General features: G+C 49.5%; 1 protein-coding gene across 1 annotated transcript; it reads left to right on the top strand.

The window, feature by feature from the left end:
- Nucleotides 1–46801: 46801 nt before the first annotated feature.
- On the top strand, nucleotides 46802–48253 carry LOC127320792 (probable xyloglucan endotransglucosylase/hydrolase protein 30). The gene has a single exon (XM_051349858.2). The coding sequence runs from the start codon at nucleotides 47037–47039 to the stop codon at nucleotides 48096–48098; it is 1062 nt and encodes a 353-aa protein (XP_051205818.1). The 5' UTR covers nucleotides 46802–47036; the 3' UTR covers nucleotides 48099–48253.
- Nucleotides 48254–72089: the final 23836 nt, after the last annotated feature.

The following is a 72089-nucleotide window of genomic DNA, read 5'->3' as shown; positions in this document are numbered from 1 at the left end:
CGGAGTTATGGCGCAGAAGATCCGGGCGACGTGGCCACGTCTGCCACTTGGAGGCCAACCGTCCGCCCCGGGCGGCTATAAATGCCTCGCGGGGGGGGGGGGGGATCGAGGCGGCACTTCCACGCACACGCACTCCTTCTTCTTCCTCGCGCCCGCGCTCTGCTTCGCTCCGCTCGAGCTCTTCGTCGTTCTTCCTCGCACTCTTGCTGCTCCAGCGGAAGCTCCTCACTGGCGAACTCCGGTGAGAACATCTCCGTCAAGCCGCCGCCGCCACTCCGTCGATCCGGCGCCACGGGGCCCCGCGTTTCAACCGTGCGCCCTTCGCCGCCGCCGCCAGCCTCGCGAGGTTCTTCTTCTCCGTTTCGCCTCTCGTGGTCCTCTTCTTCCTCTTCTTCGTCAATGGCCTCCGCCAGCGGATCTTGGAGGGGGTCGTACATGAGGGCCGACGACATCGAGCGCTTGGTGCGCCTCCGCCGGATCCCGTCGACGGTGGCCACGAGGGCACCCGGCGCGGAGGTGGAGCCCAAGCCGGAGCCTGGCGAGCGTGTCGTCTTCGGCGCGCACCTCGACCGTGGGTTGGGCCTGCCGGCATCCAACTTCTTCCGTCAATTCCTCAACTACTTCGGCTTGCAGCCGCACCACCTGCCGGCCAACGCCTGCGTCCTCCTCAGCTGCTACGTGGCCTTCATGGAGGCGTACGCCGGCTTGTGGCCAGACATAGATTTCTGGAGCCGGCTCTTCTACCTCAAGGCGCAGACCACTGACGGCCACTTGCGGACCTGCGGCGCCGCCTCGATCTACACTCGGCCGGGTACGCCCTTCCCCAAGATTCCAACCGTTGACTCGGTGAAGAATTGGCAGATGTCATTCTTCTACGTGCGCAACGAGGGCCAGCTTGTCGACCGGATCAATCTGCCGGAGTTCAACCCGGCTCCTCCAGTCGGTCGGATCAACTGGGGCTACAACGCCCGCACGACGGACCCGGACGCGGAGGTGAGCCAACTCTGGGATTTTCTGGGGGCGGCCGTCGAGAACGGGCTGACCGCCGAAGATCTCCTCTGCACCATCGCCGAGCGCCGGGTGCTGCCGCTCCAAATGCGCACCCACAAGATCGGGCACATGTCCGGCCGGTTCGACCCGACCCGGACGTCCAAGGCGCCGCTCTCCAAGGCCCAGGTGGCCCGCCGGGTGAATAACATCACCAAGGCAAACATGTCGGACGAGTGGAACTACGGGCTGGCGCCCCGCAACAGGGACCTGCCGCCCGAGCTGGTAAGCTTTACTGTTTAGGCCGACTTCCGGCTTGCGGCTGCGAGGCCGACTTCTCTTTCTTTCTGCCGACTTCCGGCTTGCTGTTTGCTCATGTCTTCTGTTTTTCTAGCTCTTCGACCGCCAGAACGTCGAGGACGGCGACCTGGCGACAAGGAGGTGGACGCCGGATCACGCCGGTCCGGCTGACCAAGCCGGCGACCAGGCCGGCGACGACGACCTGCTGCAGGCGCCTGACCTAGGCGGCCAGGGGGAGCACAATCCGCCCCCTTCACCGGAGCAGCAGGAGGACGAGGAGCCGGCGACGTCTGCCACGGGGCCGATCCCCGCGGTGCCTCTACGCGCGAGGCCGCCTAGCACCACGGCGACTTCGGCGCCCAAGGGGAAGAAGCGAGTCGGCGACCCCCGCTCCACCGTCGCCTTGGAGGCGAAGGCGAAGAAACTCCGCCGGCAGCAGCCGAAGAAGGTTCCGGAGCAGGCCGGGTGAGCTCTCTTTTTCTCTTGTTTGATTCCTTTTCTTTCCTTACTCTTTATGCTTATCTTTTTCTTATTTGTTCAGCTAGGGCCCCCATCAAGTTTGCTCAGGGCGGCGGCTCCCGGCAAGCCCCGCGTGTCGTGTCGCCGCTTCCGCGACAGAGGAGGGAGTCGACGCCACAGCCTCCGTCGCGCACGCCTACGCCGCCGCTACCTGCGGGTACTCCGCCTCCCGCATGGGCGCCTTCCTTCGCTGTGCCACTGGCCTCAGCGCCTGGCCGCAGCACGCGGGCCGAGCCGACGCGCCAGCCGACGGCCGGACGACATGTTCCCGCGCCGTGCTCGTCTTCTGGATCCGGCCGGCGGGGCCGGCCGGGGCATGCCGCCTTCGGCCGGGCCGGAGCCAGCAGGGCTGCGCCACCCGTGACCAGAGCCGGAGCCGGGCCAAGCGTGGTGGTGTTGGTGGAGAGCCCGGAGGGGGCGCCTCCAGCGCCGGAGATGGCTGCCGACTGGGCCAGCTGCTTCGCCCGGAGCGCCGCCGCCGCCGGAGCTGACAAGGGAGGAGCCGGCCAGGCGGGAGCCGGCAAGAGATGAGCCGGCGCGCATGGAGGACGCCGACTGGCGCGCGCTGGTGAGGACGGAAGCCCCGTCGGCGCCGCTGGGGAGCCTGCATGTGGCCAAGGGCGCCCGGCTGCTGCACGTGTCGTCCGCCTCCGACTCCAGCCTTGGCTCGGCTGGCACTATGGAGCAGGCGTGGCTCAGCGCTGACTCCTACGAGGTGACCAGCCGGGAGGGAAACCCAGGCCAAGCGTCGGTGAAGATGTTCTTCTCCGGCTTGCAGGCCAACCTCAAGGCCAGGGCTGCCGAGACCGCGGCCAACGTCGCCAAGGTGGAGGAAGCCAGCAAGGTAAGCGCTTCATCTGTTTTTCAATCTGGTTATTATCCTGGTAGCCCTCCGAGGCATGGGTCGGCTGCTCGGAGCCGGTCCGGGTTTCGTCTAGTTGACTGATTTTCTTTCTCCTTAGGCTGTGGCGGAGCGGCGCACCAACTTGTACAACCGCGCCGTGACCCATTACCACAAGGCCAAGCTTGACCGGGCCGACTTGGCTCGCGAGCTGGAGGCCGTCAAGGGTAAGATCTTTTTCCTTCTGACTTGATGTCTTCTTTCTTTAGTCTTGGTTGGCTGACGCTTCTTTCCGGTTGCTTTACAGCTGAAGCCGCCAAGGTCCCGCAGCTGGAGGCGGATCTTCGGGCTGCTCGCGCTCAGTGCGCCGAGAGCGAGGAGGCGGGCCGGTCTGCTGCCGCCAAGCTCAAGGTGGCTGAGCTGGAGCTAACGCGGCTGCGCCGGCTTGAGGAGAACCACCTCAAGAGCTTGCCCTCCTCAGGACGGCTGAGAAGGAGAAGGTGGAGGACCTGAGCCGGCGGCTGACCGAGGTGGAGAAGCAGCGGCTTGCGCTTCAGGAGGAGGTCACCACCAAGACCACGGAGCTGTCGGCCACCGCCAAGCGCTGGGTGGACGAGATTGGCGCACTCGACCGTGGCCTGTCGGGTGAGTGCATTTCTTCTTTCTTCCTTTCCCTTTGCCGGCTTTCGGCTGTCGGCTGCCGGCTTAGGTTGGCAGCCGGCAGCAGAAACTCTGATTTTTTCGCTATCTCCATCTTCGGGCTGGGGGCAGTCGGTTCTTCCCGGCTGCCGCCAGGCTTTTTCTTTTATCCTTCGGAATTTCCCTCTTCGGACTGGGGGCAGTCGGCTCTTGCCGGCTGTCGCCTGGCCTACTTTAGGACTTCGAAAATTTGCATTTTTCAGCTTATTTCGGCTTTGACGATTTCTGACGTGCTTCTTCTTGCAGCGGCCTTCCCGGAAACGCAGGATGCGGCATTAGCAGCCGTTTGCATATGTATGAATATTATCGTCCTTTTATTAAGTCACACTTTAATGTGTTTGTTAATCATTTGTGTGCCGACTTGCTTTCTTTCGACTTGTTCGCTTTTTCCCATCCGCCCCACTCTTTGGCTTTGCTCTTGCCGGTCGTACGTCCGACTTGCGATCCGTCGCCGGATCAAGAGCGGGCCGCTGGGTGAGGCCGACAGTATTTCAGTCGAACGAGCCGAGTTCGGCAATCTGGCACTTTTATGAAAAGTTGCAAGTCAATTCGCTTTTACTCTTTACCTTAGTCGTCTTTCGCGTGCCGGCTCCCTAGGCCTTACTCCCGCCAGCCGGACAGCTGAGTTGCGGTCTGTAGCTGGATCGGAAGCCGGCTGTCGGAAGCCGGATCACGTTACTGAGCCGGCCGCGTGAGAGGGTTTAAGCCAATTGGCGGAACAAGGTAGAATACGCCAAAAACTTGTCGGAAACGACGCTCTTGGCGCATGCTTTTTCATAGCTTACAAAAGGGATACAAGGGATACATACATTCCTGCTCTCAAGTGTAAAATGGGCGGAGCAAGTTGACATTCCAGGGACGTTTAGTCTCCTCGTCAGCCTTGTCCGGCTTGTTCTCTCTAGCCTCTTGGGCATCTATGAGATAGTAGGAATCGTTGCCTACTGCCTTGCTCACGATGAAGGGACCCTCCCATGGGGATGACAGTTTATGCTGTCCGGCTGTCCGCTGGATCAGCCGGAGCACTAGGTCTCCTTCTCGGAATGCTAAGGGCTGGACCTTCCGGCTGTGATAGCGTCGGAGGCTCTGCTGGTAGATAGTAGATCTGGACACAGCCAGCAGCCGGGCTTCTTCGACCAAGTCAACTCCGTCTTCGCGAGCTTCTTTGGCTTCGGCTTCAGTGTAGAGCTTGATCCTTGGCGCGCCGTGCTCGATATCAGTCGGCAGGACGGCTTCGGCCCCGTATACGAGGAAGAATGGTGTGAAGCCGACTGAGCGATTTGTCGTTGTGCGCAGGCTCCACAGCACATTGGGCAGCTCTTCAATCCAGCAGCCGGCTGCTCGTTCGAGCGGCTCCACCAGCCGGGGCCGGATGCCGGCTAGGACCAAGCCGTTAGCCTTCTCCACTTGTCCGTTGGACTCCGGGTGCGCCACAGAGGCTAGGGCCATCCGGATCCCCATTTCCCCGCAATAGCGAGAGAAGATGCCTTGGGAGAAGTTGCTGCCGTTGTCGGTGATGATGCTGTGGGGGTAGCCGAACGTCACGATGATTTCCTTGAGGAAAGTGACGGCTGTGGAGCCATCCAGCTTCTTGATTGGCTTGGCTTCTATCCACTTAGTGAATTTGTCAATCATCACTAATAGATGTGTCATGCCGCCTCGCGCTGTTCTGAACGGGCCCACCATGTCCAAGCCCCATACGGCAAACGGCCATGTGATGGGGATGGTTTTCAAGGCGGAAGCCGGCTGGTGCCTCTTCTTGGCGAAGCGCTGACAGCCGTTGCACTTCTTCACCAACTCTTCTGCGTCTCTGAGCGCAGTCGGCCAGTAAAAGCCGTGCCGGAAGGCTTTGGCCACTATGGCTCTGGATGAGGCGTGATGTCCGCACTCTCCTTGATGGATTTCCCGTAGGAGTTCAATCCCTTCAGCCGGCTCGACGCACCGCTGGAACACCCCACTTACGCTGCGTTTGTACAGCTGGTGGTTGATGATTGTATAGGCCTTGGCCCTTCTCTCAATCTGCCTGGCCTGGACTCTATCATCAGGCAGCACACCGTCAGTGAGGTAGGAGAGGAATTCCTGTGCCCATGAAGGTACGCATCTTATCTCGAATACGCTGACCAACAGGGCCTCCTGCGTGGGAGCTTCCGGATTCGACTGCGTGGTCGCCGGGTTCGGCTTGCTAGCCGGCGGGTTCGGCTTGCTAGCCCCCGAGTTTGGCGATGAAGCCCCCGGGTTGGACTGAGAAGTCCCCGGGTTCGGCGTGGGAGCCGGCGGGTTTGGCTTGTTAGCCCCCGACTTGGGCGATGAAGCCCCCGGGTTCGGCTGAGCAGCCCCCGGGTCAGCCAGCACGAATATTGAATCCGAGTCCGGTGACGGTATGATGGACGGCTTCTTGAGAACCGCCAAGGCGACACCCGGCGGAATGGCTTGCCGGGTTGAGCCAATCTTGGACAAGGCGTCAGCCGCCTCGTTGTTTGCTCGTGGCACATGGTGGAATTCGCAGCCGTCGAAGAAGCCGGATAGCTGCTGGACGTGGAAGCGGTACGAGGCCATGTTGGCGTCCCTCGCGTCCCAGTCGCCCGATGCTTGCTGTATAACCAAGTCGGAGTCGCCGAAGCAGAGTATGTGACGCACGCCAATCTCCTTGGCCAGCTTCAGCCCATGAATGAGCGCTTCATACTCCGCCACATTGTTGGATGCGGCGAAGTGGATCTGCAGGACGTAGTCCAGCCGGTCTCCCTTGGGAGAGGTGATGACGATGCCGGCTCCCAAGACATTGCGCATCTTCGCGCCGTCAAAGTGCATCTTCCAATGTGTGGAATCCGGCACAGGCGGCAGGTACTGCATCTCGGCCCAGTCGACGAAGAAGTCCGCGAGGATCTGCGACTTGATGGCTGTGCGCGGCTCGTAGAGGATGGTGTGGGCGGCTAGCTCTAGAGCCCACTTGGCAACCCGGCCGTTGGCGTCTTTGCTGCCAATGATTTCCGCCAAGGGCGCTGTGGCAACCACCTTGATGGGGTGCTCTTGGAAGTAGTGCTTGAGCTTCTTGGCCGCCATGTATACGCCGTAGGTGACCTTCTGGTAGTGGGGGTAGTTTTGCTTCGACTGGGAGAGCACTTCGCTGAGGTAGTAGACTGGGCGCTGGACCAGCTGCTCCCTGCCGGCTTCTTTGCGCTCCACCACCAGGACAACGCTAACCACTCGATTGGTGGCTGCGATGTACAACAGCATCGGCTCCATTGAAGCCGGCGTTGCGAGGATTGGCGCGGTTGAGAGCACGCGCTTCAAGTCACGGAAGGCTTCATCCGCCTGCGGTGACCAGACGAACTTGTCCGCTTTCTTCATCAATTGATACAGGGGCAGTGCCTTCTCCCCCAGCCGGCTGACGAAGCGGCTCAAGGAGGCCAGGCAGCCATCGAACTTCTGGACGTCCTTGAGGCACTGCGGCAGTTCCATCTTCTCCAGGGCACTGATCTTCTCCGGGTTGGCTTCGATCCCTCGCTGAGAGACGAGGTAGCCAAGGAGCTGGCCAGACGGCACGCCGAATGTGCACTTGGCCGGGTTGAGCTTCATCCGGAATCTTCTCAGATTGGTGAAGATTTCTCTCAGGTCATCAAGGAGGGTAGTCGTCTCCTTGGTCTTTACAACGACATCATCCACATATGCGTGACCGTTTCTGCCGATTTGATCCTGCAAGCATTTTTGCATGCACCTTTGGTAGGTGGCGCCTGCATTTTTCAAGCCGAATGGCATAGTCGTGTAGCAATAAGCCCCATACGGGGTAATGAACGAAGTCTTTATTTGATCATCCGGATTCAAAGGAATCTGGTGGTAGCCTGAATAGGCATCTAGAAAAGACAACAGTTCACAGCCGGCAGTCGAGTCTATGACTTGATCTATGCGCGGCAGGGGGAAGGGGTCCTTCGGGCACGCCTTGTTCAGGCTGTTGTAGTCGATACACATGCGCCAGGAGCCGTTCTTCTTCAGGACCAGGACCGGGTTCGCCAACCAGTCCGGGTGCAGCACTTCCATGATGAAGCCGGCTGCTAGCAGCCGGGCGATGTCTTCACCGATGGCCTTCCTTCTTTCTTCGGCGAAGCGCCTGAGAGGCTGCTTCACCGGCTTGGCTTCAGGCCGGACGTGGAGGTGGTGCTCAGCCAACTCCCTCAGCACACCCGGCATGTCTCTTGGAGTCCATGCGAAGATGTCCCGATTCTCACGGAGGAAGCTGGCCGTGAGCTCGCTTTCCTATTTCCTGCTCAAGCCGGCACCGATGGTGACGTACTTGTCCGGCTGCGCCGGGTCCAGCAGGATCTTCTTGGTGTTGTCGGCCGGCTGGAAGTGAGTCGTCCCAGCCGGGTTGCCTGCAGCCGGCATGTCTGTCTGCGCGGCCTTGGCGAGGGCGACGGCGTCGTGGATGAGCTGCTTCTCGGTGGCGATGACCAGCGTCTGGGCCATCTTGGAGCTCTGCGTGGCGCAATCCATGGGGCGGCGATAGTCGCCGGCTATGGTGATGACCCCCTTGGGGCCAGGCAGCTTCATCTTCAGGTACCCATAGTGGGGCACCGCCATGAACTTGGTCAGGGCCGGCCTGCCCAGGAGCGCGTGGTAGGGACTTACGAGGTCCACCACCTCGAACTCGATCTTCTCGGTGCGGAAGTGATCCGGCTTCCCGAACATCACCTCCAGCGTGATCCGGCCAATCGGCTGGCAGCAGTGGCCCGGCACGATGCCATGGAAGACGGTGGGGGTGGGACGTAGCTCGGCTTCTTGGATGCCTAGCTTGCGGGCGGTGTCGCGGTAGAGGATGTTGATGCTACTGCCGCCGTCGATGAGGACGCGAGAAAAACGTACGCTGCGCCGTGTCGTGCCAATGGTGGGGTCGAGGACCATGGCGTAGCTGCCCGGCTTCGGCAGGACAGCCGGTGTGTCGCGGCGATCAAAAGTGATGGCCTGCTCTGACCAGTTTAGGTACTGGGGGACCGGCGGTATGACCGCGTTGACCTCGAGGGAACGGCTCTGCTGGCTCGTCTTGTCCTCGGGCTCGGAGGTGAAGATGATGTAGGTAGCATCTTCGGCCAGATATCGGCCATGGTGCACTTGGTTAGCCTCGTGGTGCTCGAGGTTGGCGTTCTCCGCGCCGGCTGCGCCACCCGGCCCGCCGGCTGGAGGGGGCGGGGGTGGAGGCGGGAGAGGTTCACCGCTTGTCAGCCGCTTCATGAAGTGGCAGTCGCGGGTGGTGTGGTTGGAGGGGTTCTTGCCGCTGTGGTACTTGCACGGGGAGTCGAGCATCTGCTCGAAGGTGTACTTCGGCTTCCACTGCCGATCTTGCTTCTGGCGGCGGCTGCCGCCTGCCGCGTTGTCTGCCACGGTGGCTACGTGGGCGGAGCCGTACCGGCGGTCCGGCTGGTCGCTGTGACGCTTGCCGCGGTAGTTGTCCCGCCGGCTGCCATGAGAGGCGCCGTCTGCCGGCTTGTGCTCAGCCGACTTGTGGTGGTCCCGCCTGGAAGGAGCCGGCGCTGGGTCAGCCGTCGCCTTGCCGGCTTCTTCAGCCAGCGCGTATTTGTCAGCAATGGCCATGAGGGCGGCCATGGACTTGGGCTCGCTGCGGCGCAGCTTGTGCCACAACATGGTGTTGGGCCGGCAGCCACCCATAAAGAAGCTGATGGCCTGGATCTCGTGCACGCCCTCGCAGGAGTTGCGCATCTCGCACCAGCGCGTCAGGTACGCGCGATCCGTCTCGTCCGGGCCCTGCTTGCACATCTCGAGCTGCTGGGGGCGACCCGGCCGGCGATAGGTGCCGGTGAAGTTGCTGATGAAGGCCTCCTCGAAATCAAGCCAGCCGTTGATGCTGCCGGCTGGCAAGTTGTTGAGCCAGGTGCGGGCGGAGCCGACCAGCATCAGGGGGGAGTAGCGCACCGCCCAGTGCTTGTTGCCTCGAGAGATGCCGACTGCGGTGGAGTAGTCCTGCAGCCAGTCCTCCGGCTTGGCGGTGCCGTCGTACTTGGGCGTGTCGCGGGGGAGCTGGAAGCCATCGAGCATAGGCTCGTTGGCGATGCGGGGCCCAAAGCACTTGGGGCAAGCCGGCGCCTCCTCTTCCGCGATGCGGGATTCGACCAGCCGATCGAGGCGGTCTCTGGCGTCGACGGGCTCGATGCGGGGGCCCAGCCGGGAACGTGCCGGCTGCCGGGTGCCGGTTCGCTCTGGAGCCGGCCTGTGCTGGCGCCTTGGCGCCGCCAGCTCGGAGTCATGCTCCTCGTTCCGGTTTGGTGGTGGGCGGCTGCGGCCACTGTGGCCGCCGTCCAGCCGGCTTGTCCGGCTTGAACCTGCGCGGGTGTCGCGGGAGTCTCTGTGCCGGCTTGGTGCGGGCGAGGCGGACTCGGCTGTGTCTCTGTGGGGGTCCTTGCTGGTGCCTGCAGCAGCGCGGACGGGAGGAGCTTTCGAAGCACCATACCTGGGGTCCTTGGTCTGCTCGGCTGCAGCCCGGCACAGGTCAGCTACGCGCTGCGTCTGGCGGCGCAGCTCTTCTCCTTCGAGGAGGGCTAGCTCCTTCGAAGCCGCTTGGGCTGCGAGGATGTTCTTGTCGGGGGTGTTGTAGACGGGCAGCTCCGCGGACGGAGCCGGCGCTTCCGCGCCGTCGCGCTCGATCTCAGCGCCTAAGCCGCCTCCGCGCTTGCGGATCATGCCGGCTCGGCTGGGGTTGTTGCCGCCTGGCGTGAAGCCATGGGCGTGCTCGAACTCACGATGGGTGATGGCCAGCTGGCGCTTGGCTGCAGCCAACTCTTCGGCCTGCTGGAGGAGGAGCTGGCGATGTGCTTCCAGGTCCGCCTCGACGGTGGCGGCGTCGCCGCCTGCGGTGAGCGGGGAGCTCAACTTCGTCCAGACTTCGTCCAGCCGGGATGGAGGTGGGGGCGCCTTTGGGCCCGAGCCGGAGGCGTTGGGGTCGATGTTGCGCTCCAGGTTGGGGCCACGGATGCGCGGGTTCTTGGTGGGGAGCTCCTCGCCAGCCATCATGACTTGCACGACGGCGGGGCTGGCGGGAGCGCTGCTGCCGGCTCGCGGAGGAGGGCTTGCGCAGCGCAGCACCTGACGCGGGTAGCGCGGCGGTGCGACGGTGGCGACGTAGACGTCGTGGCCACCGAAGGAGATGACGCTGCCGCCGGCTGGGAAGGGCCGGTCGGCGAAGCAGCCAGCGTTGTCGCTGACGCAGTCGAGGGAGCCGAATCTCCAGATCAAGCCTGAAGCGACTCGCTCGCTGGTGGTGATGGTGAGGCCCGTCCGGATGAAGACACCGGCCGAGGATGCTGAAGGCCCCACGGTGGGCGCCAAATGTCGTGGTATCGTCACGGCATATGCCATAGGGTGGCTAACGAAGGTGGTTCCTAGGAGATCTCAAGGCGGTATCCGGATGCGGGTATGGGGACGAGCGACACGGCGACGTACCCAGGTTCGAGGCCCTCCAATGGAGGTAACACCTCTACTCCTGCTAGAGTGTATATGATGATCACTCAATACAATGTTGCTCCTAGAGCTGTGTCCGGCTGCTCCTGGGAGGCTAAGGAAGACAAGAGTCTCTCTCTCAGGGCAGCGCTAAGGGTGGAAATGAAGTGAGAATGATCGATCCCCTGCACGAGAGGGGGTAGTGCGGCTTATATAGGCACCGACACTTTACATATAAGACCCTATAGTCTACTGGCCGGCTTGGCCAGCTTCGGCTTCCGCTCCTTCCCGAGGCAGTGACGTCAGGAGCCGTTGAGGCCTCATGGCCTGTCCCATCCGGCTGCCGAGGTCAGCGGTATGGAGAGGAGGTGTCCCTGTCGCCATCAGCCACTGTAGCCAGTACGGATCGACGTAGACCATGATGGCCTGTCCGGCGCGTGGCACTATTGCTCCACAGTGCCCCGCGCTTTACGGAAGATGAAGTCAGCGTGGACTTTGGGAACCCGGATCACCAACCCGGTTCCTTCTAGTGCAAGACTCGCCAGCCTCGAGTCGGTCTGAGGTACAAACCCCCAGTCGGATATGGCTTGTAGAAGCCGGCCCAGCTACAGCATTGGCGGCCGTAGCCAAGCCGACTAGGACCTAGAGCCAGCCGGCTTCCGGACCAGCCGGCCACGGCGCCAGCCGGTTGCTCCTCAGCCGGCCTTTGCCGCGAGCCGGCCAGTGGCCAGCCGGCTGCTCCGCGTCCATTGCCCTACCCGGGGTCTTCCCCCCGACAGCCTTATGGATGGCGGAGCCAGCTTGAACATCATGTACCTGGAGACTCTGGAGAGGATGAACCTTACCAAGGAACAACTCAAACACAGCACCACCGAATTTCATGGTGTGGTTTCGGGTAAAAAGGCGAACTCCCTTGGCAGCATCAGACTTCCCGTGGCCTTCGGCGATGTTAACAATTTCCGCGAAGAGATGATCACGTTCGAGGTCGTGCCCTTCAAGAGCACCTACCACGTCATCTTCGGCAGGCCCACCTACCACAAGTTTCACTCAAGAGCGTGCTACATCTACAACAAGCTCAAGATTCTGGGTCCCAATGGTATGATTACCATATCCGTAGACTACAAGAAAGCTCACGAGTGCGAGTTAGGCGAGGCCGCCTTCACAGATTCTGTGATATCTGGAGAGGAGCTGCAAGGCTATAGAGCCTCGGTGGATCCAAAAGAGATGGACACCACCAAGAAGCAGATCTCCGAACAGAAAACTTCGTTCAAGGCCGCGATAGATCCCAAGAAAATCAACTTCAAAGAAGGAGATAGTTCTAAGCAGGTCTCGGTCGGAGCCAGCATCAACCCCAAATAGGAAGACGCGCTCGTCGAGTTCCTCCGCGCTAACATGGACATCTTCGCATGGCAACCTTCTGACATGTCCGAAGTACCTAGGGAACTCGCCGAGCACTACCTCAACATAAATCCGGGGGCTAAACCGGTGAAACAAGCTATGCGACGCTTTGGAGATAAGAAGCGTCGCGCCATAGGAATGGAACTAGCAAAGTTACTAGATGCATGTTTTGTAGTAGAAGTTATCCATACTGATTGGGTCGCAAACCCCATCCTTGTACCCAAAAATAATTCTGAAATACTAATAATGTGCAGCGATTACTCCGGCTTGAATAAGCATTGTCCGAAGGATCCGTTCCCCTTGCCGCGCATTGACCAAGTCATTGATTCAACGGCAGGGGCGGAACTTCTGTGTTTTCTTGACGCATATTCCGGGTATCACCAGATCCGGATGAAGAAGTTCGACCAAAAGGCGACCTTGTTCATCACTCCGTTCGGCACTTACTGCTATGTCACCATGCCTTTTGGTTTGAAAAATGCAGGTGCCACCTACCAGCGTACGATGAAGCGGTGCTTGAAGGACCAAATTGGTCGGAACATACACGCTTACGTCGTCGACATCGCGGTCATGACCCGGAAAGGATCCGACTTGATCAGCGACCTCATAGAAACCTTTGAGAACCTCCGGCGGTACAAGATGATGTTGAATCCGTTGAAGTGCATCTTTGGCGTTCCAGCCGAAAAACTCCTTGGCTTCATCGTCTCTCACAGGGGCATTGAAGTTAACCCTGAAAAAATCAAGGCAATCATGTGCATCAAAAGGCCAACTTGTCTCAAAGATGTGCAATGACTAACTGGTTGTGTTGCAGCAATCAGTAGGTTTGTTAGCCGTCTTGGCGAGAAGGCAATACCTTTATACAAGTTGCTGAAGAAAACAGAAAAATTTGTCTGGGACAACGCAGCAGATGCATCACTTCAGGGTTTGAAGGACATACTCACCTCCCCACCTATTATAGCAGCTCCAGAAGAGTCATAGCCTATGCTCCTTTACCTGGCAGCTTCCAACAAAGTCACCAGCCTCATCATCGTGGTGGAGCGAAAGGAAGAAGGTCATGAATATGGAGTCCAGAGGCCAGTCTATTATATTAGTGAGGTACTAACGAAATCCAAACAAATATATCCTCACTTTCATAAGCTAGCCTATGGCGTATTCCTAGGTAGCAGGAAGCTGAGACACTACCTCCAATAGCATCCAATGAAAGTCGTGAGCAAGGCTCCACTATCAACGATTCTTAACAACGCTGATGCAACAGGATGCACATCAAAATGGGGCATTGAATTATCTGCCTTCGACATCAATTACAAAGACAGGACTGCGATCAAGTCCGAGATGTTGGCAGATTTTGTCGCAGATTGGACAGAAGCTCCGAATGCAGATCTGGAGCCGGAACCTGAAACTTGGGTCATGCACTTTGACGGATCCAAGCAGCATCAAGGCTCAGGAGCTGGAGTCACCCTGAAGACCCCAACCGGAGAAGAACTGCAGTACGTTCTGCAGATTCACTTCGAAGCTACAAATAACATGGCAGAATACGAGGCTCTACTACAAGGTCTGCGCATAGCTAAGGAAATTGGGATCAAGCACATCATATGCTACTGAGATTCCGACCCGGTGGCACAACAAGTAGCCGGAACCTGGAACGCCAGAAACTCCGTTATGGCGGCTTACAGAGACGAAGTTGATGAGATCGCCAAATGCTTCCTCGGATACAAAGTCAAGTACGTCCGGAGAGATGATAACATAGCGGCTGATATGATATCCAAGCTCGGATCCGGCAGGAAACCCATTCCACCCGGAATTTTCCTTGAGCACTTACGGATACCCTCGGTAAAGGGCGCTAACCCAGAAAACCCAGACGTGGCAGTTTCTCCGGCTAAGGAGGTGATGGTAATCACTCCGGCTTGGACTAAGCCTTTCCTGGACTACTTTTTGGACCGCAATAAGTTTCCTGAGGATGAGGTCCTCGCACGATAGGTCGTCAGACGAGCAAGGTCCTACACAATAATTGACGGACAACTCTACAAACGAAGTGCAAACGGGGTGTTTATGAAATGCGTCTCAAATCAGGATGGCATAGAAATCCTCAGAGAGATTCAGGCTGGTGATTGCGGGCATCACGCCGCTCCCAGGTCCCTCATTGCTAAAGCCTTCCGGCAAGGATTTTACTGGCTCACAGCTAAAGAAGATGCTGAGAAACTAGTGAAAACCTACCGAGGCTGTCAATACTACGCTACTCAACCAAGTGCTCCAGCTCAGGAGCTCAAGACCATCCCTATCATATGGCTGTTCTCAGTCTGGGGGCTTGATATGGCTGGGAAGCTGAAAAAATCATCTCCTGGCGGTTTTGAGTACCTCTTGGTCGCTATTGACAAGTTCAGTAAGTGGATCGAGGCAAAGCCAGTGAGAAAAGCTGATGGTGCTACAATACTAAAATTCGTCTGCAGCCTCGTAGTAAGATACGGCATCCCGCACAGCATAATCAGAGACAATGGAGAAACTTTGCTCAAGGATAACTCAAGGATTATTGTCAGGACGTAGGGATCCGGCTTGACCTAGCATCTGTGGCGCATCCGCAGTCCAATTGACAGGTGGAGCGAGCCAATGGTCTCATACTAGCCGGAGTCAAGCCTCGCCTTGAAGAACCGCTGCGTCGCGCATCCGGAGCTTGGGCAAAAGAGCTAGATGTTGTTCTGTGGAGTTTACGAACTACCCCTAACAGATCAACATGGTTCACCCCTTTCTTCCTAGTATACGGATCTGAAGCAGTGCTTCCCTCTGACATCATCCACGATTCACCGCGAGTTTCCGCCTACAACGAAGATACAGCTGACGAGTCCAGACAGCTATCTGTGGACCTGATCGAAGAAGCTCGGAATTTAGCCGACCAACGTTCCACCATTTACCAGCAGAAAATCAGACGCTACCATAGCCGTCGAGTTCGGAATCGCTTGTTTAGGGTACGTGACCTGGTCCTCCGACTTCGACGGGTGAAAGACCCTTTGTCATTAGCAAAGTGCTACACAACGGATCGTACTACCTCGTTAATTTCCGCGATAAAAAATATAGACATGCAAATTGGTACCAAAAACGAAAAGAGAGGATCCGGATGACATCTATGATGAGACAGATCGTCCATGGAATATAGCACAGCTACGTCCTTTCCACACTTAGCAATTTTTTCGAATTACATACTCTGTAATAGTTATACATGATCAATGAAATAAAGCATCTGGTTCACTCTTTGAGTCTTTTACCTCCTTTACTTGTTTATTTTAGATCGTGTATGTTTTCCGACTAAAACCGCAGAGCTGGATATTTCCGCCTAGTCGCGTATGAAAGTTGTGATTTTCAAAATCGTCCTTTAGGACGTAAGTTGAAGTTTTATGGTGGAAATTTTTTATGTTGCGAACTCATGAATTCCTGGTAGCGACTTCCGGCACCTTGGCTGGGGGTTTTTTCCGCGGTTATTGACGGATTGCCATTGGGCTTTGTCGCCGCTGGCGTGCGTTTCCGGCTAAAGGCCTTCTGGCTTGTGGAAGGTCAAGTGAGCAAGCCGAAAAACTTAGAAACCGGCACTTGCTTTTTCAAACGAACGAAACATGCATTCATAACATATAAAGGATCACAGGATAAGTTTTCCGCCCACATGCAATTGTTTCGTCCCTAGCTACTTAAAAATACTTAAGTCTTATTACAAACCCACTCCGGGGTCAAAATGATGAATTTCATTTTTTATGACAGGGTTCACTCGGAGACAGGGTCTTCATCCTCTGAAGCCACATACGCGGAAGCGTCGCCGGAATCATCACCGGAATCTTCGTACGATTGGTCAGCGCTGGATCCGGAGCCTTCCTCGACGTCCTCATTTTCTTCATCGTCCTCCGCGTCAGAGAAACCTTTGGGAAGACCATACTTGTTATACCAGAACTAGTGATTCACTCGCTCGGCTAACAGCCTATCATATCCTTGGGTTTCCGCGAGGGAAAGCTTGACGTTGGTACCCTTCGGAACTCTGCGCGCGACACCCGCGAAATCCATGGCAGGGAAATGAGCTTTCCACGTTGCCAAGGTGATAGAGGCGACCTCGCGGGCGGAGGACGCTTGCCAGTCCTTGATGAGATCCGACACCATTCGCATGAGCTTGGTCATCCGATCGATCATTGTGGTTCCGGCTCTCTTCAAGTTCAAGGACTTGGCGATTCCACAACAGGCTTCGAAGAGATCGTTGATGGAATTCCGCGCATCTTCATAGGCTTCTGTCCTGCTGAGGGCAGCCTCTTTGGTCCATTCGAATCCGAGAAACGTTGTGAAACAATACGACCATTTTCCTCCGCGATAGAGGCAAAATCAATATGAAAAAGCCGGAGTACAACAAGAAGTCCTTACGGAAGATCAACTTGTCAATATCCTCCGCCTCCGTCTCGTAAGCTTTTGCCTTGGTGACTAGCGTTTTTATCCACTGGTTGCTCTTCTTTAGCTTGTCGGCCAGTTCTGCGGTGGCCTGAGCATGTTTCTCCTCAAGCTCCTTTTCTCTCTAGTTTCCTTCTCGGAGGATTCTTTGAGGAACTTCTGGAGGGAGTCACGCTCGGCCTTCAGCACTTCAAGCTCAGCAGAAAGCTCATCGATGGAAGGACGTTTGGCAAGTTGTTCTGAAAGGCGGAAATAGAAGAACACAGTTAGTTCGAAAATATAGTTGCATTGCAGAACCTGGGGGTTAAGTCGGAATCATTACCTTCACAGCTCTTGAGGCGGGTCTCCAGGGTCACAATGGAATTTTGGCTCTCCGCGTCTCTCTTTTGCAGCATTTCAATCTCTGTCTTTTGCTCCAGCACATGGGCGCGCAGATCTTCGTGCGGTTTCCGCGTGTTCTGAGAAGCAGGTAAGAGTTAGCCGGAAATTCAAAATTCTGGGGGCTGGACGTGAAGCTAAAATCCTTAGTTTGGGAAAATTTTAAGTTTCCGCTAAGGTACACAGTTAAAGGCATCGGCTCACACATATTACCCAGAAAATGTATGAACCAACGCTTGGGGGCTGGTGTTACCTGGCGCACATTCTTGTGCTTTGCAAAAAAGACTTTGAGATCGCTCTCGAGATCATTCAGCTCTTGTTGTTCTGTTTCTGCGGGTCCCCACACTTTGTCCATCATATTGGAAATTTCTGTGTGGCGTTGTGAGAGGGGGACTTTCTGCAGAGTCGGAAAAAACTGAGGGTGCGTCTGGGGCGTACCAATTGCATGACTCAGGAGTAATTTCTTTTCGGCATCTTTAGCCGGAGCTTCAGCCGAGGTAACAGCGGGTTGTTCAGGCGGAGGTTGAGGCGAGGATGCGCCCTTGCCGGATTCAGCAGTTGGCTCCTCAGGAAGGTCATCAAGATTGATGACGTCCTGGGGATCCGGCTTGGCAGATGAAGAGGCCTTGGGCGGAACCTCTACTTCCGGAGTAACGGGCACTGAGGCCGGAGATGGCTTAGCCTTCTTCTTGGGGTTCTTGGGGATCTTGCTTCCGGAACTTTTGCTGCATGCAAGGAAAGGCGTAGCACTTAGCAAATGCCTGTTAAATGATAGCAAAGGAATTTTAGACGGAAATCAAGCACTTACGAAGACGTCATGAAAAACTGGTCAATGTTTGGATGCGATTGCTTGCTGTTGTCGATCTGCTTGAGGCACTGCTTTTCTTTCTCCGCCCTCCGGGTAGCTGCACACTTGGTGTTTAGCGGGCACGCTTCGGGGTAGGGCCGGAGGGGGCAGCTCTCTTGCTCTTGGCGGGACCGGAGGTTTCAGGAACTTCCACGTCGAAAGCGGCCTCAGGGTCGTTGGTTCCGGAGTGAGGGACTCGGACTAAGGTTCCGAGATCCTTCTCCTCGATCTCCTCCAGCTGAGCACACAAACACTTAGACGAATATTGCAAGAACAAAAAAGGAACCGGTGTTAAGTCAAAAAACATACCGTTGGTGTGGATGTTGATGTTGCACACGTGGATCCTAAGATCACGCGGAAACTTGATCAGCACCCGGATCCGCTTGTCCACGGCGTCAGAGGAGATGTTGTCCTTGGAGGCGCGCATAAGATCGTCGCGCCCCGTGTACTGGAACATTAGGCGGTCCTGATGCTGCAGAGGCTGGATCCGCTTCGTGAACCAGGACATTGTGAGGTCCTTCCCTGACAAGCCGTCCTCCATCAGCTTGCAGATCCGCCTTACCGCTCGAGCCAATTGAGGAGACTCGGACAGGTGTGGGCACTAGGTCCAGGCCGGAGTCTCGCTGGCGGGGCCATCCTTGAAAGTTGGCAGCACTCTTGTGCTGGCCGGGTCGGAAACGTCCTTCAGATAGAAGAAGCCTCCGGACCAGTACCGTGCAGATTCGTGGCGATCGGTGTGCGGGTAGACGCGGCCAGGGCGGAGCTTGAATGTGATAGTTCCGCAGGTGGCTAGAGAGGAAGTTTGAGGAACCTTCTCCTTCTTGACGGAGAAGTAGTACTGGAAGAGGGAGAGTTCTGGGGTTACCTGGAGGTGGCCTTCACACAGCGTCACGTGATTGCTGATGGCCAATATGCTGTTTGGCGAGATGTTGTTAGGCTGCAGCCCGTACGCCTTCAGGATTTCCGTGAAGAAGTCGCTGGGCAGAAAGGAGAAGCCTCGCTCGACGAGCGCCTTGGTCACCACCATCTCTCCGACTTCGGGAGCAGGAGTCAGAGAACCCGAAATCGTACGCCAGGATCCGGGCCTCAAGAATCCCTCCGCCTCGAGGTTGCGGAGTTCGGTTTCCGTGGTGGTGCAGGGCCACCACTTTCCCTTGGCTTCGCTATCTCATGCGCGAGCCTTGGATTTCTTGGTGGCTGCTTCCTCCACCTTCTTTTCCATTTTTTCAGGCCCCGCGGTTTCTTCCGGGTTGGCTGATCCCTCGATGTTCTTGCCGGAATCCTTTGAGGGCTCCAGCTGAACTGGGACGAAGGGCGGAGGGGCGGAAGAGATTGGCGTCGCCATGATCGGCTCATATGTTGAGGGAGGCGGAGTTGAAGAAGACATCTACAAGAAAATGTGAGTTGACTAAACTTAGCCGGATCCAACGTTAACACCCTAGTTATCCCTACCAAGTACGGCAAGAAGGTGAAGCTCGTAGGACCTACCGGAATGGTTTCCGCGGTGGTCGAAGTCGCCGGCGGTGAAGTTTTTGCTGCGGTGGCTCGCCGGACTTAAGAACACGATGAACTTGACAAACAGCTCACAGCGGCGCTCGAACTCCGGCGATCTTCCGGTGGGTTCCGGTACAGCGGAGGAGGAGCTCGGAGGCGGCGCTGGGGTGAGAGGTGAAAAGGGGTGCAAATGGAGGATTAGGGTGGATGGTGAGATATTTATAGGCCGCAGGAGGATATTCGTGCTCCGAATCCTATGGTCGGAACACAAGCGTCGCGCCGTTGGATGGCTGACACGTGTCGAAAACCCTACGCGGTGAAAATGGCTAAGGATAAGTTACCGCTCAAATCGCCCGAAAATGGCGCCAAGATTGGCGGAACCGTTTGAACTTTTCGAGGTTCCGAGTAAAAGTTTAAAAATTGTCAACCGTATCTCGACAGGGGAGTAATCCAGAGACGCGTTGAAACAATGATATCGATGGATGAATTCCCGCGGGATAAAGATATTTTCTGACTAAAAGTTGGGAAAGAAGAAAAAGTGAAGTTGGAGTTCTTCAAGTTTCCCCATGTTGCCGAGAGGATTGTCGGAAGACACGAAGCTTTAGCAAGGCGGAAACAAGAGGTGAATCTCGGAGAACTCTGGGGGCTACTGTTGCGGGGATACTTCATGGGTGTACCATCAACAGTGCCTAGATCCGGCAAGCTCGGGTGGCCCACAGATGGTGAGGTGGCATTTGGACCATCGGGCGGTCCATTTGCTGTTGATCATGAAGGATGAAGTCCAGCCCAGGATCAGGGAGCCGGATCCTAACCGACCTACGAAGGAGGCCGGATCCGTGGAGGCCCATGAGAAACCCGGATCCAGTACGACATAGATGGAAGGCGGATCCTTGATGTACACGGAAAGACATTGTACCGTAGTTAGGCAACCTGTAATCCGGCGAGGAATCTCCATGTAAACCCTAGATCCATGCACCTTTATAAGCCGGATCCTGGGAGCCCTAGAGGCACAACCGCAACTCATTGTAACAACGCGAAAGCGCCCATATAATTCCAGACAAGCAGCAGTAGGCCTTGTCTTCGAGCAGGTGTTCCGAAGCTGGGTAAATCGCGTACCACCGTCCCGAGGACTCTCCACCCTATGACCCATACTTCTCTCCCTCATGAGGATCCCTCCTCTAGGGTCCCGAGGACTCTCCACCCTATGACCTATACTTTTTCTCTCCCTCGTGAGGATCCCTCCTCTAGGGTAGCGTCGAATAGGCAACGACAAGCGGCCGTAAGAGTATAAGAATTGATACAATTTTACTAAACATGATGAAATCACAGCTTAAATGAAAGTGGGCCAGAACCTGATATGGCTAAGTTTCTTCCTTGGTCCGCCTCTTCTTTCCCTGCAGGAGCCCATCATGAGAATTATCCATATTTTGTGTTGTTCAATGAGCTCACCTTTGATTTATAATAAGTGTCCATAGCATGTAATTATTATTTACCTACTACTCCTCCGGTTTAGTTTATAAGGCCAGCACGTCGTTTAAGAAATTTTTGACTATATTTTTTTGTCAACAAAATATGAGATATTTGCCACAAAAGTTATACCGTTGGATTCATATTCAAGAGAAGTTTCTAACGGTATAATTTTACATATAATTCATATTTTACTGATTAAATTAGTGATTAAAGTTTTTCTTAATCTACGTGCGTGCCTTATAAACTGAACCGGCGGGAGTAAATTACATGCTACCTCATTAAATAACATTACTTGTACATAAAATAGATATTACATCTGCTTTGATGAATAAGGCACACGCGTATTTTAAGATGAACTTTGACCGAAAAATTGAGCAACAAAAATTTAATTATATTATACGCAATTAGTATTGTTGGATTTATATTGCAAAAATACTTTCTAATATAGCTAATTTTATATAAAAGATCTTTATATGTTTTTAATAATTTTTTATCAAAGAAAAAACACAGAAAACGGGAACATTTTACTCATCGAAATGAAGGCAGTAGCTAGCTAGCAGCTAACCAGACCTCCAATAAATGCATGGGCATCCATGACAACCTATTGCGTCCGAGAGGCTTCAGGTATACCTAACCTAGCCAATCAACCAAGTTGTTGCACCGTCGCATCCGCAATGATTTATATGCACCGTATACGTGTACGTGTATGTATGAATGCTCATGCTAATCGGCAGTTGATCGCCCAGGTTTCTATAGTATACGAATCTCTCCTTGTCCTTTTATGATGGAGTATATATGTTCTGTCCTTGCGTTACTAGGCATGCAATTATTTATTCGTTCACGGATGCGTAGCAAGTAAGCTTATGTGCTACTAGTATACTCTACCAAACCATGCTAATTAATTATCTTTTGTTTCATCCACACTAATGAAACAACAAAGAACAGCTAATTGCCCATGTTATGTCGTCTTCCTTTTTTTCTTTCTTTCATATGATAACATGCATATGCTTAATTATGAACCTGCCAGCCCGCGAGGATAAATAATACATTAATCACAATCATCAGACATGTACTTAGCTAGATTAGGAATGTGCCAGCCAATTATGTATGGACCATCATATATAGCATCTTCACACAAAAGGAGTCGTTGCACATGCAATTTAATCGTAGGTTGCATGGTTTTTTTTTGACGTAAAATAATCTTTTTATTCATTCATAACCAAAGTTACATCTTTTACTAATAGAGGTACAATAAACTCAGGCGGCTCATCTAGCCACACCTGTTGAACGCCATTGCGTGCCCTTCTTGCCAATTCGTGAGCCACCTTATTTGCCTCTCGATAGTTATGCTCAAATTGAATTTTTGAGAATTCAGTTGCTAAGTGGTAGCAGTCGTCTAGGATTGCTGCAGCCGCCCCACTTGAGAAACCTCCTTTCATTGCTTCGATGACAAATAAGTTGTCTGAACAACATATCAGTCTATTGCACCCAACTGACTGAGCAAGCATGATGCCATTCTTCAATGCGAGTGTTTCTGCCGACAACACATCAAATACATACTCTAGTTTGCAGCTACTGGCAGCGATAAAAGATCCTTTACTGTCACGTAAAACCGCCCCCGTAGCTCCGCATAGTTCGTTCATATCAAAAGAAGCATCCACGTTGAGTTTAACAAACTCCTGAAGAGGCTTTTCCCAAGTTGCCTTCCTAGGTTTAGCTTTAGGAGAGTAGGCAGCCACATAATTTGAATATAACACGCCGATCGTAATTGCTGTTTGCGTTGGTTCCTTTACTGACTCCCCATGCGTTGCTTGTCTCCTTTCCCACCATAAATACCAACATGTTATGGCCACCATCTCTGGGATTTTTGATTGCCCCAAGACTGTGGGAATATCATGTTGGTTACATAGAAGATACTCGAGGACCGCCTGACCTGTCCGATCAACCACCGAAGCTTTGGCGATCAGATCTTCTAGTCCCAGGTTCTTCCATATAAGTTTAGCTCGGTAACATTGGAATAGCATGTGTTTGGTATCTTCCACTCCGATCTCACATAGCGGGCATTGTGCACTGACTGGCACATGCCTGTTTGCTAGAACAGCCTGACAAGGAATAGTCTCCTGCATTAGTCTCCACAGATATATCTTGACTTTAGCAGGGCAGCAAAGCTTCCAAATTGTCTCCCACATAGGATGTGGATTCATCGATTCAGCATTATTGCTTCCATGGAGTTTTGAGCCAATTTGGCGACCCCATTCCGCAGTATATGCAGAGCGTACTGAAAATGTTCCAGTTTTTGTTAAGCTCCTGTTATCACCAGATTTTAACCAAGTCTGGAGATGGGCCGTGATTGAGATGGGCTTGGAGAATATACACGGGAAATATTCATGAATCGGCCTCGTGCAAGAGTTTGGGCTTAAGTGCCCGTGTATCTGTAAATTATAGTAGGTTACGTGTCGGTTAGGATTAAAAGATAGAGTTTAGCTCGTACACGGTTGGGATTATTCCCAAGTTAGAGAGTCTACGGACTATAAATATGTATCTAGGGTTATTGAGAAGGAGGACGATCACGTTCACAACAAACCAATCTAGGCGCATCGCCACCCCTTGTTTCGAGGGTTTCTTCCGGATAAGCGCTATGCTGCCTAGATCGCATCTTGCGATCTAGGCAGTATCTTGTTTATTCGTGGTTCATGTGTTGCTCGTGCTGAAGCCTTTTTGATGGCGAGCAACACCATTATCATAGATATGTTAGGGTTTGCATCGATATTTACTTGATGTATTCGCTTAGCTTTGCTATCCCTAGATATCTAGCTGTCCTTACACCTGTCTTAGGTGTAAGGGCAGCACCTTGCTTAGTCTTTATTCAGTAGATTCGATCTGTTACGGTTGCTCCTTGTTCTTCAAGGATTAGTTTAATATCCATATAGTTAGGCCTTGCAAACGGGTTGAAGGATCCAGTAGTGCGTGAGGTACGGTTTGCTGGTCCTAGAAGGGATGTTCCGAGGACCAACTCCATGTTGGTTTTTAGGCCTTTTCTAGGGTTGGTTTTCTGTCATCTTTCGTATCTGCCAGGCTCAACTACGTGTAGGATGTTCCGGTTATGTGGTGAAAACCCTAAATCGTCGTAGATCGTTTTAGCTTAGTATTGATCAAGCAGGACCACCATGTTATCTTAGATCCAATACGAATCATGGGTGGATCGGCTCCCTGAGCCGATTCGCAGGACAACCTGAGAGCCGATCGAGGCTTGTATTTACTGTTTACGTGTATGCCATGCAGGAAACTAGTCGAAGCAATCCATCACCTTCCTGACCAGGTATAGGTCAGGTGGCACGGCCTTGCACCAGCATCGGACGTGCGTGCCGGAGCATTGCGGGCCGTCGCCCGAGGGACCAGGGCCCACCAGCAGTCCTGGGAGCCTCCCGGCTCTACGTGTTGCCCGTCGCTACTCGCCGGTGGGTTTTGGTGGTCAACACATTCTGGCACGCCCGGTGGGACATTCAACTACATCAACATCTACATCAACATCTGCATCAGAGATGGCGGAAGACCCAGTCACATACGAAGATCTGACTGAGGAGTATAAGAAGAAGTATGACGAGCTTAAAGCTCTCTTCGAAGCCGACCTCATCAGCTCTTTCCAGAGGACCCGCTCACACGGCATTAGGTGGAAAGGGTTCTCAGCTGAAGGCGCTCTTGATGAGGTGGATCTGTCTACTGCTTCAGAAGAACGCACCAGAGCTCTACGCCAGGAGATTAATTACATGGTAGCTCATTCGCTACACCGTCATTCTAAGAGCCTGGTGAACGCTTTCGAGCGCGTTGCGCTTCGCGTGGTCCAGGAAATCATGAAGCATCAGTACTCTCCGTCAGGACCTACACTAGGGACTCACCAAGGAGAGATACCATTCCACACCAGGCCGCAACTGCCGTTCTCGTTAGCAGCTCCAGAACCACCGGGTTCACCGGCGTTCGTCGTCTACAAGATTGGAGGCGATCCTGCTGATTACCAGTTCATGTTGGAACCACCTAAGGAAATCCCGCATGGATACACGTGCGTGTATGTGCCAGACTGCAATAACTTGGCGCGCACGAACCAGATTACAGCAGGAGGAATTTCTGGAGCCACAGGAGGAATTTCTGGAACAGCAGGAGGGGTATCTGGAGTAGACGCCGATAAACAGGTGTGGCTGGCTAAATATGCCACCACAACGAATCAGCAAAGTTCAGCCCCTGCAACTAACACTGTGGACCAGATAAGTGCAATCTTGAGAGATCAGTACGGCATAGTCCCAAAGAGGAGGGCAATCGGCTATTCCAAGCCATACCCCAACGAGTATGATCTGATTCCACTGCCGCCCAAGTATCGGCTCCCTGAGTTCTCAAAATTTAGTGGCTCAGAAGGCTCTAGTTCAATCGAGCATGTGAGCCGATACTTGGCACAGTTGGGCATGATCTCAACATCAGATCAGCTACGCGTGAGGTTTTTTGCGCAATCTCTCACAGGATCGGCTTTCGGATGGTACACCTCGCAGCCACCAGATTCAATCCGGACGTGGAAGCAGATGGAAGAGCAGTTCCACATGCAATATCACTCAGAAGCTACCGACGCTGGCATAGCCGATCTAACGCAAGTACGACAGAAGCGCGGAGAGACGGTGTCGGAATACATTCAGCGCTTCAGGACCGTCAGGAACCGATGTTATTCGGTTCGTTTGAGTGAGAAAGAAGCAGTCGATCTGGCAGTGTTGGGTCTCGCGTCGCCAATCAAGGACATGGCTTCCCAAGCGGAGTACACTTCACTGGCGCATATGGTTCATAAACTTTCATTGTATGAACAGCGCCACCCAGAATTATACCAGGACAAATTCAAACGCGCGGTAAGCCTGGTTGAGGCAGAAGAGGATGAAGACTCTCCAGGAGACCAGGAAGTAGCCGTGGCTGAATGGGCTCGGGGGGCAAACCCCGTGTCCCGCAAGGGGGTTAAACCACAAGGTCCTGCAAAAGGGTTCGACTTCAACGTGAGCAAAGCTGAGCAGATTTTCGATCTTTTGCTTAAGGAGAAACAGCTGAAGTTACCCGAAGGCCATAGAATCCCTACGGCGCAAGAGCTGAACGGAAGGCCATACTGCAAGTGGCACAACTCGTTCACCCATACCACCAGCGACTGCAAAGTGTTGCGTCAGCAGATCCAAATGGCAATAGAACAAGGCCGTCTGATTTTCAGTCAGTATGCCACGAAAGTGGACACGCAACCGTTTCCTGCCGTTAACATGGTGGAATGCAACCACTCCATGAGACGCCAGCCAGAGTTCTCGTTCAGTATTAACATGGCAGGGCCTGTATACCACCCTGGCAAGGACAAAGAAGAGACCAGTCGTCCTCGTGGTAAGGAAAAGGAGGAGGCCGGTCCACGCGACCGGCCCCGATATGATGACAAACGGTACGTCACTGAGGAACAAGTGAGAAGCGTGCGGTACCAACGACCACTCTCCGAGCACCTTCTTAACAAATATGAGCGTCAGTATGACCAACGCCGGCGGTATGACACGGCTGATGAAAGAGATCGTCGGCCTTACGTCAACGACAGAAAGTATCGTCGGTATGATGAAGACGACAAAGGATATGAGCGTCGCGCTAAGGAGAAGTCAAGACGGCAGGAGGACATGGACAGACACTGGGATTGTCGTTTCTTCAAGCATTGCTGGGACTCAAGAATGAGCCAATTGCCTACAATCGACAACTGCCCGGAGTGTAGACAGAAGAAGAAGGACGCATGAGACGTGTCAGTATTCGAACGTCTAGGACCTCTCCCGTCTCGGAACAAGCAAGCTGAGTCCTCTCGGGTGGAAGATCTCGAGGAGTTAGAAGAAGAAGATAGATACCACCGACCAAGGTGGTGCCCTGATGGACTCAGTCACTCTCAAAAGCGTAGGGTTCAGCGACTACGTAGCTTGGAGGAAGCCGAGAGACAGTACCTGCACACGTTGAGGAAGGCGCGGCCCGATCTGGCCGCGAAAATTCAGCAAACTTTGGACGAAGAGGGTCATCCACAGAAGAAAGAATGGCGCCCCAAACAAAAGAAAGCCGATGATGAGTCATCGGCTGGCACAAACATGGTGTTTATACTTCCACCGGAGTTTTGTGCTCCAAGAACAGAAGAGGCATCTGTAGCACAGCTTGACTGCGGCCCACGGCCGGTTATCTTTGAGAAGCCGCGAGAAAGGAGCTACAGACATCTGAAGGCCCTGTACTTGAAAGGCTATATCAACGGGCAGCCTGTCAACAAGATGCTGGTTGATACGGGAGCGGCAGTCAACATAATGCCATACTCCATGCTACGTCGCCTGGGACGCTCTAGCACGGATCTGATCAAAACCAACGTCACATTGAGCGACTTCAACGGCCAAGCATCAGAAGCGCAAGGCGTTCTGAGCGTGGATCTAACTGTAGGCCGAAAAACCATCCCCACGTCATTCTTCATCGTCGATAGCAAAAGCACCTACGCTGTCCTGCTAGGGAGGGATTGGATTCACGCTAACTGCTGCATTCCATCCACAATGCACCAATACCTGATACAGTGGGATGGAGATGAAGTGGAGGTCGTCCATGCAGATGACTCAGCCGAAATATCAACAGCTGGCATGAACATTTGGGAAGCGGTTGACCAAGAACCACTCTCTGGAGTCAGTTTGGACGGCTGTGAGCGCATCGAGGTGACAAAAAACGGGGTGAGGCTGGTCTTATCCACCAGCCTGACAGTGTAGCAAGAGCAAAGTCCACGGACGTACGTGACAAGGCCGATCCCTGTGATCGGCCCCAAAAAATAAGAAGTAATGATCTCAACTCAAGCATGTCACGTAGATATATTAGAGCACGAACAAGATGTAAACCTTCATTGAGCAATGCAATCAAAATGGGGGCCAATTCTAGCAATCGGCCCATATTATCCTCGCCATATGTTTTGCCTGTGTTTAGCATCGATCTTGCAGGCGACGGAAAGCTAGGGTATGGGTTTACATCGGCTGATGAGCTAGAAGAGGTTGACATTGGTCCTGGGATAAGCCACGACCAACTTTTATCAGCAAAAAGTTAGATCCGCATCTGAGGAGCCTGATGATAGCTCTGTTGAAAGAATACCCAGATTGCTTTGCATGGGATTACACAGAGATGCCTGGGTTAGACAGGAGCATAATTGAGCATCGGCTCCCTCTCAAGAAAAGATTTCGGCCGTTCCAGCAACGAGCACATCAGATGAAGGCCGAAATTCTAGAAGAAGTCAAGAAGGAGGTCGAGAAAATGTTGGCCGCCGGGTTCATCAGGCCATGCAGGTATGCTGAATGGATTTCTAATATCGTACCTGTATAGAAAAAGGACGGCCGATGGCGTGTCGCCATAGATTTTCGAGATCTCAACAGAGCCACTCCAAAGGATGAATATCCAATGCCTGTGGCTGAGACGTTGATCAATGCAGCTGCTGGTCATAAAGTGTTAAGTTTCATGGATGGCAATGCCGGCTACAACCAAATTTTCATGGCTCCAGAAGATATACACAAGACTGCATTCAGAGTGCCAGGATCAGTGGGCTTGTTTGAATATGTGGTCATGACTTTTGGACTGAAGAATGCCGGTGCAACATACCAAAGAGCCATGAATTACATCTTTCATGATCTGATCGGCAAGTTGGTGGAAATTTACATCGATGACGTGGTGGTCAAATCCGTCTCCATAGAAGGACACTTGGATGATTTGCGATGCATCCTGGACCGAACTAGAAAATTCGGGCTACGAATGAATCCAAAGAAGTGTGCCTTTGGTGTGACGGCCGGTCAGTTCTTGGGTTTTTTGGTTCATGAACGTGGAATTGAGATCGGCCTGAAAAGTCAGGAGGCAGTACGAACTATGCAGCCACCTACCACGAAGAAAGAGCTCCAATGTCTCATCGGCAAAATCAACTTCGTCCGACGGTTCATCTCCAATCTGTCAGGACGAATCGAGCCATTCATGGCATTGGTGAAAATCAAATCTGATGACGAGTTTCACTGGGGGGCAGAGCAGCAGCGAGCGTTTGACGAGATTAAACAGTATCTAACAATGCCGCCTGTGTTGGTTCCACCTCAACAGGACAGACCGTTTTATGTTTACTTATCAGTGGCTGATACTTCCATCGCCTCAGTGGTACTACAACTTTATGAAGGTCTGGAGAAGGTAGCTTTCTACCTCAGCAGAAGGATGTTGGACGCAGAGACAAGGCCGACTCGGCAAATGGATGTTTGCATTATCGGAATTTGATCTCCGGTATCAGCCTGCGAAAGCAGTCAAGGGACAAGCGTTGGCCGATCTGATTGCGGAATGAATCAACACTGATATAGCAGCACTGTCTGTATGTGCATGGGCCATGTTCTTCGACGGATCGGCTTGTGATGATGGTTGTGGCATCGGCATTCTACTCGTGTCGCCTCGGGGGGCAACATACTCCTTCTCCATCAGGTTATCTACCCCTTGCACCAACAATGTCGCTGAGTATGAGGCAATACGCAAGGGAATGGAGTTGCTTTTAGAAGCCAGGGCAGAAGCGGTGGAACTTTTTTGGGATTCAAAATTGGTGATTTCCCAGCTCACGGAAGAATACAAGTGCGAGAGTGAGTCACTCTTCCCTTTATGGATGCAATGCCGTGAGCTGATGGCACAATTTAGGTACATAAACTTTAATTGGATCCCAAGGTCACAAAATACCGAGGCCAACGATCTCGCACAGGTGGCGTCAGGCTACAAGGACGTGACAGATGGAGCCGATGTTCAGGTACAGTTCCTGGAACAGGATGATTGGAGAGCCGATATCTTCAATTACTTGAAGGATTCGGCTCGGGGGGCACCTAAACGGATAAGGTACAAGGCCATGAAATATGTCCTTATAGGAGATGACATGTTCTACAGGACTTTGGAGGGGTTACTTCTCAAATGCCTGGGACCAGCCGAGTCGAATCGGCTCTTACACGAGGTACACGAAGGCGCCTGTGGAACTCACCAATCGGCTCATAAGATGAAGTGGCTGATCAGGCGATCAGAGTTTTACTGGCCCACCATGCTTGAGGACTGCTTCACGTACTATAGAGGGTGCCAAGCGTGCCAGATGTTTGGGAAAATTCAGATGGTGCCCGCATCAGCAATGAACCCCATCATCAAGCCTTGGCCATTCCGAGGTTGGGGCATGGATATGATCGGCAAAATCCATCCTGCATCGAGCAAGGGCCACGAGTGGATTTTGGCCATTACAGATTACTTCACTAAATGGGTGGAGGCCGTCCCTATGAAGAAGGTAAAATCAGAAGATGTTATCAATTTTGTGAAAGAACATGCCATTCAAAGATTCGGAATTCCCCAGACTATCACGACCGATGGAGGTTCGGTCTTCATTTCTAAAGAGTTCAGAAAGTTCTGCGACGACATGGGGATAAAGCTGATCCGATCGTCTCCATACTATGCTCAGGCAAATGGTCAAGCTGAAGCGTCCAACCAGAGCCTCATCAAGCTGATTAAGAGAAAAGTTGACGAGCACCCTAGACGTTGGCATGAGGTATTGTCAGAAGCTTTGTGGGCTTATCGCATGTCATGTCATGGGGCAATAAAAACCTCACCATACCAACTGGTCTATGGACAAGAAGCCGTATTGCCTTGGGAAATTACGGCTGGGTCGAGACGTGTTACGTTTCAGAATGATCTAACAACTGAGGAATATGCAGCCCTGATGAGTGATAGTATTGAGGATCTTACGGAACTCAGACTTTGGTCGTTGGAGAAGATTAAAGAGAACAAAACCAAGGTAGCTCGCGCATACAATAAGAAGGTGAGACCAAAGGAGTTTCAGGTTGGTGATCTAGTATGGGAAGCTGTGTTGCCATTAGGAACTAAGGATAAAGCATATGGTAAATGGTCTCCTAATTGGCACGGGCCGTACAGAGTCGACCAGGTTTTGAAGGGTAATGCATACATGCTCAAGCAGCTAGACGGTGTTAAATTCCCAGTAGCTGTCAATGGTCAACACCTCAAGAAATATTTCCCAAGCATGTGGGATGACGGACAGTAATTGGCACGGGCCGTACAGAGTCGACCAGGTTTTGAAGGGCAATGCATACATGCTCGAGCAGCTGGACGGTGTTAAATTCCCAGTAGCTGTCAATGGTCAACACCTCAAGAAATATTTCCCAAGCATGTGGGATGACGGACATTGAAATATGGGGGCCGATGCATAAAATCGGCCAGTAAAAAAAAATTACATACAAATCACAGCCGATGTACAGACATCGACTTTAGAAAAATATGCAAAACAACAAGATACAAGCACAGCCGATGCACAGACATCGACTTCAGACTAAAAGCCGATGCACAGCCATCGACTTTAGAGGTACATGCTCAATTGAGCAGTTATCGCATTACATATAAAGGCGTTGCTGAAGGGATGCCTCGAGAGTATGAAGGATGCAGCAGCAGATGGTCTGATACCTAAATGACGGGCCAGAGATCATAGCATTGGCGTGAGATAATTCTGCCATTGGATTCTGCCATTAGATTCGCTGTGGAGTTGAATCTGCGTGATTGAGATCTAAGATTCGTGTGGCCGTGAATTGGATTTGTATGAGCGGCAATTTAAGGATCTGAGTTTATTCTTTCAGACCAAGGTTGCAGTTTACCGTGTGAATAGGCAACTGATTTGGCCTCAATCGCGTGTTATGGTAAAGGCCGATGTGCTGCCATCGGCTCTTGGCGCGTTGACTTACTTTGACAATCGGCAAAATTGATATAAAAGCAAAATCGACATAGGAACATTTTCTTCATTAATAGAGGGATTTCTTACAGAGAAGAGCCGATTGCTCGAGGGAGGAAGAACAAAGGAGAGGTCTATTGACCAATCTACTACTACTACTAATCCTATACTAGTAGATGCTACTCTATGGGCCGTCGCTGCCCTCGTCGTCGCCGTCGAAGCTGCCATCGACACTGCTGCCGGCGGGATCCTCGTCGCTGCTCCCGTAGCCCTCGATGGGGGCTTATTCTTCCTCCTCGTCATCGTCATCGTCATCGTCGTCCGATCCGGCGCGGAAGCGCTTCGCCGGCGGGTAGTCTTCGAGGGAGTCGTCGTCTTCTTCTTCTTCCTCCTCGTCGGAGGAGGTGAAGTCATCCCAGGAGAAGCGGTCGTCCTCGCTCTCCGCCTCCAGCTCCCCATCGGCAAGGAAGTGGAGGTCGTCGTCTCCGTCGGTCAAGGACTTGTCGTCCTCGGACCAGACGGAGGAATTATGGTCCTCCTCGTCCCATTCCTCTGGGGCGCGGCGGTTGCACGCCGCCATCAAGTCCCACTCCGGCGTGGGCTCGCGGGAGGAAGAGGATGAGGAGGAGAGTCCCGATGAGGCAGAGGAGGAGGAGGAGGAAGACATGGCTACAGGAGAAGGGGTTTTTTTGCCGATGGCTAGTACTGACCAAGAGGATGAAGAGGCGAACTGTCCGGCACGGTTAAACAAAGGGGATATAGTGGAGATTTAATGCCACCGCGGTTTCCGAGGAAGTGGTGCCAAAAAACTGTCAAATCGTGTAGAGAAGCTGAGAAGGCAAGGCATCATGATGAAGGTTACTGTGACGGTTCTGCTCTGCCACGACATGACCCAACGAAGGGAAAACAGAGTGGTTTTGGAATTATCATTGCCAAAACCAGGGGGGCATGTGTTATCACCAGATTTTAACCAAGTCTGGAGATGGGCCGTGATTGAGATGGGCTTGGAGAATATACACGGGAAATATTCATGAATCGGCCTCGTGCAAGAGTTTGGGCTTAAGTTCCCGTGTATCTGTAAATTATAGTAGGTTACGTGTCGGTTAGGATTAAAAAATAGAGTTTAGCTCGTACACGGTTGGGATTATTCCCAAGTTAGAGAGTCTACGGACTATAAATATGTATCTAGGGTTATTGAGAAGGAGGACGATCACGTTCACAACAAACCAATCTAGGCGCATCGCCACCCCTTGTTTCGAGGGTTTCTTCCGGGTAAGCGCTATGCTGCCTAGATCGCATCTTGCGATCTAGGCAGTATCTTGTTTATTCGTGGTTCATGTGTTGCTCGTGCTGAAGCCTTTTTGATGGCGAGCAACACCATTATCATAGATATGTTAGGGTTTGCATCGATATTTACTTGATGTATTTGCTTAGCTTTGCTATCCCTAGATATCTAGCTGTCCTTACACCTGTCTTAGGTGTAAGGGCAGCACCTTGCTTAGTCTTTATTCAGTAGATTCGATCTGTTACGGTTGCTCCTTGTTCTTCAAGGATTAGTTTAATATCCATATAGTTAGGCCTTGCAAACGGGTTGAAGGATCCAGTAGTGCGTGAGGTACGGTTTGCTGGTCCTAGAAGGGATGTTCCGAGGATCAACTCCATGTTGGTTTTTAAGCCTTTTTTAGGGTTGGTTTTCTTTCATCTTTCGTATCTGCCAGGCTCAACTACGTGTAGGATGTTCCGGTTATGTGGTGAAAACCCTAAATCATCGTAGATCGTTTTAGCTTAGTATTGATCAAGCAGGACCACCATGTTATCGTAGATCCAATACGAATCATGGGTGGATCGGCTCCCTGAGCCGATTCGCGGGACAACCTGAGAGCCGATCGTGGCTCGTATTTAATGTTTACGTGTATGCCATGCAGGAAACTAGTCGAAGCAATCCATCACCTTCCTGACCAGGTATAGGTCAGGTGGCACGCCCTTGCACCAGCATCGGACATGCGTGCCGGAGCATTGCGGGCCGTCGCCCGAGGGACCAGGGCCCACCAGCAGTCCTGGGAGCCTCCCGGCTCTACGTGTTGCCCGTCGCTACTCGCCGGTGGGTTTTGGTGGTCAACAGCTCCATCCAACGAAATCCTCCATCTCATGAGACGGAAGGGGAATGGCTAGAACTTTCTGCTTGTCAACTACCCAAACGTTTGGTTAACCAGCTCTACATCCCAGGTATTAGTCACAGGATTGATTAACTCTGATACTTTGGTCAGGACATTTCTCCCTTTAGGTGTGATTACCTTTCTGGAGTGATAGTTTGGGATCCACTCGTCCTCCCAGATATTGATGTTTTGTCCATTACCAACACGCCAAATGTGTCCTTTTTTGAAGGTTTGAACTCCAGCCCATACACTTTGCCAAGTAAAAGAGCTTCCCTTCTTCGTGGGTGCATTCAACAGATCGCCATTTGGAAAGTACTTTGCTCTGAGCACTCTTGCACAAAGAGACTCAGGTTCTTCTAAGATTCTCCAAACTTGTTTTGCGAGCAAAGCAAGATTAGAACAGTGGATGTCTTTAAATCCCATGCCGCCTTGATTTTTTGGAACAGAGAGTTTCCACCAGGCAAGCCAGTGCATTCTCTTGCGATTAGCACCGTCACCCCACCAGAAGTTTGACATCGCTGATATGATCCCTTTACATATTTGTTTTGGAATCTTAAAGACCGACATCGCATAGACTGGTATTGCTTGGGCTATTGCTTTGATAAGCACTTCCTTTCCACCAGAAGATAGCAACTTCTCCTTCCACCCATTTATTCTTTTACACACTCGATCCACTAAGAACTGAAAAGAGTCAGACCGATCAGCTCCCACCATCGCCGGTAGCCCAAGGTACCTATCGGTGAGTGCTTCCGTCATAATTTCCAACCTGGTGCATATGGCAGCCCTTTCTTCCACGTGTGTGTTAGGACTGAAGAACACACTTGATTTTGCTGTGCTCACCAACTGACCAGAAGCTTGACAATATTCATCTAGGATCCTTTTCAGATTTGTCGCATTCGCCTCGTCTGCTTGCATTAAAATCAACGAGTCATCAGCAAATAGAAGATTAGAAATAGCCGGTGCATCCCGGCAAACCTTCACACCAACTATCTCCTCTTGTGCCTCTGCTTGAGCTAGCAACCCTGTCAGCCCTTCGGCACATAGGAGAAAGAGATAAGGGGACAGAGGATCACCCTGACGCAGTCCCCTCGACGGTGAAAACATATCGCTCTCCTCTGAGTTAACTCGAACTCTGTATCGGACAGTGTTGACACACGTCATTATTAGCTTCACCCAACTTGGATCAAAGCCCAATTTCAGCATAATTTTTTCTAGGAAATTCCACTCCACTCGGTCGTATGCCTTATGCATATCAAGTTTAACCGCACAAAAACCTTTTTTGCCTTGTCTTCTATTTTTGATGTGATGGAAGCATTCATATGCAACCAAGATATTGTCGGTTATCAGGCGCCCAGGAACAAATGCACTCTGGGTAGGGCTTATAATCTCAGGTAGAAGGCTTTTCAGTCTTGCTGCTAGCATCTTCGAGATAACTTTATAAACCACATTGCAAAGACTGATGGGTCGCAACTGAGTAACTTTTTCTGGTACTTTAACCTTTGGGATCAACACAATGGTGGTGTCATTCCATCCCTTTGGAATTTTGCAAGTGTTCACCGCTTCCAAAACCTCATGTGTAAGATCATCACCTAACAGGTACCAAAATCTCTTATAGAAGATTGCGTGTAAGCCATCTGGCCCTGGAGCTTTTAGATCGCCAATTTCGAACAACGCCTTCTTCACTTCCTCGGCAGAGAAGGGTGTTGTGAGCATCTCATTCATAGCAGGTGTCACTCTAGGATGAACTGTATCTAAGACACCTTGGACGTTACCTGTATCTTCAGAGGTAAAAAGGTGGGAAAAATAGTCCACCACATGGGCATGTAGTTGTTCACCTTCTTTCCATACCCCTGTGTCATCAAGCAATTTCCTCAACTGGTTTCTTCTCTTGCGTGCGGTAGCTGCATTATGGAAAAATGAGGTATTTCGATCTCCGTGCATCAACCAGTTTGTTCTCCCTCGCTGCAACCAGTAAATTTCTTCTTGCTCCATAAGGTTCTCAATAAGAACCTGAATTTCTTTCTGTCTTCCGTTAGATTCAGGGGACATTACTCCTTTTCTTAGATGCTCTAATTCTTTTTTGAGGATATCAATTCGTTTCTTTGGGCCCTTTAGTGTCATCCGATCCCACTCATGCAGGCTCATATGTACTGCCTTGGATCGAGAAGCAAGTGTGGGAGCTAGTCCTTGCAGCTTTGCTTTCTCCCAAGCAGTCTTCACGATTTCGTTGACTGATTCTTCGGCCAGCCACCTAGCTTCAAACTTCCTTCCGCCCGATCTTCTACGGATCAGGTTTGCATCATAAAACTCAGTATCAACCAGCACGGGTCGATGATCCGACCTGAAGTGTGGTTCATTGCTCACTGATGCCAGAGGAAAGAGGAGTTTCCAGTCCGAGTTGCACACCGCCCTGTCTAGCCTCTCGCGAACCTCAGCGCGACGCCAAGTGAACTTGTCACCTGTACACCCCATATCGTGTAGCTCACACGATGATACGCAGTTTCTGAACTCTTGCATCATACGTAGTGGCCTAGGATTGCCACCCTCCTTCTCTTCCGAGTATAAAATTTCGTTAAAATCTCCCAGAACCAACCAAGGCAGCGATGATCTGTTGCACAAGTCACGCAAACAGTTCCAGGACAAGTGTTTGTCGTCCCAAGCTGATTCACTATAAAACCCCGTAAATCTCCACTTCGAGCCACCAGAGGACTCAAAGACAACATCTATGCAATTAGCACACACGTACTCGGAAATCATTTTATTATCTTCATTCCAAAAGAGAGCAAGCCCTCTAGAACGACCATCACTTTCATCACTATGAACGAAATCAAAACCTAACTTACGCCGAAGATTCTCCGCGCTTTCTTTATTCAAATGAGACTCGGATAAAAACAATATATCCGGTTTTAGGTGCTCCCGTAGGTCCGAGAGCGAGCGAACTGCCGTGGGTGAATTCGCCGCACGGCAGTTCCATCCACAGATTTTCATTGCTCCCGGCAGTACCCTTTGAGAGGGCCTACCGAGTCTAATACTGCCGTGGGTGAATTCGCCGCACGGCAGTTCCATCCACAGATCTGTCCCTCCACTCCAGTCCCCACTCCACTCCCCGAGCGAAACCGCCGCCATGGCCCCGAAGCGACGGTTCGCTCCCGGAGCGAACGACGACGAGGCGAGCAGCAGTGATACATCTCCAACGTATCTATAATTTCCGATGTTCCATGCTTGTTTTATGACAATACCAACATGTTTTGTTCACACTTTATATCATTTTTATGCGTTTTCCGGAACTAACCTATTGACGAGATGCCGAGAGGCCAGTTGCTGTTTTCTGCTGTTTTTGGTTTCAGAAATCCTAGTAACGAAATATTCTCGGAATCGGACGAAATCAATGCCCAAGTTCCTATTTTCATCGGAAGCATCCAGAACACCCGGGAAGGACCAGAGGGGAGCCCTGGGGGCCCCACACCACACCCCGGCGCGGCCAGGGGGGGGGGGCCGCGCCCCCCTATAGTGTGGGCCCCCCAGAGACCCTCCGACTCCGATTCTTCGCCTATTTAAGCCGTCGTGACCTAAAACTTCGATACCAATTGACGAAACTCCAGAAAGACTCCAGGGGCGCCGCCGCCATCGCGAAACTCCAATTCGGGGGACAGAACTCTGTTCCGGCACCCTGCCGGACGGGGAATTGCCCCCGGAACCATCTCCACCGCCGTCTTCACCGCCATCGCTGCCTCCATGATGAGGAGGGAGTAATCCACCCCCGGGGCTGAGGGCTTCGCTGTAGCTATGTGGTTCATCTCTCTCCCATGTACCTCAATACAATAATCTCATGAGCTGCTTTACATGATTGAGATTCATATGAGTTTGTATCACAATTTATCTATGTGCTACTCTAGCAAAGTTATTAAAGTAGTTCTATTCCTCCTACACGTGTGTAAAGGTGACAGTGTGTGCACCGTGTTAGTACTTGGTTTATGCTATGATCATGATCTCTTGTAGATTGCGAAGTTAACTATTGCTATGATAATATTGATGTGATCTATTCCTCCTACATATGCATGAAGGTGACAGTGTGCATGCTATGTTAGTACTTGGTTTAGTCTATTGATCTATCTTACACTATAAGGTTACTTAAACATGAGCATTATTGTGGAGCTTGTTAACTCCGGCATTGAGGGTTCGTGTAATCCTACGCAATGTGTTCATCATCCAACAAAAGTGTAGAGTATGCATTTATCTGTTCTTTTATGTGATCAATGTTGAGAGTGTCCACTAGTGAAAGTGTAATCCCTAGGCCTTGTTCCTAAATACTGCTATCGCTGCTTGTTTACTGTTTTACTGTGTTACTACTGCTGCAATACCACCACCATCAACTACATGCCCGCAAGCTATTTTCTGGCACCGTTGCTACTGCTACTATATATTCATACCACCTGTATTTCACTATCTCTTCGCCGAACTAGTGCACCTATTAGGTGTGTTGGGGACACAAGAGACTTCTTGCTTTGTGGTTGCAGGGTTGCATGAGAGGGATATCTTTGACCTCTTCCTCCCTGAGTTCGATAAACCTTGGGTGATCCACTTAAGGGAAAACTTGCTGCTGTTCTACAAACCTCTGCTCTTGGAGGCCCAACACTGTCTACAGGAAAAGGAGGGGGAAGTAGACATCAAGCTATTTTCTGGCGCCGTTGCCGGGGAGGAAAGGTAAAAGGTACTCACACTCCGGACCTTGGCTACCAAGCTATTTTCCGCCATTGTAAGTACTCGAAGCTATTTCCTTTAGATCCTGCAATTGCAACTTTTTGTTTCTTGTTTACACTAGTTAGGCATAATGGAAAACAACAAAAAAATTGGTGAGCTTTTTAATCTATTTCCTAATTTAGAATTGTTTAATGCGAAAATTAAAAAACCTATGGAACCTTATTTGCATGATAGTAGTGATGTTATTAGCATGAATGCAATTACTGCTAATACTATGGAAAAGTCTAAGCTTGGGGAAGCTAGTTTATATAAAGATAATCTTTTTTGCTCCTCAACTTTGGAAGAAATATTTTGCTCTGATAACGCTTTATCTCCCATATGCGATGATTCTAATGATGCTTCTGATATTTTAATTCCACCTGCCGAAAGTATTCCGTATAAAATACCTATGAAAATTATTGAACGTGTTATGGACAACCACTATAAAGGGGATGGAATTGTCCATCCTAGAGATCATTTACTGTTTTTGCACGAATTATGCGGGTTATTCAAGTGTGCAGGTATCTCTATGGATGAAGTGAGGAAGAAGCTATTCTCTGTTTCGCTGTCTGGTAAAACGGCGCATTGGTATAAATTGTTGGAGAATAGACATTCTCTTGGTTGGGAGGAAATTGCATCTCTCTTTTATTCTAAATTTTATCCTCCTCATGAAGTGCATATTGATAGGAATTATATTTATAACTTTTATCCTCGTGATGGAGAGAGTATTTCTCAAGCGTGGGGGAGATTGAAATCACTAATGCTCAAATGTCCCATTCATGAGCTTCCCCGTAATGTTATTGTTAATAATTTTTATGCGAGGCTTTCAGGACAACACAAGGACTATCTGGACGCGTGTTCGGAGGGATCTTTCACAAGCAAGGAGGTTGAAGCTAGGTGGGACCTTCTTGATCGGATTGAGGACAACGCTGAAGGATGGGAGAACGACAAAGGTAAAGAGTCAGGTATAAATTATGATTATGAATGCATTGAAGCTTTTATGGATACCGATAAATTTCGAAATATGAGTGCTACTTATGGTCTTGACTCTCAAGTTGCTGCAAATCTTTATAAATCCTTTGCTTCTCATTTTGAATTGCCTAAGAAGAATTTTGATAAGTATCATGAACCTTTTAAAGAGGCTTGCATGAAGAATGAAATTGTTGTTAATTATTGCAATAAGCATGCTCAAACTCCTAAGAATGCTATTTCCTATAAGCATGTTAATTTTTGTGGAATGCATAGACCTTGTGGAATTAATCAAATCGAAGATGAATATTGTATCCATCATACTAATGAAAAAACTAGAAAGTGGTTTAGGGCTCTAGATGATCTTGGTAAAAAAGTTTGTGCCCTCTATCCTTTTATTTGTGAAATTTGCCATGAAGTGGGTCATTTTAATTTTCAATGCTCCTCCAATGATAATTTGAACCCAATGAGTGCTGCAAATTTGTATTGTGATGATGAAATTACTCCTAATCAGCATGATGAACTTACTTTATTTTTAGGGTGTGAAGAACTGTCGAGAAAAATCTCTTTGTTATATATGAGTGATCTTGATATTGATGATGTCCTGCATGGGTGTTTTTCTTATTGCATTGATAATAGCCATACAAATACTTACATACAAAATATTTTAGAAGACGACACCTTGCCAAAATATGATAGGACCGCCATGTGTTTTGAACTAATTAATGAAAAGGAGGAATCCTTCCAAGTTTCTTCTATTGTTTCTGGAAGTAAATCAGGTTATGCGGACAAGCTACCCTTCAAGCCTCTTCCTCCTAAAGAAGGAAATGAGGAGAAGGAAGAGAAGAAGAAGAAGAAGAAGGGAACAAAGAAGAAGAAGAAGAAGAAGAATAAAAAGAAAGAGGTAACGGCGTATCCCCGCGTGAATGAGATAACGCTAAGTAACCGTAAGTATGTTGCTCCTAATGATTATTGTGATAATGAATCTAAATATGATGATCTTCCTATGCCCTTTACATACATTAGCGATCATGATTTGAATGAGCACACTACTTTTGATATTGCAAATCTCTGGGAAACTAATTCTGAAAATGATGATAATAATTTCCATAGTGTCAGTGCTATCCATGCTTCCTCCCATAATAATATAGAAAGCTGTAAGCTTGGGGAAGAGGTGTTTGAAAATCCTTTTGCTACTGATCATTATGTGTTTGATACATCTCCTTCTAATAACAATGATGGTATGGTCATAGATAAACCGACTGTGAAAGATAACTATTCTATTTCTTATGATGACACTGTGCCTCCGATCTTTGATGATTATTATAAAGAATGCTATGATATAGGTTATAATTATCCTTATGAAACTTGTCATAGTCATGATTGGATTACCAAAAACAATTCTTTTAATATGCAACTTGTTTACCATGTTCAAATTCTTGATAATAATCTTGCTCCAATTACTATTAATGAGAATAACTCTTCTTATGCCAAAATTAATGATACTTCTATGCATATGAACCATGATAAGAATGTTTTAAGTGATGGGTATATTGTGGATTTCATCAATGATGCTACTGAAAGTTATTATGAGAGAGGGAAATATGGTTGTATGCATCTTAATAATATTAAGTTTCCCCTCTTTATGTCGAGAATCTTGAAGTTACTCGTGTTTTATCCTCTTATGCTTGTCACTTTGTTCTTCATGAATTCATTTGTGTACAAGATTCCTTTTCATAGGAAGCATGTTAGACTTAAATTTGTTTTGAATTTGCCTCTTGAAGCTCTCTTTTGCTTCAAATACTATTTCCCGCGAGTGGATTATTAAAACTGCTGAGCCCATCTTAATGGCTATAAAGAAAGAACTTCTTGGGAGATAACCCATGTGTTATTTTGCTACAGTACTTTGTTTTAAATTTGTGTCTTGGAAGTTGTTTACTACTGTAGCAACCTCTCCTTATCTTAGTTTAGTGTTTTGTTGTGCCAAGTTAAGCCGTTGATAGAAAAGTAAGTACTAGATTTGGATTACTGCGCAGTTCCAGATTTCTTTGCTGTCACGAATCTGGGTCCACCTCCCTGTAGGTAGCTCAGAAAATTATGCCAATTTACGTGCATGATCCTCAGATATGTACGCAACTTTCATTCAATTTGAGCATTTTCATTTGAGCAAGTCTGGTGCCATTTTAAAATTCGTCAATACGAACTGTTCTGTTTTGACAGATTCTGCCTTTTATTTCGCATTGCCTCTTTTGCTATGTTGGATGAATTTCTTTGATCCACTAATGTCCAGTAGCATTATGCAATGTCCAGAAGTGTTAAGAATGATTGTGTCACCTCTGAATATGTTAATTTTTATTGTGCACTAACCCTCTAATGAGTTGTTTCGAGTTTGGTGTGGAGGAAGTTTTCAAGGGTCAAGAGAGGAGGATGATATACTATGATCAAGAAGAGTGAAGAGTTTAAGCTTGGGGATGCCCCGGTGGTTCATCCCTGCATATTTCAAGAAGACTCAAGCATCTAAGCTTGGGGATGCCCAAGGCATCCCCTTCTTCATCGACAAATTATCAGGTTCCTCCCCTGAAACTATATTTTTATTCCATCACATCTTATGTGCTTTACTTGGAGCGTCTGTTTGTTTGTTTCTATATTTGTTTTTGTTTGAATAAATGCTTGTGTGGGAGAGAGACACGCTCCGCTGGTTCGTATGAACACATGTGTTCTTAGCTTTTAATATTCATGGCGAAGTTTCTTCTTCGTTAAATTGTTATATGGTTGGAATTGGAAAATGATACATGTAGTAAATTGCTAAAATGTCTTGGGTAATGTGATACTTGGCAATTGTTGTGCTCATGTTTAAGCTCTTGCATCATATACTTTGCACCTATTAATGAAGAAATACATAGAGCTTGTTAAAATTTGGTTTGCATGAGTGGTTTCTCTAGAGTCTAGATAATTTCTAGTATTGAGTTTGAACAACAAGGAAGACGGTGTAGAGTCTTATAATGTTTTCAATATGTCTTTTATGTGAGTTTTGCTGCATCGGTTCATCCTTGTGTTTGTTTCAAATAAGCCTTGCTAGCCTAAACCTTGTATCGAGAGGGAATACTTCTCATGCATCCAAATACTTGAGCCAACCACTATGCCATTTGTGTCCACCATACCTACCTACTACATGGTATTTTCCGCCATTCCAAAGTAAATTGCTTGAGTGCTACCTTTAAACAATTCAAAATTTATCACCTCTGATTTGTGTCAATGTTTTATAGCTCATGAGGAAGTATGTGGTGTTTAGCTTTCAACCTTGTCATTTACTTTTGACGGACTCTCATATGGACTAGTGGCTTCATCCGCTTATCCAATAATTTTGCAAAAAGAGCTGGCAATGGGATTCCCAGTCCCAAATTAATTAACAAAAAATAGACACTCCTCCATGGTATGTGATTGTTGGACGGCACCCGAAGGATTCGGTTAGCCATGGCTTGTGTAAGCAAAGGTTGGGAGGAGTGTCATCATCATAATAAAACTAAAATAAAAAGGCACTCCTTCATGGTATGAGATTGTTGGCAGGCACCCGAGGATTCGGTTAGCCATGGTTTGTGAAAGAAATGTTGGAAGGAGTGCCACCCAAAAATAAAATAAAATGGGAGCCGCTCTTTGAAGGTTTGCCTGGCAAGGGGGTTAGTGTACCCATTACCATTCGTTGACAACAACAAACACCTCTCAAAACTTTACTTTTTATGCTCTCTATATGTTTTCAAAACCAAAGCTCTAGCACAAATATAGCAATCGATGCTTTCCTCTTTGAAGGACCATTCTTTTACTTTCAATGTTGAGTCAGTTCACCTATATCTCTCCATCTCAAGAAGCAAACACTTGTGTGAACTGTGCATTGATTCCTACATATTTGCATATTGCACTTGTTATATTACTCTATGTTGACAATATCCATGAGATATATATGTTACAAGTTGAAAGCAACCGCTGAAACTTAATCTTCTTTTGTGTTGCTTCAATACCTTTACTTTGAATTATTGCTTTATGAGTTAACTCTTATGCAAGACTTATTGATGCTTGTCTTGAAGTGCTATTCATGAAAAGTCTTTGCTATATGATTCAATTGTTTACTCATTGCATTTACAATGTTTCGAATCGCTGCATTCATCTCATATGCTTTACAATGGTATGATTAAGATTATGTTGGTAGCATGTCACCTCAGAAATTATCTTTTATCGTTTACCTACTCGAGAATGAGTAGGAACTAAGCTTGGGGATGCTGATACGTCTCCAACGTATCTATAATTTCCGATGTTCCATGCTTGTTTTATGACAATACCAACATGTTTTGTTCACACTTTATATCATTTTTATGCGTTTTCCGGAACTAACCTATTGACGAGATGCCGAGAGGCCAGTTGCTGTTTTCTGCTGTTTTTGGTTTCAGAAATCCTAGTAACGAAATATTCTCGGAATCGGACGAAATCAACGCCCAAGTTCCTACTTTCATCGGAAGCATCCAGAACACCCGGGAAGGACCAGAGGGGAGCCCTGGGGGCCCCACACCACACCCCGGCGCGGCCAGGGGGGGGGCGCGCCCCCCTATAGTGTGGGCCCCCCAGAGACCCCCCGACTCCGATTCTTCGCCTATTTAAGCCGTCGTGACCTAAAACTTCGATACCAATTGACGAAACTCCAGAAAGACTCCAGGGGCGCCGCCGCCATCGCGAAACTCCAATTCGGGGGACAGAACTCTGTTCCGGCACCCTGCCGGACGGGGAATTGCCCCCGGAACCATCTCCACCGCCGTCTTCACCGCCATCTTCACCGCCATCGCTGCCTCCATGATGAGGAGGGAGTAATCCACCCCCAGGGCTGAGGGCTTCGCTGTAGCTATGTGGTTCATCTCTCTCCCATGTACCTCAATACAATAATCTCATGAGCTGCTTTACATGATTGAGATTCATATGAGTTTGTATCACAATTTATCTATGTGCTACTCTAGCAAAGTTATTAAAGTAGTTCTATTCCTCCTACACGTGTGTAAAGGTGACAGTGTGTGCACCGTGTTAGTACTTGGTTTATGCTATGATCATGATCTCTTGTAGATTGCGAAGTTAACTATTGCTATGATAATATTGATGTGATCTATTCCTCCTACATATGCATGAAGGTGACAGTGTGCATGCTATGTTAGTACTTGGTTTAGTCTATTGATCTATCTTACACTATAAGGTTACTTAAACATGAGCATTATTGTGGAGCTTGTTAACTCCGGCATTGAGGGTTCGTGTAATCCTACCCAATGTGTTCATCATCCAACAAAAGTGTAGAGTATGCATTTATCTGTTCTGTTATGTGATCAATGTTGAGAGTGTCCACTAGTGAAAGTGTAATCCCTAGGCCTTGTTCCTAAATACTGCTATCGCTGCTTGTTTACTGTTTTACTGTGTTACTACTGCTGCAATACCACCACCATCAACTACACGCCCGCAAGCTATTTTCTGGCACCGTTGCTACTGCTACTATATATTCATACCACCTGTATTTCACTATCTCTTCGCCGAACTAGTGCACCTATTAGGTGTGTTGGGGACACAAGAGACTTCTTGCTTTGTGGTTGCAGGGTTGCATGAGAGGGATATCTTTGACCTCTTCCTCCCTGAGTTCGATAAACCTTGGGTGATCCACTTAAGGGAAAACTTGCTGCTGTTCTACAAACCTCTGCTCTTGGAGGCCCAACACTGTCTACAGGAAAAGGAGGGGGAAGTAGACATCAAGCAGCCGCCGTCGTCCGCCGGCGCTGCGGCCATCGGGAGGAAACCGACACGGCCTCCACATCGGAGAGGCCGCCCGCGGTGGCGCGGCATTGCCGCAACCGCCGCCGCTGCTCGATCCCAAGCCCAAGTCCTCGGAGCAGGACCCCGACCTCCGCGCCGCGCTGCTCATCTCGGCGGCGGAGGAGGACGCGAAATGGCCGCACCTCCATGCGGCCATTCGCACCTCCGAGATGGAGGAAGCGGCCCGGCGGGAGGTTGAGGAAGCCGAGGCCTAGGAGCTGTACGCCCAGGTCCGGCAGGCGCGACGGGAGGAGGAGGAAGCGGCGCGGCAGGAGGAGGCCAGGCGCCGCGCCTGGCAGGAGAGGGAGCAGCGCCTCAGGGAGGAGGCGCTGCTCCGTGCGCCGCCGCTTCCTCGGGTGGCTCCGGACCCCCACTCGGCCTGGGAGGAGGCCCTATGGTCTCCGTGGCCGGAGTCCCCGGCGTGGTCGAGCCACAACAGTGCCTCGCCGCCCGGGGACGTCGTCGACGCCGACGACGACGCCGACGACGCCCACAGGGGCTAGGCGGCGCACCGGCGGCCACCGCGCCGTCGACCAAACCCTAATAGAGGGTTTTTAGTTTAAATTAAAGCCCATATAGAGGGCTTCTTTCGTTAGTTATTTGCCCAAAATAGGGCTATGTACAAATTTGCCCAAAATAGGTCATATGTTTAATCAAATTTCATTTACATTCGCATTTTTACTTTTTTTCTTTCTATTTTCTCGATTGTGCGCTGTCCGCGTGTTGGGCGCACCGCGCGACCCAAACGGACGCGCGGACACGGGGCTCCGTCCGCGCGTCCGCTCGGCCACCCAAACGACCCAAAACGGACGGCCCAACGCATCTTCGTTTGGGTCGCAGGGTTGGAGATGCCCTAACTAGCATGAAGAAGGCAATGCCTGCATATGTGAGTAGAGTTTTTAAATTGAGAGATACCACGTATCCATAGATGCATCAAACTGAAAATATGGGCAATAGTACATTCTCTCGATATATTGTGAACGTATAGGTTAGGTCACTGTCAAGTGTCAAGCTTGGTTATACTTTAGTACTTTCATAAATATAAGAATTTTTTTTGTTATGATAATTTAAATGTATGTACATTCCTGGCAGTCACCGTCTAGCTAGATGTGCATATGTATGTAGATCGGTTCACGCTGTCCGTGAATGAGACCTCATCTTTACTCAAACGCTATATACTTACTGGTAGGCAACATATCTCAATCAGTTCTCATGGATCCATCATTTCTCTTTAGTCAGGAGGGTCTGGTTTTACTTGATTTTTTTTATAACTTTCAATGTGCTAGCTAATCTATATTGGCAGAGAAATCCAATAGTACAATCCAAGTATGATTGGGTTGTCCCTAAAAAAAAAAGGATGACTGGGTTGTTGTTCAATCAGACATTCAATAATATTTTCTCCAACTTTTGAGTCGGAAGAATATATACTCCTCAAACAAAATAAACATAAAAATGGAATCTTGCAATTGCGTTAGATAGATAGAGATGTCCCGTGAGCTAGTCAGGAAAGCATCAGCGGTGCCGACTCCATTTCCAACTTCCAGCTAGATAGTGTTGCTCCAACCTCCCTATCATTTCCACCATCATATTCCTATCCAAAACTAACCAATCCAAGTTTTGAAACGTCGCATCGTATATATAAATACAAATCCAAATCCCTTTCCCCTTAACTCCTATCGTCCAATCTTCTAACCAACAATTATCAGAGGACACGGAGGTGCAGCCATCATACAAATCGGTCGGAGCCAAGAAATTTCCTTCGTTCAAATTCTTGCTCGACCGATCATGGCGGTTGCAGCGGCCGTGACGCTGCTGTTGTTTTTCGCCTCCTGCATGGGCGCCTCCGTGTTCTGCACCGGGGCACCGGCAGCGGGGTTCGAGGACGTGCCGACGGTGCCCTTCGACGAGGGCTTCACCCCGCTCTTCGGCGAGTCCAACCTCGGCCTCTCCGGTGACGGCACCGTACGCGTCACCCTGGACCGCCACACCGGCTCGGGCTTCATCTCGAAGCACTACTTCCACCACGGCCTCTTTAGCGCTGACGTGCGGCTCCCCGCTGGTCACACCGCGGGGGTCGTCGTTGCCTTCTACCTCTCCAACGGCGACGTGTTCGACGACACCCACGACGAACTGGACTTCGAGTTCCTCGGCAACCGCGCGGGACACCGGTGGCGGATGCAGACCAACGTGTACGGCAACGGCAGCACCGCCCGGGGCCGGGAGGAGAGGTACCTCATGCCGTTCGACCCCTCCGCAGCCAAGCACAGGTTCTCGGTGCTCTGGTCGTCCGACGCCGTCGTCTTCTTCGTCGACGGCACGCCCGTCCGCGAGGTGCAACGGCGCGCCGGCGCCGGCATGGGCGGCGACTACCCGTCCAAGCCGATGGCGGTGTACGTGACCATCTGGGACGGGTCCACCTGGGCGACTGAAAACGGCAAGTACACGGTGGATTACAGGCACGGGCCTTTCACCGCCGAGTTCTCGGGGCTCGTCCTGCGCGGCTGCCCTGCCGACGCCACCGGTGACATCCGCCAGCTTCACCGTGCCACCTCCGTGCACCGGTGCGCGGCGAGGGAGCGGGAACTGACGACTGCGGAGTACGCGGTGATGACGGCGCGGAAGCGTGCGGCGATGAGGAGGTGGAGGTGGAAGCAGACGCTGTACACGGTGTGCTACGACACAGACCGGTACCCGGCGGCGCTGCCGGAGTGCGACGTGAATGCGGTGGAGCGTCAGATGTTCGAGCGGTGGGGCGAGTCCAAAGTCGCTTTCCGCTCCAGGCAGCGTCGAGTTGAGACGCCGCTCGCGCCGCCGTTGGTGTCCATGAACATGATGCAGGCAGACTGAGTGATCGATCGTTCGGACCACAAGCAGCCACGTTGTTGTACAGTTGCTTACTTAGTACTAGTGGTAGCAAGAGAGAAATGATGGCAACTGCCGTGATTATGATACTAGCAGATTGTTGATGGTTACTTTTGTTGCTAAACTACACTAGCAAACCTGGTACTACTATACCTTCCGTTTTACTAGTTTTCCCCGGATAAAAACTTTCCAACCGCGGGACGTAATCCATTAGATCAAACCACTAAGGGCAGTTAGATCGAGTTCTATATCCAGTTTTGACTCAAATCCCACCTTTGTTTCACTCTAGAAAAAAAAACCTCCTCATTTTAGTTCATTCAAGCAAAAAAGGGTTTGCCTACCAGCAAAAAAAAAGGGTTTGCCTGAAAATAAAAAGAAAAAGAAAACCATTGGACACAGAGGTCGCGGGAGACTCGCCAGAGCACCGTATTTCACCAGAGACCTCGCCAAAGAAAATTGGCTGGAGCACTATACTTCGCAATTGTAGAAATATACTATCGTATCAATTGCATTAGTTTGTGCTATTGTAGAAAAAACGACCTCCTCGGGGACATCGCCGGAGACCTCGTAGCAAAACAATTATACTAAAGTAGCAGAACTGCGAAACAATTGGAGCAACAAAACTATACTATCATAGCATAGTTGTGGAATTATTTTTCTTCTGTCTTCGGCGAGGTCCTTGTAGCACTACCACTTTCTCGTTGCAGCACCGGTGTTGACCGGTGGTAACACCCGTGCTCTTCAATGGTAGCACTTAGGCTCCTTCGGTAGCAACACCACCGTACTTTGCAGGAACGACACCCGCCGTCGGTAGCATCGCCGTCGTACCTTTGCAGCAACATCGGCCGCCGTTGTCACGACCCCATACCAGCATCGAGCCCTGAAGGAGAAGAGGTGCACTGACGATCGGCAACGCATCCGTGAAGCACACCTCCTGGCAAGTAGGGCCCACCAGCCAAAGGCCCATGCGTGACCAACGACTAGTTCCACTGCAACCCTTGGGCTTCGCCGGGGGCGACCCATCCACGAAATACTTGTAAGCCGGGTCCTCGTCAGAAAAAATATAATCAGTCTTCGGTGAGTAGAAATAAGAACACTACGGCCCGTCAACGGACTCGGGTATCGCTGGCGGCTCGTGCGTTGGATTCGTCTATGGAGGTGCACTGATTGAAGTAGTTGCATGGCATTTTAAGTGTGTGGTGGCCTGATTGTGAAGAAGAAAGGTCGAGCGAAGAGTTCTTGTCTAGGTGAGTTGTGTGCCTTGTGCGTGGATGGAAGAGAAGGTTGGGTTTATACGAATCCACGAGGTCCAGGTTGTTTGATTTGAAGGATTTTCAAAGAATCTTGTACAGAGTATCATTTTTACACATAGAAAATTTTCCTATAGAGCTCGTTTGATTCAAAGGATTGAACTCTACAAAATTCCTATGAATTGCTTTCTTATACTACTACAGTAAAATTATATAGGATTTCTAACAAGAGGTTATACCTCTTGGAAAAATTTCCATGTGTTTATGACAACTATGTTATGCACTCAATATCTATAGAAACTAGAAGCATACCCCGCGTGTTGCACCGGAAATATTCTAAGAAATTATATTGTATAAATAAAATATACACATGAAATATGAATTGTCTATAGCAGTATGCAAGATTTAGTTGGTAAAAATAGTCGAGATGCGAAATTTAATTTACATTATTTTGTACATTTGATGGCTATAAATTAGTTATGTGGACAATTGATTGAAAAATGGTGACATGGATAGCTTGATACAAGATAGTTAGTAATAAATGCTAGTGAAGATGACATGCACATTTGATTGGCTAATGGAATAGATGATCTGGGTGGCTTGCATGTAGAGATAGACTGATATTAATTTCACTTGGTGGGGTTTTGCTTTATAAGGAGTATAGATTTCCTATGGATTTCCTATGTTGTCATCAAACAACTACTTGTACCAATTTCCATAGGTTTCTTTCCCATAGAGTTCAAGGGGACAGGTCATAGAAATTCTTCATTTTTCTTATTTCTCTACTTTTCCTATCTATGAATCAAACAAGCTCTTAATGGTCCAGCCCATCAGATGCCTTTTTTTCCATCGATAAAAAATATACAATGGTCCTAAACCTGTAGGTTCCATGGTTCAAAACCCTATCGCTCATGTACAAATTCTCTATTTTCATATCATTTTCTAAAACTGTCTTTAAACAGATGCAGTTGTCGACCTACTCCCTAAAAATATATTGTAATTAATTTTCGGGTACTCTAGAGTTAGAAGTAATTTAGTAATTTCAAAGGTTAGTTTCTCGGTCATCGAACAATTCCCTTTTCTAAGTCACTCAACATATATACTAGGTGTAACATCCCAAAACTTTCAAAAACAAACAAAATGAATTTCCTAGTTCCAAATTTTGGAACCAACAAAAACTTTTATTAAATTAAGTTTGATACATAGTGATCTTGTTTAATTCTTGTGATTTTCCATGATTGCTTGTTTAAGTAGTATTTGAAATAATCTTAAACCCTAAACCTCATACCCTTTTTACCATCCAAGTTAAAATAAAATGAAAAGAATTTAAATAAGAAAAAGGCCTATGTGCCTATGGCTATTTTTGTAAAACTTTACCTTAGGCCTTTCCACTTTATATAGAGGATTGAAAAACCTTCATAAACCTTATCTAGTACTTTTCAAACCCAATCCAAGTTGAAACAAAAGAAAATAAAAAGAAACTAAAAATGCCATAGAGGCATATGAGAGTAAAATGCAAATTTGTGAATTTGAGAATCTTGACCCTAGGACTTGATGTGAAAGGTTGGATCACTCCTCTATACCATTTCAACACTCAACAACATCAAATGGGCCAAGAACAATCATATTAAAAATCAAATGCAACATATGCATAGAGGCATATGTGACACATAGCCACAATACCCAATTCTTTTCCTATGCCTTTATACCTTGACCAAATGGTGTGAAACCATCTCTAAACCTAATCTAACACTAAATTGACCCTCAACCTTTCCCAAGTAAAGCAAGGGGAACAAATTACAAGAATAAGGAAAATTGACATATCACCTCTTATGTGTTAAGGCCATTTTCGCAAATCTTTGAGCTAGACCATTTGGAATGGTTTCAATGGGTTGGAAATGTTTCCAAACTAATAAGAATCACTTTAGAGTCAAGAAAAGTCAAATCAAAAAGAGAGAAATCAAATGGTGAGAAAATCCCATTTTCACTCACATACACACTTAGCCAATTTTGCAAATCTTCAACCAAGGCCACATTTGCTTGTGCCATTGTTTGTAAAACACTTATATATCAATTAAAAACCCAAATGCATCAAAGAAACCAGAATCAAATCAAAGAAAATTGCAAAAGCAACTTACATGTGATAATGGTCACTTTGCCCATTTTTAAAATGTTACCTACTTTGCACCCCTGGTTTTGACTTTTCCTAAACCAACCTTGACCAACTCTTCCCATGTCATCCAAGACCTCATCAAGATGAACAAGTTTGATGTTGACCATCAGGGTTGACTCTGCCTAGGTTGACCAGAATAGAGGAGACAAGTAGAGACTTTGAAACAAAGAGAAGATCAACCCCATTTTTGAAACTTTGCAAATCAACACCAAATTGACCACCACCACCACCATTCTACCTCTCTGAATATATGATTGAGATCCACCAAAAAGTTTACCAAAATTCCACAAAATTTCTCTTGCGGCCATTTCTACAAACACCTTGTGGGCAGAATCAAAGTTGAAGCCCATGCTGGATTTTTGGTTGGACCAAGTCCAACACTGCCCTTCTCTGCTGCCCTGGAGCCTCCTCTCACCCATCAGCATCAATCCAAGCCACTGCCAGCCCTTGCATTGGACCATCTTGACCAAAACAAACCCACGCCGGCCACCATGTCACTCACCATACTCAACTCCTCTCCTCTCCCATCCAGGTCACCTCAGCATGTCTTGGAGCTTGCCCTCACCTCACTGACCACGACCATGCACGCCATTGACCGAGACAACACCTGCACTGCCCAGTCCATGCGCGCCCAGACAAGCCCAGAGAATGCCCACGCTCGCCAGGACGCGCACGATGACGCCCCAGAGCGCGACAGGACGCCGCCGTGCCCCGTCGACACAGCACTCCCCTCCCTCTCCCCTGGTGCATGCATGCTCACCTCAATGTCAACTAGCGACTGGACATCTCCACTTGGACGCGCTCGCCCCATAGACCATGCCATCATCAGCGTTTGTCCGCCACCGTACTGCCATGACGCGAGGAAGAGGACGACGCGACCACTCCATCTCTGGCCTCGCCACGAAGCGCGTCAGCACCACCACGACGTCGCCAATGCTCAGAGCCCATTCCTTGCCCCTTCGTCGCCTGGAACGACGACCTCGCCGTCGACCTGCCCCGAGCGCCACGGCCACCCTTCACCCTATAAAAGGAGGGCCTCCCGCGCCCAACTCCTCACACCAACATCGCTCCCCTCTCTCTTCTGATCCTCCTCGTCCACTCCTCTCACCCAATTATCCACTAGAGCTGTTCAATTTGCCACCGGAGCCCACGGAGGAGCTGAGATCACCGCCGCCGATTGCGGCCACCATTAGAGACGCCGTCTGCACCATCTTCTTCCCCTTCCTCGACAACTTCGCCTAGCACCAGCGCCGCCCCTCGCCGGAGCTCCAGCACGCCGCCGACCCCCTACCTCCGCCGCTCCAGCACGCGCTTCTCCCCGACGGTGATGACGACGAACCACCGTCAGATCTTCATCTGATCGAACGGTCGAGGTTAGCCCATACCGTTTCGGTGTTATAACTCGCTGACGCCTGGGCCCTACCTCGTCAGACGGCCCGCTGCGTGTGAAACGTTAGCTGGGCCGGCCCATCTTTCTCTCTCGCTGTGCAGCCCACCTAGTCTTCCCGCCAGCCCAGTTTTTGAATTCAAATTTTCCAGAGTAGATAAATATTGCAAACTGGTGCCAACTTCAAAATTGCATAGTTTCAAATCCACTTGGCCAAAATTTACAAATTTTATATATTTGGAAAGCTTATCAAAATCTCTATCCAATGCCACTGGTTTGAACCATAGATCTGTTATAGAATTAAAGTAGAAAAAATAAACAAGACAGGGACTTTTCTGACTTAGAATAAATATTAAAAATCAACCACAAATGCTTTTAAGTTAATTCCAACTCCTATAAATCACATTTCACTTGCAGTAATTGTTTATGCAAAAATATGCCATGCTTACTTTGAATGATCATGGCCTAGTTTAATTAAAGGACTATATGGCTATTTCTAGTCAATGATATTGTCCAAAACTATTTAAATTTCACATGGGAGTTTCTCTCTCATTTAAATCTTGTCACAAACAATTCAAAATGAGGTAGAGAGTCTGGTCACTTAGGGCTCATATGAATTGTTTGATGATATTAAATCATTACCATGTTAGGATTAAATTGTATGAGGTGCTTCACCCCATTTAAACCATTTTCTTAAATGATGAGTATGAAGAGGTTGACTTTGGTCAACCTAGGTCATATATCTTTCATGAAGGAAATTAAATTGTAATAAGATAATGAGAGGAAATTATTTCTCTAAGTAATTAAAAGTAACACCTAAGTTAGTATGAGAGGAAATTATTTTTCTTAAATAAGAAAAACACATCCACCAACTTAATAAGTAGTGTGAGATGCTACCTTAAGTTGTGTGATTCATGTATGTGCTTAGTCTAGTACTTAAGTGTAGTATGATGATGGTATACCTCGTATTCGTATTTTAGACGCTAGTACCAAGGAGTATCCAGAGGAGGAGGAGGTCTACTTCCAAGGAGAAGGAGACCACTTTGACCGATTCCCCAACCAAGGCAAGATAATACTCTTGCAAAGTGCAAAGCTCACCATGAGCAAGGCATTACCCCATTTACTTTATGTTCATGATCCTATCTCCCAGTTTTACTTTACAAGCTTTACTTACTTTTGTTTTATCAAAGTACTTTTTGATTCATGATTTACTTGGTTAGTATTGGATTAGTGCAAGAGTATCAAACTTAGCCTAGAAGCAAAGCAAATTACTTAGCACCCCTCACACTTAGATGCTAGTGCTAATCTAAAATTTGACTACTCTAGATGGGAACTTGTGTTTGTGAAATGATGGTGAAAACCTTGGAATGATGAGTCATTCTATTGAAAGATTTTGAAGGTGAATATGACTTGTGAATGACTTGGTGAATTTTACCAAAACTGATGGTTGGGTTCGGATGCGATACCATTCCAATTTTACAAGTACCCCCACAATACCTGAATTTGGGTAAGGCTTAGCTGGAAATTTATGTGTCTTAGTATGGGTTCCCTCTAAAATAAGCGTCATCGGGGTTATGCCGGAGGCTGCCTCTACAAAAAAAGGAATGATGTGAAATGACGTGAAATGAGGTGAAAGTCCGGCCCAAGCCCTGTGCAGTTCCCAGGCTGATTGTCTATCTTCACTGGGAGGCCAAGCTCATGGGGAGAGGTGCCTATACTAGGGTATGTAAATGAAAGGTTAGGATTGGTAGTTCGCGTACTGCGTACGATAAATCAGGGCCAGTTACCCCTGACGAACTATTGCAATTGTTGTGGCACAAGTGTACAACCTCTACAGAGTTTAACCTATTCGAATAGCCGCGTCCGCGGTCATGGACAGTTGGAAAGGCCATACTGTTCCGTCATCAGAACTTTTCTAAAAATATGAATGGTGACTTGTGAATTTGAATTTGAAAGGTGACTTTGACTTTGAATCACAACAGAGTTGTGGGAATGACACTAATGTTCCCACTTGAGTTAGTTAGCACATGAGGAGTTGTTTACTAAAAAATTTATAAACTAAAATTAGCTTTATGCAAAATAAACTAGAGCTTAGCACCCCTTACTAGAATTTTTAGCACTTACATTAGTATTAGTTTGCGAGTACTTCAAAGTACTCACGGCTGTGTCCCTGGCTATTCAAATGGCCATACTATGAAGAGGAGCAGAACTATCAAGATGACGACCAGCAGGACGCCTACGGCAACTAGGGAATCTTCTGACGCCAGACGTTGGCCTGTGGACTAGAGAGTCCCTTCTATTTACGCTTCCGCTATGAAACTATGAACTTCGTGTCCGTTGATCAATAGATCAACTATTTGTGTAATATTGGATCATGTGATCTCGATTTGTAAGACGACTATGGTATGTAATGAATGATGACTTATGATATTCAACTGTTATGTCTCGCAACAATAATATTCCTGGGATTGCGATGTATGGCATAACAGGCATCTGGGCTTAAAAATCCGGGTGTTGACAAGTTGGTATCAGAGCCATTGTTTGACCTTAGGAGACCCTAGTTACAATGGACGTCTGCAAAACTTAGTTTCAAAACCAAATAAGTGAATAAAACTTAGTCTCACTCTTATCCTTGAGATCTTTTTCAAAATGAGAAATTCATGCCCTACTTTTCCTTGCCATCATACCTAAAATTTCGCACACTGGACTACTTCTCTAACTTACTCCTCCTCTTTGTTCTTAGATGGAATACAAATGGGAGTGCTATCGGCTTGGTCACGGAGGAAAACTGATGTTCAAAAAGGATTTGAAGCAACTAGTGGAATACCTGGGACGTCCGTATCCCGAGTTCTTCGGAACACCCCTCAAAAATCAGTTGGGAGGACCACCTCGGTGGGAATTTTCGGCAGATCTACGAAGAAATCTTGGAGCCCCAATATGGGAAACCATATGGTTTTCTGTAACGGGAAACACTTGGAAGGAAGGACTAGTCAGAGCCATGCAAGAAGGAATTGCCCGTCTGTGTGGACAGAATATGAACAAGCTCAAGAATACCCGCTTCACTTACTACCCAAGACATGATCCCATGGGAAGACCAATAACCATGCCCCCGCACCCGGAGATGAACCATTATGTAGCACACCTGGACTTCATGCTGTACAAGACCCGCAAGGAGTTGGACAACGCCCTCGCCTTTCGCCAAGCACATTACCTGTGAAGACGAAGAATTCCCCCGGAAGAATAGTATCTTTAAAGCACTTTCGTAGGTGTGAGTTGTATCAGGATTCCCTTTGTATCGTAGAGCGAATGAATGGTTCTTCAAACCAACGGTGTGTTAGAATTGTAATGTGTGATGCTTGGTATGAATGAAAAAGTGTTGTTGGTTTTTACCCCCGCAACACTACTCAATTTTTTCAAGTTATGAACTTTTAAAAAAACACTTTCACAAAACAAACCCTAGAAATTTCCCTCTTATCTTATCATCTACCTCACTGTTCAGATGGCCCCTCCCACTCGTAGCGCAAGTCAAGAGGCCATGATGCAGATGTTGCAAGTTATGCTGGAAGATAGAGAAGCAGAAAGAGCTGAAAGGCAAGCCAACATTGTAGCACTTCAACAGCTTGCCAACAACAATCAAGGCCATCATGATCACCCAGGATCGAAGCTAAAGAACTTTCAGAACACCAACCCACCTATTTTCAACAAGACTGAAGAACCCCTAGATGCTGATGACTGGCTCCAGACAATGGAGAACAACCTCGAAGTTGCGGGAGTTGAAGCCGCAGAGAAAGTGTTGTTTGCCACGCACTACTTAGCAGGACCAGCAAGAGCTTGGTGGACCAGCACCCGTGCCATGAATGCAGGACAGATGATGACCTGGGAAGACTTCAAGCTGAAGTTTAGCAAATACCATGTGCCCCAAGGACTGATCAAGAAAATGAGAGATGAGTTCCGGGAACTCAAGCAAGGAAGAATGTCCGTGGTGGAATACCGCGACAGGTTTCTTACTCTGTCAAGGTACGCCCCGGATGAGACCGACACCAACGAGAAAAAGAAGGAGAGATTTCTGAACGGACTGCACGACGAGATGCAAACTGTGTTAGTGAACATTCCGTTTGCTGACCTCGAAGCCCTGGTGGACTCAGCCATCCAGATGGAAGGGAAGCTGCACCAAGCCAACGAGAACCGCAAGAGAAGGATGATGAACCAGAATGGACCCAACAACGCCCAGAAGTACCGCAACAACTCAACTGGAGGATTTGCCTCAAGATACAACAAGCCCCCAGCTCAGACTTACCGCCCAAGCAATAACAACAACAACAACCGCAACACCAACAACAACCGCAACACCAACAACAACAACAACAACAACACCAACAACAACAACAACAACAACCACCCCAATGGCAACAACAACCACCCCAATACTGTCCCCGTGACTGGGAGTAACGCTGTTCCCGTCAACCCCAAAGACAAGTTCACCGTCAACTGCTATGAATGTGGAGTTGTGGGTCACTACTCGAACGAGTGCCCCAAGAAGCTTTCCAAGATTGCCGCCAATACCGCAACACCTGCTCAGCAACAGCGCCGCTTTGGAGGAAGAAGGAACCAGAACAACAACAACGGCCGTTTCTACCATGACTGCCACTGAAGCCCCGGAAGCCCCTCAGGCCATGCCAAGTATGTTCCCCTGTTAATCTCACTGCTCAATCTTTCTTAGGAACCTAACTTTTCTTAAAATCTTGGGACGAGATTTGTTTAAGGGGGAAGGGTTTGTAACATCCCAAAAATTTCAAAAACAAACAAAATGAATTTCCTAGTTCCAAATTTTGGAACCAACAAAAACTTTTATTAAATTAAGTTTGATACATAGTGATCTTGTTTAATTCTTGTGCTTTGCCATGATTGCTTGTTTAAGTAGTATTTGAAATAATCTTAAACCCTAAACCTCATACCCTTTTTACCATCCAAGTTAAAATAAAATGAAAATAATTTAAATAAGAAAAAGGCCTATGTGCCTATGGCTAATTTTGTAAAACTTTACCTTAGGCCTTTCCACTTTATATAGAGGATTGGAAAACCTTCATAAACCTTATCTAGTACTTTTCAAACCCAATCCAAGTTGAAACAAAAGAAAATAAAAAGAAACTAAAAATGCCATAGAGGCATATGAGAGTAAAATGCAAATTTGTGAATTTGAGAATCTTGACCCTAGGACTTGATGTGAAAGGTTGGATCACTCCTCTATACCATTTCAACACTCAACAACATCAAATGGGCCAAGAACAATCAAATTAAAAATCAAATGCAACATATGCATAGAGGCATATGTGACACATAGCCACAATACCCAATTCTTGTCCTATGCCTTTATACCTTGACCAAATGGTGTGAAACCATCTCTAAACCTAATCTAACACTAAATTGACCCTCAACCTTGCCCAAGTAAAGCAAGGGGAACAAATTACAAGAATAAGGAAAATTGACATATCACCTCTTATGTGTTAAGGCCATTTTCGCAAATCTTTGAGCTAGACCATTTGGAATGGTTTCAATGGGTTGGAAATGTTTCCAAACTAATAAGAATCACTTTAGAGTCAAGAAAAGTCAAATCAAAAAGAGAGAAATCAAATGGTGAGAAAATCCCATTTTCACTCACATACACACTTAGCCAATTTTGCAAATCTTCAACCAAGGCCACATTTGCTTGTGCCATTGTTTGTAAAACACTTATATATCAATTAACCCAAATGCATCAAAGAAACCAGAATCAAATCAAAGAAAATTGCAAAAGCAACTTACATGTGATAATGGTCACTTTGCCCATTTTTAAAATGTTACGTACTTTGCACCCCTAGTTTTGACTTTTCCTAAACCAACCTTGACCAACTCTTGCCATGTCATCCAAGACCTCATCAAGATGAACAAGTTTGATGTTGAACATCAGGGTTGACTCTGCCTAGGTTGACCAGAATAGAGGAGACAAGTAGAGACTTTGAAACAAAGAGAAGATCAACCCCATTTTTGAAACTTTGCAAATCAACACCAAATTGACCACCACCACCACCATTCTACCTCTCTGAATATATGATTGAGATCCACCAAAAAGTTTACCAAAATTCCACAAAATTTCTCTTGCGACCATTTCTACAAACACCTTGTTGGCAGAATCAAAGTTGAAGCCCATGCTGGATTTTTGGTTGGACCAAGTCCAACACTGCACTTCTCTGCTGCCCTGGAGCCTCCTCTCACCCATCAGCATCAATCCAAGCCACTGCCAGCCCTTGCCTTGGACCATCTTGACCAAAACAAACCCACGCCGGCCACCATGTCACTCACCATACTCAACTCCTCTCCTCTCCCATCCAGGTCACCTCAGCATGTCCTGGAGCTTGCCCCCACCTCACTGACCACGACCATGCACGCCATTGACTGAGACAACACCTGCACTGCCCAGTCCACGCGCGCCCAGACAAGCCCAGAGAATGCCCACGCTCGCCAGGACGCGCACAATGACGCCCCGGAGCGCGACAGGACGCCGCCGTGCCCCGTCGACACAGCACTCCCCTCCCTCTCCCCTGGCGCATGCACGCTCACCTCAACGTCAACTAGCGACTGGACATCTCCACTTGGACGCGCTCGCCCCATAGACGACACCATCATCAGCGTTTGTCCGCCACCGTACTGCCATGACGCGAGGAAGAGGATGACGCGACCACTCCATCTCTGGCCTCGCCACGAAGTGCGTCAGCACCACCACGACATCGCCAATGCTCAGAGCCCATTCCTTGCCCCATCGTCGCCTAGGAACGACGACCTCGCCGTCGACCTGCCCCGAGCGCCACGACCACCCTTCACCCTATAAAAGGAGGGCCTCCCGCGCCCAACTCCTCACACCAACATCGCTCCCCTCTCTCTTCTGATCCTCCTCGTCCACTCCTCTCACCCAATTATCCACTGGAGCTGTTCAATTTGCCGCCGGAGCCCACGGAGGAGCTGAGATCACCGCCGCCGATTGCGGCCACCATTGGAGACACCGTCTGCACCATCTTCTTCCCCTTCCTCGACAACTTCGCCTAGCACCAGCGCCGCCCCTCGCCGGAGCTCCAGCACGCCGCCGACCCCCTACCTCCGCCGCTCCAGCACACGCTTCTCCCCGACGGTGACGACGACGAACCACCGTCAGATCTTCATCTGATCGCACGGTCGAGGTTAGCCCATACCGTTTCGGTGTTATAACTCGCTGACGCCTGGGCCCTACCTCGTCAGATGGCCCGCTGTGTGTGAAATGTTAGCTGGGCCGGCCCATCTTTCTCTCTCGCTGTGCAACCCACCTAGTCTTCCCGCTAGCCCAGTTTTTGAATTCAAATTTTCCAGAGTAGATAAATATTGCAAACTGGTGCCAACTTCAAAATTGCATAGTTTCAAATCCACTTGGCCAAAATTTACAAATTTTATATATTTGGAAAGCTTATCAAAAGCTGTATCCAATGCCACTGGTTTGAACCATAGATCTGTTATAGAATTAAAGTAGAAAAATAAACAAGACAGGACTTTTCTGACTTAGAATAATTATTAAAAATCAACCACAAATGCTTTTAAGTTAATTCCAACTCCTATAAATCACATTTCACTTGCACTAATTGTTTATGCAAAAATATGCCATGCTTAATTTGAATGATCATGGCCTAGTTTAATTAAAGGACTATATGGCTATTTCTAGTCAATGATATTGTCCAAAACTATTTAAATTTCACATGGGAGTTTCTCTCTCATTTAAATCTTGTCACAAACAATTCAAAATGAGGTAGAGACTCTGGTCACTTAGGGCTCATATGAATTTTTTGATGATATTAAATCATTACCATGTTAGGATTAAATTGTATGAGGTGCTTCACCCCATTTAAACCATTTTCTTAAATGATGAGTATGAAGAGGTTGACTTTGGTCAACCTAGGCCATATATCTTTCATGAAGGAAATTAAATTGTAATAATATAATGAGAGGAAATTATTTCTCTAAGTAATTAAAAGTAACACCTAAGTTAGTATGAGAGGAAATTATTTTTCTTAAACAAGAAAAACACATCCACCAACTTAATAAGTAGTGTGAGATGCTAGCATAAGTTGTGTGATTCATGTATGTGCTTAGTCTAGTACTTAAGTGTGGTATGATGATGGTATACCTCGTATTCGTATTTTAGACGCTAGTACCAAGGAGTATCCAGAGGAGGAGGAGGTCTACTTCCAAGGAGAAGGAGACCACTTTGACCAATTCCCCAACCAAGGAAAGATAATACTCTTGCAAAGTGCAAAGCTCACCATGAGCAAGGCATTACCCCATTTACTTTACGTTCATGATCCTATCTCCCAATTTTACTTCACAAGCTTTACTTACTTTTGTTTTATCAAAGTACTTTTTGATTCATGATTTACTTGGTTAGTATTGGATTAGTACAAGAGTATCAAACTTATCCTAGAAGCAAAGCAAATTACTTAGCACCCCTCACACTTAGATGCTAGTGCTAATCTAAAATTTGACTACTCTAGATGGGAACATGTGTTTGTGAAATGATGGTGAAAACCTTGGAATGATGAGTCATTCTATTGAAAGATTTTGAAGGTGAATATGACTTGTGAATGACTTGGTGAATTTTACCAAAACTGATGGTTGGGTTCGGATGCGATACCATTCCAATTTTACAAGTACCCCCACAATACCTGAATTTGGGTAAGGCTTAGCTGGAAATTTATGTGTCTTAGTATGGGTTCCCTCTAAAACAATCGTCATCGGGGTTATGCCGGAGGCTGCCTCTACAACAAAAGAAATGATGTGAAATGACGTGAAATGAGGTGAAAGTCCGGCCCAAGCCCTGTGCAGTTCCCAAGCTGACTGTCTGTCTTCACTGGGAGGCCAAGCTCATGGGGAGAGGTGCCTATACTAGGGTATGTAAATGAAAGGTTAGGATTGGTAGTTCGCGTACTGCGTACGATAAATCAGGGCCAGTTACCCCTGACGAACTATTACAATTGTTGTGGCACAAGTGTACAACCTCTGCAGAGTTTAACCTATTCGAATAGCCGCGTCCGCGGTCATGGACAGTTGGAAAGGCCATACTGTTCCGTCATCAGAACTTTTCTAAAAATATGAATGGTGAATGGTGACTTGTGAATTTGAATTTGAAAGGTGACTTTGACTTTGAATCACAACAGAGTTGTGGGAATGACACTAATGTTCCCACTTGAGTTAGTTAGCACATGAGGAGTTGTTTACTAAAATGTTTATAAACTAAAATTGGCTTTATGCAAAATAAACTAGAGCTTAGCACCCCTTACTAGAATTGTTAGCACTTACATTAGTATTAGTTTGCGAGTACTTTAAAGTACTCACGGCTGTGTCCCTGGCTATTCAAATGGCCAGACTATGAAGAGGAGCAGAACTATCAAGATGACGACCAGCATGAAGGAGATATGCCCTAGAGGCAATAATAAAGTGGTTATTATATATCTTTATGTTTATGATAAATGTTTATATACCATGCTATAATTGTATTAACCGAAACATTAATACATGTGTGATATGTAAACAACAAAGAGTCCCTAGTATGCCTCTTAACTAGCTTGTTGATTAATGGATGATTAGTTTCATAATCATGAACATTGGATGTTATTAATAACAAGGTTATATCATTGTATGAATGATGTAATGGACACACCGAATTAAGCGTAGCATAAGATCACGTCATTAAGTTATTTGCTATAAGCTTTCGATACATAGTTACCTAGTCCTTATGACCACGAGATCATGTAAATCACTTATACCGGAAAGGTACTTTGACTACATCAAACGCCACTGTGTAAATGGGTGGTTATAAAGGTGGGATTAAGTATCTGGAAAGTATGAGTTGAGGCATATGGATCAACAGTGGGATTTGTCCATCCCGATGATGGATAGATATACTCTGGGCCCTCTCGGTGGAATGTCGTCTAATGTCTTGCAAGCATATGAATGAGTTCATAAGAGACCACATACCACGGTACAAGTAAAGAGTACTTGTCAGGAGACGAGGTTGAACAAGGTATGGAGTGATACCGATGATCAAACCTCGGACAAGTAAAATATCGCGTGACAAAGGGAATTGGTATCGTATGTGAATGGTTCATTCGATCACTAAAGTCATCGTTGAATATGTGGGAGCCATTATGGATCTCCAGATCCCGCTATTGGTTATTGGTCGGAGAGAGTACTCAACCATGTCCGCATAGTTCACAAACCGTAGGGTGACACACTTAAAGTTGGATGTTGAAATGGTAGAACTTGAATATGGAATGGAGTTCGAAGATTTGTTCGGAGTCCCGGATGAGATCCCGGACATCACGAGGAGTTCCGGAATGGTCCGGAGAATAAGATTCATATATAGGAAGTCATTTTATAAGATTTAAAATGATCCGGAAGGTTCTATGGAAGGTTCTAGAAGGTTCTAGAAAAGTCCGGAAGAAACCACTTTGGAAGGCGGAGTCCCAAAGGGACTCCACCACCATGGCCGGCCAACCCTAAGGGGGAGGAGTCCCAAGTGGACTCCCCTAAGGGGGCCGGCCACCCCCTCCCAAGGAAGGGTGGGAATCCCATCTCTAGTGGGAGTCCTAGCTTGGGTAGGTTTCATGTGATATGGAAGGTTTTGGTTTGGGGTCTTATTCGAAGACTTGTAGACCAACTCTTGGGTGTTCCACCTATATAATGAGGGCCAAGGGGAGGGGGCCGGCCACCCCAACACCACAAGGTGGCCGCACCCCTCAAGTGGCCGGCGCCCCCCTCTCCCCAAACCCTAGCCGCCCCACTCCTCCACTTCCCGCACGCTTAGCGAAGCTCCGCCGGGTTTCTCCACCACCACCGACACCACGACGTCGTGCTACCGGATTCAAGAGGAGCTACTACTTCCGCTGCCTGCTGGAACGGGGAGGTGGACGTCGTCTTCATCAACAACCGAACGTGTGACCGAGTACGGAGGTGCTGCCCGTTCGTGGCGCCGTGATCAAGATCTTCTACGCACTTTTGCAAGCGGCAAGTGAACGTCTATCGCAGAAACAAGAGCCTCATCTTGTAGGCTTTGGAATCTCTTCAAGGGTGAGACTCGATAATCCCCTCGTTGCTACCGTCTTCTAGATTGCATCCTGGCTTGGATTGCGTGTTCGCGGTAGGAATTTTTTTGTTTTCTATGCAACGAATCTCTACACAGCAGGACGTCTACGACAACTAGGGAATCTTCTGACGTCAGACGTTGGCCTGTGGACTAGAGAGTCCCTTCTATTTACGCTTCCGCTATGAAACTATGAACTTCGTGTCCGTTGATCAATAGATCAACTATTTGTGTAATATTGGATCATGTGATCTCGATTTGTAAGACGACTATGGTATGTAATGAATGATGACTTATGATATTCAACTGTTATGTCTCGCAACAACAATATTCCTGGGATTGCGATGTATGGCATAACAGGCATCTGGGCTTAAAAATCCGGGTGTTGACACTAGGAGTATAACTAAGTAGTACCACGCACTTACGCCCCACATGCACAAATAAGTGTGGATTGATGAAGTACAACTTGGGCAAAAAACATTTGCAACTGCACACCCATGTCACCATGCAACGCTAATGGTCGTAGAGCTGACCTGGAACTAACATGTCTCGATTAACATGAAAGAGATAAGGAATAAATATAGTTGTGATAGTCTTTCCTAAAAAAAATTGAACGAGATAATCTCGGGTTCCCCTATTAGGGTTAAGTACAATTTTGATCCCTCATGTGTTGCATACATCGAACTTTAGACCCCCCCCCCCAACTATATATTATCATTTGAACCGACCTCAAACACTTAATTAGGTATAATAATGGTCCCTAATTGACCTCAAACACTTAATTAGGTCTAACAATGGTCTCTAACTAACCTCAAGCACTTAATTAGGGCTAACAATGGTCCCTAACTGACCTCATACAATTAATTAGGTCAAAGTCAAACAATGGTCTTTAGTAGCGGTTTAATGATGGTTAACCTATTTTCATATGTGCACTGGTGGATATGATTTGGTCCATTGTTTTCCATTGGCTCATCTGATGTGGAGGTCTATTGTCTTCGATCAATATCATATGCATTACGTACTCATACCATAGAAAAATATGAAACCCCTTACTCTCTTGATCTCTCTCGGTGAACATAGTTCTTTAGAACATATGCAACACTTAGAGTTGATGGGGCCATTGCGTAGCTAATCAACGATAAAACCTCCTTTTATACATCCATTGTATTTTGATTTAATTAGTCCCTCTCATGGACCCCCTGACTTCCAACGCCATGCGACGACAAGGGCCTCTACCCCTGACGATCGTCCACAAGGTCATCAATCAAATCCAATGGTTAAAATCTAACGAGTTTTGACCAACACTCTCTAGATCATTTGAGATTTAGGTTGTGTCGCCGTTCATGCCCGGTGCAATAGTCGTTGTGTGTCATCCGTCACAATCGTTAAGTGTTGGCAAGAGGGCAGGTTAGTATATACATAGTAGTGATTCCGATCATGCAATCAAATCTCCCCATAATAATTGTTCATATGATCCCGCGATGAGAGTATGTGTGGTTGAGATCCGGAAAAATCCTTTACCTCGCATAAAACCATCATAGAACAACATAAAAGATATAAAATTATGACCAAATACTTATTGCACATCATATAAAATCATAGCCAGATCATCCTATGCCCTCAGATCAAACATGATATGGACCAGAGGCATAATGGTTCCAACACAATCTAAATATATAATCTCCCCACCAAATAATGACAAACTACCAATCACGAACATGTAATAGCACTAAAAACAATATCCGGAGTTAAATTCAACACAAACTATGAGGGGGATGACGTCGATCTCGTAGATGGAGATGGCGGTGGTGAAAATATTGATGGAGATGCCTCCTCCCAAGCCAAGGAGGAGTGGGGATGTCGATGGCGTCGATTTCCCCTTCGTCGGCCGGTGCAGCAGGATCTGCCCTCTCCCGGAGTAGTGTAGGACTTTCGCCTCCGCCGCCGCCTCAATAAATCTCGGGAAAAAGATTGCTTGGGTTTTTGGGAGAAACAGAGCGTCTGGAATAAAAGGGGGTCCGAGGCGACGCTCGAGGAGCGAACGGGCATGGGTGGCGTGGCCTCCCTTTCTGGCCGCGCCACCTAATGTCGTTCGCACCTCGTGGCCCCTCTCACGTGATTCTTTCGCTCACGGCCTTTCTTCGGGTGACAAACTGATCAGGTATTTTCCCATTGAATTTTTACGATCTAGAAAGTCCTGAAACAAATAAAATACGAAAAAGGAGGTTTTCTTCCCCCAAGAATTAAATACCAAAGAAGGGGATTTTGTAGGAAAGTCCAGGAAATCATCTAAAAATGCATAAATAACAATGTATGAAGGAAAATAACAATGAAAACTAACCATATATGTAGCAATAATGATGATGCAAAATGCACGTATCAGCATTTCCTCGAAGAACTGTGCAGGAAGGGAGACAACCCCGCCCAGTACACAGGTGTGCAGCTGGGATCCAGATCTAGAAGATCTACTTCCGCAACTTCACTGGGTCAGATGCAGGACCGTCGTTGGGCATCGTATATGTGTGATACGTAAAAGGTGCAACACTTGTGGCACTCGACGTTGTACGAGAGGACTTCTACATGACCCTAAGGCCGGCAACGAGTACGACTACATCAACCATGTTCTAGCGAAACGTTAATCGCTTTCGATCTACGAAGGTATGTCGCCGAAACCATCTTCGTTACAGCATTACACCAAGATAAATCGTGGGTAATCGGATAAACTCTAGTTAGAATTTTTTGTTTTCTGCTACAAATCCCCTACATGTAGCAGGACTTTTGTTTCTTAGTTTTCTTTTCTTCTTTTTGGCTGTGTGCATCCGTAGTGCCATTAGGGTGGTGCGTTGTTGCAGAGGCTGGGTGTAATTGGTATCGTTTTGATATTAATATATTCCCTTTATCGAAAAAATAAGCTTCAGCAATAGCCATTCTTAAAAATAGTTAAGGCTGTTGCGATCCCAGCATCCTCAGCATTTAGACGGTGCTCGCTTCGCCGTGGGGCCCGTTGTCGGTGTATGGGCTGCCGTTCGGGTCAGGCCCACTGCTGCATGGTTGACGCGTATTCTGCTCGGTCCTGCTTTATCTTTTCCGTTGGTGTGGGGTGGAGGTTTGACTGATCGCGTTCTGGATTCCTGGTGGTGTTTCTTCTCTTGCTCGCGCTAGGTTTCATCTCGATTCCGGCCGATCCTCTCTCTCCGCTGGCTGGTCTTGCTAGCTGCGGTGGCTTTGCTCTCCAATCTGTCAAGGGGCGGACGGAGCTCTTGTGTATGGGCTCCATCTGCGTGAGGATGGGACCGTCGGCATCGGGAGGTCCTAGCAGCGGCGTGTGGTGGGGAAGCTCGCGCAGGGAACTGGCCCACATCCTTGGGCGCTGACGAGATGTGGTGGGACGGCGACGAGGAGTCGGTGGCGGGCGGCGCTGTCGATTCAGGGAGGACTGGGGTGGGTAGCGATGTCACCTCAGGCTGCGGCTTTGGGCCGATTTGGGTGGGGATACTAGGTGAGCTAAACCTCTCTCAACTCTGTCTGTGGTTATAGTGTTGTCTGAGACGATGTTGTTGGACACCCGAGTTCCCATGGTGTTATTGTATATGAGATATGATTGTGCTCAATTGATTCTGTCCTAGTAGTTTATGTGGTGGTTATTGTGAAATGTGATTGTTGGCTTGGCTTGATAAACTCTACAACAACAACAACAACAACAACAACAACAACAACATCATCATCCAAGCTTTTTTCCCAAGCGAGTTAGGGTAGGATAGATATGAAGTGTGGTGCCTAAATTTGGATGAGATACCCATCCACAGTTTATTGATCTGCAGACATAAACTCTGACCAAACTGAATACACATTCTATATACTACTACCTGAAGGAATTCACTTGCGTCCAACAACATATATTTTTCATTTAAGGTTTTGGATAAGGTGCTGGAGTTAGCATGGAGCAAGTAGCCTGTTATGACCGGTATTGGTTATGTTAGGAGGGGGCCCAACCATGGACCCAACTAGGGGCTTAGCCCATTATCAGTTTAGGGTTTAGCTCTTTATATACTGGATAAACAGGCAAGCAATAATCATATTCATTATTGCCGACTCCCCGAGGAGTCGGTCTCCCAAACCTAGCCGCCGCCTCCTCTTCTCAGCCGCGCACAACGACGCCCTGCCACCGGCGTCCGCCTCCTCGTCCGCACACCACTCCCTCCTTCCCCTACAAACTACGCCCTAGGCCCGTTAGAGTTGTCGGTTCTACCAATTTGGTATCAGCTAGCTCGACTGCGATCATGTCGTCTCCGCCGCCCACCACCACGTCGTCCGCGCCTCCGCCCGTTCCTTCGGCCTCCGCCCCCACGGTGGGTTCTCCAGCGGCCGCCATGACAGCGGGCTCCGCCGCGCCGGCTCCCGTCATCTACACGCCCGAGCAAATGAGCGGGGTCGTCAACGACCTCATAACCGCGGTTCAAGGCATCCGCCTCTTCTTGATCGGTTCCCAGCGGCCCCTGACGCCGCCGCAGCCGGCCGCCTTCACCATGCCGGCGCCCGCACCATGGGTTCCGCCCTTCACGGGCGTCCCGCTGCAGCCTCCGCCGGCCCAGCCCTGGCCGCAGTAGCCACCGGCCACCCCCGCCAGCCCAAGTGTCGCAGCCACGGGGGGCGTCTCCATCCACCAGATTCGCTTCCCCCCATCGTCATCTCCGCTGCCGGCGTGGCTCGCCGCGTCATCGACTCAGCCGGTCTACACCACCGCTGCCGAGCCGCCGCTGCCCTCCCTCCCGAGCGTCGGCCCCGGGGGGTATGCACGCCCCCATGAGGCGCGCCCCGACGCGCACGGCCCCGGCGGGGTTACACAGCCACCGCCCCGTTACACCAAAGTCGACTTCGCCATGTATGATGGGTCGGAGGACCCCCTGAACTGGCTTAGCCAATGTGAGTAGTTCTTCCGCGGGCAGCGCACCCTGGCGTCGGATCGCACCTGGCTTGCCTCCTATTACCTCCGGGGCGCCGCCCAGACGTGGTATTACTCCCTCGAGCAGGACGAGGGCGGCATGCCTCCTTGGGACCGCTTTCGGGTGCTATGCCTCCTTCGCTTTGGACCGCCAATCCGAGGGAGCCGCCTCGCGGAGCTGGGGTGCCTCCCCTTCACATCCACGGTGCAGGACTTCGCCGATTGCTTTCAGGCCCTCGCCTGCCACGCCCCGAGCGTCATGGGGCAACATCGCGCGGAGCTTTTCGTCGGCGGACTCCCGGATCACATACGGGTGGACGTGGAACTTAAGGACCCCCACGACCTGCATACGGCGATGCACTACGCTCGGGCGTACGAGCGCCGAGCCCAGGCCCTGCAGCCGCCTCCCCCGAGTCGCGGGGCCCGACCACCCGCCCGCCCCCGCCGGCCGCAGCACCGACCACGCGGCCAGCATCGCCCGCTCCAGCAGCGCCGCAGCGGACCTTCCGGCGCCTCACCCCGGCGGAGCAGTTGGAGCGCTGTCGCCTCGGCTTGTGCTTCAACTGCGACGAGCCCTACGCACCAGGTCACGTCTGCCCGCGCCTCTTCTACTTGGAGACGGTCGATGATGGCGACGCGGATACAGGCGTCTACACATCGCCGGAGACCGCCCTCGACGCCGCGCTGGCCACGGCGTGCATGGTCTCGCTACATGCGTTGGCTGGCATCCGCAACGAGCAGACGATGCTCCTGCCGGTGACGATGCACGGCGAGAAGCTGGTGGCCCTACTAGACACCGGCTCCACACATAACTTTCTGCCGGAAGCCACCATGCGTCGCTTGGGCCTCCAGCCGAAGGACGGCGATCGCTTTCGCGTCACCGTGGCCAACGGCGACCGCCTTCGCTGTCACGGCGTGGCGCAGCACGTGCCGTTCTCCATCGGCGAGGAACGCTTCACCATCGCGTGCGCCGGCATCGACTCTAGCTGTTTCGACCTCATCCTCGACGTGGACTTCTTGCGGCCCCGCGGGCCTATATTGTGGGACTTCACAGCCTTGACGATGACCTTCTGGCGCCAGGGCCGCCGCGTCTGTTGGACGGGCATTGGGGGCGCCGCCCCGGCATTGCAGCTTCAGCTCACCATGACCGACATTGACTCCGACCACCCTCTGTTGGCCCACCTCCTGCAGCAGTACGGCAACCTGTTCGACGAGCCGCAAGGCCTTCCGCCGACCCGGGTGTACGCTCACCGTATCCACCTCGCCCCGGACACGGCCTTACCGCTACCCTCAGCTGCAGAAGGACGAGCTCGAGCGACAGTGCGCCCTCATGCTCGCCGTGGGTGTCATCCGGATCTCTATGTCGCCGTTCTCAGCGCCAGTGTTGCTCGTCTGCAAGGCAGATGGCACATGGCACTTATGCATCGACTACCGTGCCCTCAATGCGCTTACGCTGAAGGACAAGTTCCCCATTTCGGTGGTCGACGAGCTCCATGGGGCGCGCTTCTTCACCAAGCTCGACTTACGATCGGGCTATCACCAGGTGCGCATGCACCCAGACGACATCGCCAAGACAGCGTTTCGGACCCATCATGGCCACTTCGAGTTCGTGGTGATGCCCTTCGGCCTCACCAACGCGCCAGCGATGTTCCAGGCCCTGATGAACGATGTACTCTGCCCCTATTTACGTCGGTTTGTGCTCGTTTTCTTTGACGATATTTTGATCTACAGTGCCTCGTGGGCGGAGCACCTACAACACATCACCATCGTCTTCAACGAGCTTCGCGCGCATCATCTTCACCTTAAGCGCTCGAAGTGCTCGTTCGGGACGACATCGGTCGCCTACCTCGGCCACGTCATCTCCGCCGAGGGGGTGGCCATGGACGCTGACAAGGTGGCGGTTATCGCCGCGTGGCCGCCTCCTCGTTCACCGCGTGCTCTCCGCGGCTTCCTGGGTCTCGCCGGGTACTACCAGAAATTCATCCGGGACTTTGGCATCATCGCGACACCTCTCACGCGGCTTCTGCGCCGCGACGCCTTCGCCTGGGATGACGAGGCCACCGCCGCGTTCGAGGCCCTGAAGGGGGCCCTCACGACGGGCCCCATTCTCCAGATGCCGGACTTCGCACGACCATTCATCGTCGAATGCGACGCCTCCGGAGTGGGGTTCGGTGCCGTGCTTCACCAAGGCGATGGCCCGCTTGCCTACTTCAGCAGGCCATTCGCCGCACGCCACCTCAAGCTTGCAGCTTATGAGCAGGAGCTCATTGGCTCGGTACAGGCCGTGCACCATTGGCGTCCCTACCTTTGGGGGCGCTCGTACCAGATTCGCACGGACCACTACAGCCTCAAGTACTTGTTGGATCAGAGGCTTTCGACCGTTCTACAACATCAGTGGATCAGCAAGCTGTTCGGCTTTGATTTCACCATCGAGTATCGGCCGGGGTGCCTCAACACCGTCGCCGATGCTCTCTCTCGCCACGATGCTGTTGACGAGGACGGCGCACCCGAGGGGCTGGCGTTGTGCATCCGTTCGGGCCCCTCCTTCGCCCTCTTCGACACCATCCGCCAGGCTACTGCGACGGCGTCTGACGCCCAGCTTCTGCGGCAGCAACTGGAGGCGGGCGAGTTGGAGGCTCCATGGCGCTGGGTGGATGGGCTACTCTTGCACAGGCGCCGGGTTTTCGTGCCCGACCACGACGATCTTCGACACCAGGCTGGCCCACTCCTCCGGCCATGAGGGGGTCCAGAAGACCCTTCACTGTCTCCGCGCTGACTTTTACATCCCTGGGGATCGGGCCTTGGTCCAGGATTGGGTGCGTTCTTGCGAGATATGCTAGCGCAACAAGACGGAGACGTTGCGACCAGTGGGGATGCTGCAGCCACTGGAGGTGCCCTCCCAGGTCTGGGCCGACATCTCCATGGACTTCATCGAGGGCCTCCCCAAGGTGGGCGGCAAGTACGTCATCCTCACGGTGGTCGACCGCTTCTCCAAGTACGCCCACTTCATCGCTTGGACATCCGTACACCGCCGCGTCCATTGCTCGTGCCTTTTTTGACGGCATCTTCCGCATCCACGGTTTCCCC

Source organism: Lolium perenne, chromosome 2 (assembly GCF_019359855.2).
Source record: "Lolium perenne isolate Kyuss_39 chromosome 2, Kyuss_2.0, whole genome shotgun sequence".
NCBI lineage: Eukaryota > Viridiplantae > Streptophyta > Magnoliopsida > Poales > Poaceae > Lolium > Lolium perenne.
The sequence above is the reverse complement of the archived record's forward strand: the minus strand, read 5'-3'. Positions and strand labels throughout refer to the sequence as shown.

Coding starts and splice junctions, on each gene's coding strand:
- LOC127320792 (XM_051349858.2), top strand. CDS start 47,037: ATGGCGGTTGCAGCGGCCGTGACGCTGCTGTTGTTTTTCGCCTCCTGC.